The sequence below is a fragment of the Cupressus sempervirens genome, chromosome 3 (assembly GCF_028749045.1).
Source record: "Cupressus sempervirens isolate cs-2001-9-10 chromosome 3, ASM2874904v1, whole genome shotgun sequence".
In the NCBI taxonomy this organism is placed as follows: Eukaryota; Viridiplantae; Streptophyta; class Pinopsida; order Cupressales; family Cupressaceae; genus Cupressus; species Cupressus sempervirens.
Window position 1 is genome coordinate 44822747 of NC_143120.1, and position 72089 is coordinate 44894835.

The following is a 72089-nucleotide window of genomic DNA, read 5'->3' on the forward strand; positions in this document are numbered from 1 at the left end:
TGGTAGTTTTTAAGATCTCAAAATAGCCTTATAACATTGCATGAAAGGTGAATGATATTTGTGAAGGGAGAGGGTTTCATTTATAGGCCAAGGGGTAGAAAGATGGATGGTTAGGATGCAAGGATGGTAAGATGGTGAGAGAGGGTCAAGATGCACTCAAAAGGGAGGGAGGTGACACTTGTCACAAGGAGGATGAGTGTGAGAGGATAGGATAAGGGTTGGTCAAAGGAGTAATGAGGGAGGTTGGGTATGTAAGAGGCATGTAAGAGTCATAAAGGGGGATGTAAGAGTCATCAATGTTGGAGGGTGAGGGGAGGAGATATTTTGTCTTTAGCTTGGGTTAGCAAGTCTTAACCCTTGCTTAAAGTTGTGCACATGTTTAGGAGGGAGATTAGGATTATCTTAGAAAGGGGATTAGGAGGGCAAGTAGCTTAGCTTTGATGGGATGGGTTAGTTAGGTGGCTAAGTGAGGTTAGTATGGGTGGATGGGTTGGATTATGGGTTAGGATAGGGTTTAGGAATGCTTTTAGGATTTTAGATATTTTATTAAATGATTTATTTAATAAAATGGGAATATGGGATTAAATTAAATAGATTTGAGGATTTATTTAATTTAATAGAGGAATAGGGATTTAATTGATAAATTGATTTTGGGTTATCATTTGATTTTATCAATTAAACTATAGTTAATTTAATTAATTAATTAACTAGGGGATGACGATTAATTAATTAAATAGTAAATATTTAATCAATAATGTCCTAGAAGATGACTAAATATGATTACTTATTGATGTAATCAGATTTAGGTGTTTACATTTTGCCCCTCTTTGACATAGTGTTGAAACAACACTATTTCAAAGAAGTTCAAATATAAACAATGCGAAGAAGACTGCTTCAAATGACACGGTTGCCCCAGATTTAAGTAGAGGAGAAGAGAATGGACTAGGTGATGTCCCCTCAAGAAGGTGGTAGGGAAAGAATACGAGGCACAATGGCTTCTTGAAAAATTTCCAGGAAGCCCGCAGGGGACAAGATGACATGGAAGAGGGAAAAATAGGTAAAAAAAGAGAAGAAATGGGAGGAAGAAGAAGGGTGGTGGGCAATAGGGGGTTCCTGGAGGAGGGGAAGAGGTAGCCAAGGCACCGGGGGGGCCATAAGTGGCTACAAGAGGGCTAGAAGAGGTCATTGGCTTTTAGACGAACAAGGAGATATTGCTGCCTGCAGCTTTGAGTTGGATTCTACAATGGCGGCTATTGGACAACTAGAGCATTGATCAGATGTGGTGTGACGAGTGTGAGTATGGTGGACACCCGCTCATTTGGTAGAGTCGAAAACCTCTTTGTTATTTTTAATTTTGCATGAGTTATAGCATTCCTGTGAAAGTAGAAACGCAATCTTGCAGATTCGATTCCAGTGGGAACACAATCTGCGAAAAGAGCTAGGTTGAGGGACAAAATTGGCATGATAAATAGGTTTAGCGGGATCAAAGATTTGGGGTAGGAATTTTATGTGGGAATGAGGGTAGCTAGGTGGGAATTTGGTCCCGCTAGGGAAAATGCGATTAACTATGCGGGGACGCAGTCCCATGACAAGGATGAGTTCAATGCGGGCACAGGGGTAGGGTTGACCAGGGGAGAGAAAGGGGAAAATGCGATCTCGCAAGAGAAAGGGTCCATGAGATCGCAAAGGTAAGCTCGCACAAGTACACGTGTGCAGGAACACTGGTCAAACAGGCCAAGGGTAGGCAAGGGTCAAAGGGAAATCTCGCAAGAACATATCACCATGGAAACGCGAGGGTCAAAGCTCGCAGGAAAGCAAGTGCAGGAGCACTAGTGTAATCGAAAAAAGATGGGAAGGTCAAAGGAGTAATCCCACGAGGTTTAAGGTTTGCGAGAACGCATGGTTTGGGAGAAAAAAAAAGAAAAAAGACAAGGGTTGGGTAAGATAAGGGGTGGAGAGCTAGGGTAAGTGAAGTATGGAAAAGAGTACTGATATGTGATTGGGTTTTTGGTGGGTAGTGGTCATTGGATGCCTTGGTATCGCATGAGCGACGAGTAGCAGTGCTACGCATAGGAGACTAGATGACAGCCACAGATTAGGCATGAATCAAGGGTATCAAACTCGAATACCTGGCGAGGCTACCCCACATATAGAATATATGGCTATGGTTACAGCTTTGTGTGAGCGGTGGCATAGCAAGATAGCCACTTTCCACCTACCAACAGGAGAGATGACGGTGACCCTAGAGGACATATACGAGATCTTCAGACTACCAGTACGGGGGAGCCAATGATGATGACTAGAGAGATGATAGTAGAGGCTACAGTGCAGAGATTGGTTGGGTCAGGGGTTGCATACCAGATTTGGAGGGGATAGTTCACACTGGATGAGCATTTGGATTGAATGGCCCCTAAGAGATGCATTTACTTTTACGTGGGTGGGTTGGTCTCAGGCTACACTGCCCCAGACACAGGAGGGACTAGAGTGACATTAGTGTTGATCCCAGTGATCATGCACATAGTAGACACAGGAGTTCCTGCTGCATGGGGATCATTGATGTTGGCAGAGTTGTATAGAGACCTACACCATATAGTATACCAGGGAGCTGGCTGGCAGGGGAGGAGCATAGGGTTTCCCACCTTACTACAGGTATGGGCCTAGAAGCACATTGTAGCATTTAGGCCGATTGGGCAGAGAGACAGGCAGGTAGAGGAGCCTATGGCCTACAACTGGTCGGAGCCACTTACATACCACCATATAGAGGAGGTTGACTACTGGAGAATCTAGATTGATGAGATTGTGACAGTAGTATGGAGACCTTACATGGGCCTAGGGCCATGGGTAGAGGAGGGGTAGTAGCTACCATATACCATATCCTCTTGCTTTTTTTTGGACGATGGGAGTATATTGTCAAGTAGTACCAACTATACAAGGTCTTGCAATAGTTTGGATGGTAGTAGACAGCTCAAGGGGAGGTAAACTAGTATCAATGAGTGATGCGCAAGTCAATATCAATGTATGGACTAGCATTACGGAGGGAGGTTTTTTTGTAGGCGTGGCTAGAGTTAGAGCCACAACAATGGGACTGGTTCAATGGGGTGGGAGATGCAAGCTCCACTCAAGAGTACTAGGATGGGTTTTAGCGGCCAAGACTAGTACGCTAGGCATAGGTTACGAAGGCAACGATGGTGGCAGGAGAGTTAGCTTGGGCGGCAAGGCAAAAGAGGTATGTAGCTAGAGGGCTATGACAGTGGGCCAAGGTTATTGCACAGGAGGAGGGGCCAGCTTGATAGAGGCAAAGGGTAGGGAGGTAGGAGATGAGGAGCTCAGTTGGAGAGAGGAGGAGACAAGAGAGCAAAGGAGAGGAGGGCAGAGCCAGCAAGAGGTGGAGAGGAGAGAGTGGAGGAGAGGAGGTAGGGGCCATAGAGGTCGACAGGGCATGATGGAGAAGGATCATCTGCAGGGGGAGGGGATGATGGACTAGCAGCCTGATATGCATCACTGCAACAAACACATGATGCTACCAGCTAGCTACTATGTGACACATAGCAGGAGTGAGATCAGCTCAGGATAGAGTGAGATTAGCTACGGTAGGAGCTAGATGTGGCACAGGGCCAGGCAGAAGGGGTGGGGATTAAAGTGGGGAGGTTGCAGATGGAGGGGAGGCTGGATGTGGTGAGCCTGGAGAGGCACGTAGCACAAGGGAGATTGGATGTCGTACAATAAGTGCAAGATAGATTGGTGGTGAAAGTGGTGACCCTAAGAGCACAGGTTATGGTGGGTGGAGGGATGGATGAGTTGAGACTTTGGGGAGAGGTGGAGGAGCTGAGAGAGAGGGTAGGATTCTATTGGGGGATGTACCATGCAACAGTCCTAGCAGATTAGATAGAGCACTATAGACGGCCAACATGGTTTGGGACAGCTACGACCCACATAGGGGTGAACCCACAATAATGGGTTCCACTTTAGTCGAAGGAAGAAACTTGAAAAAGCTGGCAAATTTTCGAATCCCGATTTACCATACGTTCACGCGAACACCTTGGACATGTTTGCGCGAACATGTACAATGCACATGTTCGCATGAACATATGCACAGGTATGCATGTATGGTTGCGCGAACATGCACATTGTACATGTTCGCACGAACCTACATTGGAACGATTTTCGGTGGTTTAAATCAGTTTTTTAACTTTTTCAAAGTCATTTTCATGGTGAGTCTTGTTCATTGAGCGTTCGGGCGAACGTGTGGTTTGTGCTACTTCCAGCGACATCATCTTGTAATTTTTGTTCTGATTTTCGTTATCGGGTATGTCAAAATATTATTAATTTAATATTTTCAATGTTTTTGAAGTTTTTTTAAATATTTATCAAAGTAGATTTTAATGTTTTCAATGCATTTTTTAATGTTTTGAAAATATATTTGAATGTTATTTACGTTTTTAATAGTTTTGAAAACATATCTAATTGTTAATTTAATATTTTTATTGTTTATTTATATTAACTTAGGAAACAAAAAAATATTATATAGAAAACATTAGAAAAAATTGTAAAAAATTTAGGAAAAAATTAGAAACCAAATTTAGAAAAAACATTACGAAAACATTAGAGAATTTATAATTTAATATAAAATTTAGAAAACAAATTTAGAAAAAGTAAAAGTAAAAAAAAATTAAATAAATATTTAAAAATTTATAAAAAATATTAGAAAATTTAGATAAAAAACATAACAAAAATATTAGAAAATTTAGAAAAAAAATATTACAAAAATATTAGAAAATTTATAATTTAATATGAAATTTAGAAAACAAATTTATAAAAAAATATTTTAAAAAATTGGAAAATTTAAAAAAAATATTTAAAAAAAAATTAGAAATTTTACAAAAAAACATTTAAAAAATTAGAAATTTTAGAAAAAAAAATTGCAAAAAATTAAAAAATTTAGAAAAAAAACATTACAAAAATATTAGAGAATTTATAATTTAATATAAAATTTAGAAAAAATATTAGAAAATTTATAATTTAATATAAAATTTAGAAAACAATTAAAAAAAAAAAAATTGCAAAAACATTAGAAAATTTAAAATTTAATATAAAATTTAGAAAACAAATTTAGAAAAAACATTAGAAAAACGGTTAGAAAATTTATAATAATATTAATTTTAGAAAACAAATTTAAAAAAACATTAAAAAAAATTAGAAAATTTATAATAATATAAAATTTAGAAAAACATTAGAAAAATATTTTTAAAAAATAGAAAAACATTACAAAATTTATAATAATATAAATTTTAGAAAATAAATTTAATATATATATAGACACACACACACACACACACACACATATGTTAATGTTAAATGTAGACATGTATGTTTTTAATATTAATGTATGTATGTATATATATATATACATACATATATATATATGTATATATATATATATATATATATATATATATATATATATATATATATATATGTATGTAGATATATATATATATATATATATATATATATATATATATATATATATATATATATATATATGTATATCTATGTATATGTATATATATATATATATATATATATATATATATGTATGTATATATATATATATATATATATATATGTATGTATATATATGTATATACATACATATATATATATATACATATACATAGATATACATATATATATATATATATATGTATATCTATGTATATGTATATATATATATATGTATGTATATACATATATATACATACATACATATATATATATATATATATATATATATATATATATATATATATATATATATATATATATATATATATATATATATATATATATATATGTGTCAAATTCACTTTAATGTCTTAATCTTAGAAGTTTAATTAAATGACATATCTTAAGGGTCTAGATCCTAAATTGTACATGTAAAAATATAGATTAGAATGTATAATTTTTTATTTTGAACATAAATGTACATGTATATTTGTTCATGGTTAAAAGTAGATGTATGTACATGTTTTTAATAAATTCACATTTTTATATGTATAATTTGTGTATATGTTAACTATTGATCTTAATTTATCTTATAACTAAGTGTAATTAACTATGTTTAATAACACATCTTAAGGGGAGATCCTAAATTATACATAAGAATGTAGATTAAAATGTATATTTTATTTCGTAAATGTACATGTAAATATGTTCATGTGGTAGATATAAACGTGCATACATGTGTTTTCAATATTCATGTTTAAATGTACATATGTTATTATTTTTAATGTCTTAATAATTAGAAGTATATAATTAACTATATAATTCAATGGCATGTCTTAAGGGGAGATCCTAAATTATACATATATAAGAATGTAGATTAATTTGCATATCTAGGTATGAATATAACATACATGTACATCCAAACCCTAACCCTAACTTAACCAAACCCTAACCCTAACCCTAACCCTAACCCTAACCTTGATCTTAAAATTTAATTTCTAAACCCAAGATTATAAATGATAATAAATACCCTAAATCATAATCTTGAACCAAATTATAAACTTCATATGCTAAGTTCCCTTATCCTAAATTCTTAACCATGGACCTTAATATTAACCCCTAAATTTAATGCTAGAAATTATGTAAGTTTGTGTAAACCCTAACAATGTCATAAGGTCTTAAATCTTACCCTAAAATTGAGCCTAATTACACTAAAACCCTATTTCAAAACCTAATTGAGGCCTAACTTACATAAAATTAAAACAAGTTGACCCTAATCTTAAATTGTTAAAAATTACATTTGAGATACGTGCACATACATTCAAACACATGATATGTACATATATGAAGTATTCACCCTTGTTTTAACTGAGATATATGTAACCCAACTTGAAACCTAAACTTCGAAACATTATCATTTAAGAGTAATATAAATAATTTATTACCCTTTAATTGAATTCTCTAATAATACCCCCCAAAGTATAATAAAATCTTAGAACAATAAATTAACTCTAACCATAACCAAACTCTCAACTTTAAAGTTATCTTATACTTATATGCAAATTAATCTAGGTCTAGATGTGCTACAGATTATCTAAGTCCATGATGTGTGATGTATGTTTTATTACATGTGTATAATTTTTAATGTTAAAAATAAAAAATTGTGTGTACAGTAGGCAGTTTAGCTCTTCATACATTTATACAGATATGGCTTCACATGATCAGCTTGATGCGGCTCCTGGTGCGACACCTGATGTAGTTCCTGCTGCAGCTCCTACTGTAGCACAGGTTGATGAGGTTCCTATTGCAGCACCTGATGCAGTTCTTGATCTGGCTCCTCACGTAGCTTGTGGTGGGGATCGTGCTACAGCTTCTGGTGGGGTCGTTGTGTACCTCAACGTAGGGCTCATCGTGCAGCTCATGTTTCAGCTCCTGGTGTAGCTCCTGGTGGTGTAGGTCCTATCGTGGCTCCTGGTGCGGCTCTCGTTCCAGGTCAGGCTACACCTGCAGCTCCTGCTGGAGGTCCTGCTGCACCACCTCCATGCATCGATATCGATGCTTTATTTGCATTTTCAGAGCAGGAGGTTGGTAAACTGTAGCACTCTATATTGACCTCTGATGATGGTCTTTATAGAGACATATGTACTACGATATGTAGGAGTTTACAGGATTTGACAGCTAGATTTAGAGCTCACAATTCATTTACTCCTGCCATATTAGCTTCCATATCTAGGGAGCTTAGGGCTAAGGTTTCAAGAGATGCATCATTCGATGACGTCAAGAAGGTAGCCCCCAAAGACGTCATCTAGAGAGAGCTCTTTCCAGCTTATGAGGGAACACGGGGTAGGGTGAGAGGCTACAGAGTCACACGATGCACATACCTATTATTGCTAGCATGATCTATCCACAATTTTTAGCTACACATGGTCGTTATCCTAATAACGACCAGATACCCCTTTATTTTGCACAGCAGTTGTACGTTGAGTTTCGTATAGGGCTCAACGTCAACTACTTGGATATTCCTAATTATTGCAGACAGGGGCGTGGTCGGATCGCAGATCGTGACCAATATCGCAGTGTAGATTGTCTCCCACCTGCAAATCTTAGACAATTTGTTGGACCGAGGATGCCTCCTATGACTCCTGCACATGTGCCTATTGCAGATAGAGTCATCATTTCTTTCCAGAGGGAAGCAATTGACACTATTGGGCACATTGCATCTGCGGTAGCTAGTATCACATCAGATTCTATTGGTTGTTATCTTCATAGTCGACGTCCTCATCCACTTGGTCGACCATCTTCATAGGCATCTAGTAGCACTTTAGGTGTCTCCTCTGATGATGCATATAGAGTTGCTGGGCTACCACTGCCAGACGATATTCGTGGTCTTTCAGGACAGTAGACACATATGGATATAGCACTATATTTTTTGGAAGATATGTTGCACTTTATTAGCTATATTTTCAATACACAGAGGATTCCAATACACTCGGTGATGGATGTTGTTAGACAACATCAAAGCCTTGACATAGTTCGACAGACACAGGCCGCCACACCAGTGATAGATGATACACTTGTGCGTAGCTCACAGCATTCAACACTAGACTCATGACACTCTATAGATGACTCAAGCATACGAGTTGGAGATGTCCATATCACAGCTGAGGGTCTTGATGATTTTGGTGAGCAGTTGCGAGGCCTGTCTGAGATTGATACTAGTTTGAGCCTAGGTATTTCATCATACATGGACCTGTTGTTCAGACCTGGCAGCACTGATTCTACACCAAATGTACCCAGCCAGTTACACAGTCCACTTCACTCAGATTTACTAGCAGTTGGACACGGAGTTTCAGGCTTAGGTGCATCAGTAGATGATACGATGGAGTCTGCTGATCATCCTCCACCTCTAGAGACCCAAGTACATATATAATTTATTTTTAATTTTAAAAATATATGAAATTAAAAAATATGTTCATTTATTGAAAAATTTAGTTCATATATATATATATATATAATTTAATCTTTAACTCGTAATAAATCATGTAGGCACAGGTCGCTAAGCACATGGTTACACATATTGTTGGTTTAGGGCATCATGTACATGAGAGAGATGATTCTATTGAGGCACTTGGTAGTGCTCAGGTACTTAAGTTTTAAATAGTTTGTGTAGTTAATTTGAATGTACATGTACATGATGCACATATGTATATATATGTTTTAAAGATAGAACTCTAACACATGTATGTATATATGTATATATATTTGTAGGGCTTGGTTGATGTGCATCGGCAAGAGGATGTATAGGAGACTCGATCAGAGGGTCGTTCTGTTCGTATGCGTCTTGAGGGGTCCTTCCAGTAGTAGATCATATTTATATATTTTTTGATGCATTTATATATTGGAGGTCCAGTTTACATACGTACACATGTGTATTTCAATTCCTTGATGACATGCATGTACTTTCACTATTTATTTGATTATTGAGTATTTCAGTAGTCAGATACCATCACATGTACGTATATATGACTTTTTATATTTTGCTACATATGTGTATTTATTCAAAATTTACAGTTTGCATTTCAGATACATAGAGATATATTAGATTTGTAGATGTTTATTCTTGAGACATGTATATGTGTACATATGTGTATTTTTTTGTGTTATAGCTATAGAACATGATCTTGAGATGTGTGTACATATATATCAAATATCAATTAGTAGGAAGTTAGAAAGATACATATTTCTTAAATTATCAATTACTAACCCGCTAAAGATAAATATTAGTTTTATGTGGATAAAAATATGTTAATAAACTAACCTAAATGATAACTATGAACTTATAATTTTACAATTTTAAAAACACATGTTTAATTTTCACTTATGAAATTCAATCTAGTTTGAAAAAAAGTTGATAAATGAATTTAAATTATTAAATTCATCTATGGTACAATTAATTTAAATTATTAAATTATATAGTTTTTTAATAAAATAAATTTGATAATTAAGAAGTTATGATCATACAATTAAAAAGACATTTAATTCAAGATGAAATTCAACTAACAATAGCCAATACATTATTTTAGAGAACTTTTACAAAATATAATATTAAAAAAACATATTAATTTAAACTAATTTAAACTTTAAGAGTACATGACCGTAGATGTAATAAAGTAACATTAAAATATATAGTTTTTTAATAAACTAGCCTAAATGATAACTATGAACTTATAATCTTACAATTTTAAAAACACATGTTTAATTTTCACTTATGAAATTCAATCTAGTTTGAAAAAAAGTTGATAAATGAATTTAAATTATTAAATTCATCCATGGTACAATTAATTTAAGCAATGTTTGAAGTATGTGATGCAGTCCCTAATTTGTGTCCCAAGGAACTAATTGGTTTTGGAGTTCCTGGGAAACTTATTGGCCAGTGTTCAAAGGAAATCAATGTGTTCATGCAAGGGCCACCTTTTTTCTACTATTCAAGAATGATGCTTTTGCATCAAAGGATATTTGGAAGACAATATTCGAACAATTTAATAGTGTTGAACTAGAGTTGGTGGACTCAATGTTCTTTTAGGCAAGGGATAGTTTCCTAGGGTTGATAATGACATTTAGGCAATGTAAAATGAGGATAGGTGATCAAGAAGACAAGTTGGTTGATGGACAATTTGATAGGGTTTGATAGTGAAAATGATGCTAGGGTTTGCACAATGCAATATGAGGGGGATATACCACTAGGGTAAGTCAAAAATGACATTTAGGAATATGATTATGCTAATGAGAGAGGTATACATAAGGTTTTTTGAACTTAGGTGAAATCTTGACAATGTTTGATGTTTTGACAAGGTTTTGCAAGTTTCCAAGGTGTAAATTTGAATGTTAGCTTTTATCTTGATTATGTTTTACACACACACAAGACACATTAAGACAAGAATAGCTATTGTTAAAAGTGAACAATCACACCACAACCTAGGCTTTAGGACTGTATCCATTGAATTCCTACTTGAACCAAAGTTCAACTGTGCTTATCCAGAGTAGACAACTTAGGACCTTGGCACCACAAGCTCCCCCTTACAGTGCACTCACTTCTCAGGGCTACCAAGATCTGCGTCTCAAGGGGCATGACTTCCCAAGGGACTGTTGTCTCTACTAAGGACCGCGAGAATGTAGGATGTCTTCATGGGCATGGGTGACCCCTTGAGCCAGTGGATAGAAAGGATTTTGGTGACTAAAACATGGTTTTTAGTAAGGGCATTTCATTCAGCAAGTGAGTGATAAACTTCCTTAGAAGATCTCTCAGCCCCGAGAATCGGGGTTTAATGCACCATAAGGGTAGTGGAGGAGAGCTATCACGACACAGCTTTCACTGTAATCAAGTTTTATATAGTGGCTGGAACATTGACCTAGCTTTTGGCCCATTATCGCTCTGAGGTCATCCCTTGGCATACCCAATATCGAATATCTTGGTCCAAGGTAGGCCTCCTATAAAAGTTACATGGATTTCTCTTACACCCAAGATCCACGAATGGCGAGGGGAGAGGATACGTCCAATGCAACTCTTAGGGATTTAAACATTGTAGACACGCCAGACAGAAAAAGTTCATTTTAAGCACCAAACGAAGTGTTATTTAATCTAATAAATTCACACACAATGGTCTTCGACAACGTCCTGCAAAATAAGCATTAGTTGTTTGTTATGATCATGTCTTTATTCCACGATTGCCACATGCTGCAAGGAGACCAATTAGTAACACAATAAGAATATACATTTTTTAACACCATTAATATGTTACTAATTTTTAATTTAACTTCAATGCATCCGTCAAACAACTTCACTAATGAAAGAAAGAAAGAAATAATTTAAATGTACAATATTTTTACCAAATTGATGCTTTCAATTTTGCGAATGAAATTAATGGCAAAGACAAAAAATGTACATAGGTCAGGTTGATGGCAAATAGTTATACAAATGGCAAATAACTTTATAAATGGCAACTTTTTTGGATTTTTTTGAGTGTTCGCACAAACACGTTGAATTACATATGTTCGGGCGAACATATGCCCAAACTTTTTTGATGATCGCAAAATTTGATGATGCATGCTCGTGCTAACATACGTTTGCATGGACATGGTAAACATGTTCGCGTGAACGCCATGTTCACGCGAACGTACAAAATCATAAAAAATTTCACCTGTTTTTCAGTTTTTTTTTTTTTTTGCTCTTTTGACTTCCATAATTGCAAGAGAATAATCTCCTACTGTAAAATAAAACATATCAAAATATGCTGCTCAAAGCAAGCTTTCCAATGACTATAATTTTAATACATAATTTAATCATTAAGACTTTCAAATATGAGTTTAACTCATTATAGGTTCATTACCGATTGAACATCAACCGACTTTGACACCTCAAGAAAATTAGTAAACTAGGTCCAAAAAAAATTGAAAAATATGGAGAAACTGGCTTAGTGAGATACCTTTCTATTCAACAAAAAAAAAATGGTTTATGATAAATTGACTTCAAATTATCTGTGTCAAACAGAACGTATGTCTAAATTACGGTTCTTGTCACTTCAAAACTTCATAAACTATACAATATTCAACCAAAATAAATCAAACCAAATTCATCCTCTGGATATTGATGTTAAAAATCTAAGTCGAAAGAATTACTTGATTATCATTTCTAGAAAAAAAGTTATGTGTGTCAAACGGACTGTCACTTTTTAAAATATTGAATTTTATTATGTACCACTTTTCAAAGGAGATTAAAAGAACTGACATAAATAAATTTTTTTTTTAGATTAAAAAATATGGTTACAAAGTAGGAATAAAGTACTCAAAATCACTAGTTTATGTCATCTTGAAATTATTTATAGTTTTGGAGATATAGTCACTTGAATGTGAGGTTTGTTGCAAAAATATTGATTTCAGTGTCAAAATTGGTCAAAAAGTGGAACCCATTATTGTGGGATCACCCATAGGTATGCAAGGAGGGGGGGAGAGTGGATGGAGCACTGGAGGTTCTTTGAGGACAAGTAGGTCTCAGCGCACAAGGCATAGCCACAGGACAGGGCAAAGCCAAAGGCGAGACATGGGGGTTAGTGGGAGGAGGGATGAGGCAAAGAGCTCGAGCACAAGAGGAGGATGGATGAGGCTACCACCTCCACCACTAGCAGTGCCAGGGGAAGAGAGGGCTACTTATGAGTCTCATGATGAGGAGGCAGCAAAGGAGGAAGATCAGTGATATGTGAGTTTTTGATATATTATGATTTTGATCTACCAGGTGCTGGATTTTTTCGGATGTAGACCCGATGTATTGATATGATTTATTTGTATGATATGAACACTATATATTTGGACTATGATGGACTGTATTCTTTTATTCTTTCATTGATTCTTTGCGGAGGAGATATATATATATAGAGTGGAGCATTCTTTGGGGCGAGAGATGTGTTATGGATTTAAGATTGTATGAGTATGGTTATGATGTGAGTTTTACGTATGTCTAGATGTAGATGAGAGACTGATAGGTTTGATATGTAGGATGTGATATTGGATGAGAGATATGATATTTGTTGACAATTCATGATGCAAGATGTGATTTTTGAGGATAGATATGATATTGCTGACAATTTGTAATGCAGGATGTGATGGATTATGTTGATAGTGGGGGATGTGTTTATTGATGATAGTGCACATGTGATGTGATATGTTTTTGGTATGATTTTGAGATGTAATTTGCTTATGATATTGCAGATACGATGTGATATATTCTTCGATGTGATTTTGATGATGTGATTCCCTTATGATATTGCATATGTGATGTGATATATGCTTTGATGTGATTCTGATGATGGGATTTCTTTTGATAGTATTTGATATGTTGTTGTATGATGATGAGAATGTTTATATAGTATTTAAAACAAACACCAAGATAAGTGACAAATTTAAAATGAATCACCCACTAAGGATTTTATGATATGTTGAAATGTACCCAAACAAAAGAATAAAGATGAGATTTATGATATGTTTAAAATAAACACACAAAAAAATGAGATTTATGATATGTTTAAAATAAACACACAAAAAAAAAAGAGATTTATGATATGTTTAACACAAACTAGAAATAGATGATAGATTTTAAAATGAATACAAATGAAAGATGAAGTACAGTGCTTTGAAATGAAACATAATCTAATAATGAACGACAAATTTGAAAATGAATCACAAAGGAACACAAACAAACTAAAAAAAAGAACTTGAAATTTAGGATATGCTAAAATGGACACAAACTACCATTGCACGAGTTTGATGATAAGCTAAAATGAACACAAATTGCAAGATGAATGTGAGACTTATGATAAGCATGTGATGATAACATATGCGAAGTGAGCTAAAATAGCGATTAGTAAGTGAAAGATCGAATGTTAGAATATAAGAGAGATCCAAGGTATGATAAAAGGATATGAGCTATGATAGTACAAAATGCTAAATTCTAGGAGGTGAGGAGACAGTAAATTGATGTAGGCAATGAGGACAATACTGAGATACAGGAAAAACTATGATGGTGGAATAAGCTAACCAAAACTTTGAATTAGGATAATCATCTATGATATGAAAAAGGATCGTAGAACATAGGAGATAATGACTCTAAGGAGAATGATGTTGGAACATGAGTGACCAACAAACTCGTAGTCAAGAAGATAGTAGAGATTAGAGCTAGGATAGTGGCTTATGATAAAGATTAGATCATGATGGTGGTGAAATCATACCCTAAGGGATGAGAAGTTGTAAGAGTAAAATAATGAATAGGAGTCAATGTTTGATGATTTGAATTGAGAGATTTTGATAGTGGAAAAAGCTAAAGTTTGAGAGAGATAGGGGATGTAAAGGAAGAGGATACCATGGGTTATGATAGGAAATGGAAGGAAAGTAACAAGAAAATAAATGTGGGGTGTAGGGGAAGCCTAAGTGTGGGGTACTTCGTGAGGAAGTACCACCATGTAGTGTGAGCACTTTATTTGATATAGGAATATTAGGGATCTGCCAAGGTTACTAAGAACATCAAGTCTTTTTCTCCAATATTATATAGGACTGACTCAAACAAGCACGCAAGGATTGCCCCAACATCACACATGAGCCTTAGAGAGATCAATGTAGGAATGATGCTGGGGGATCCACAAGAAAATGATATCACCCAAGTGCATCATGTTTATCAGAAACAAAAACATGGTTGAAATATGCAATGGTGATATCTAACTGACTCACAAGTAGAAAAAGACTGTGATCAAAACCATGCTTTTAAGTTGCCCCAGTCAAAACACACCACGATATGAAATGATCATGGCGACCTTGAGGAAGGAACAATTAAAACCACGTGGAAGCAACCGATCAAAATATACAAAAACCAAAGATTTAAAAGAAAGAAAAAAAAGTGCGAAAAAGTAATCTTTTTCTAAAGATATTGGGATGATTGGCTACTGACAAGCTCGAAAATAAGGAAGATACACTTGGAAAGGACACAAAGACTAGGACGTATGGACAAATGGGGACAATGACTTCTCTTCTATAGACGATGGGCGAGGGACACTGGGTGTCTCAATAAGATTGGAATAATATGTACAAGTATGATTATACAATGAATGGGGACTTGGGAACATATGATAAAACATAGTAGTAGGTATGTATATGATAGGAGGGAAGCTTGGGATGAGGAGATAGCATTGTTATAATACAAGTATTGTTACAGGGGTGTGATATGTAAAGCGTAATTATTTTTACAAGGATTATGATACTGTTGTATTTTACAAGGTTATGATACATAGGATACAAGTGTTAGCACAAGGATATGATACACAGAATACTACTCGCCAAGTAGGATGCACATGGTAAAGTACAAGGATGAAAACACCTGCTAAGACACATGTGGTAGAGTACAATGGTAGGGTACATCTAATATGATACATGGGTGTATATGAATGAGAGCTATAATATAGGAGCGAGGTGGGATGTTGCAAAGGGTAGAATGCTGGAAGATGATGTTGCGAGGCGTGATGGGGGTGTGAATAGTAAAGCTATGAGGAACACCTTGGAAAAAATGGGAAGATGGGTGATGTGATATGGAGTGGTGATGGAGGAGATGGGCATTATTGATAGATAATGAAAAGGCTAAGTATACCTGGCACCTAATTGCTAGGTTTTCACCAGGGTACCTATCCAAGGCACTTGAACTGCCACGTTTTCACCATTGGACGCTTGTTTTTTTTTTCTTTACCTATTTTTGATTGAGAATTTTGTTTTTTAGGCATAGAATTTCTTAAGGTGAATGATGTTCGTAGGATCATTCAGGATTTCACCTTCAAGTGTAGATAGTTGATAGGCCCCCAAGCCAAAAGATGCTCTGACCACATAAGGATCAAGCCATGTGGGCTGAAACTTTCCTTTTTTTCTTAGTCAGTCTGAACCTTCATGTTTTCTTTGAGGACCATGTTGCCTTCTTGAAAATTGTGCAGATGCACCTTCTAGTTGAAATTGCACCTGAGGGAATTCTAGTAGACCATGAGGTGATCATAGGCCTGTTGCCTTTTCTCATCAAGTAGATCAAGCTAAGTAAGTCGATCCACTCTATAATCTTCATCAGATATTTAACCCCATAGAGAAATGCAAAGGGATGGGAGTTTAACCTCAATAGGTAATATTGCTACAACACCATAGACCAAGTAGTATGGGGTTGTGCCGATGGATGTACAGAATGAGGTGCAGTATGCCCATAGGGCAAGATTGATTTGTAAATGCCAATCATGGTCAGAATCATTAACAACTTTCTTTAGGATTTTAAGTAGGGTTTTATTAGTTGTCAACAGCTAACCATTATCTTGTGGGAACTATGGGCTAGAAAAGTGGTGATGGATGTGAAGGGAAGCGCACAATTCCTTCATATTTAGGTTTTCAAAATTACCTCCATGGTTAGTAAAAATGGTAGTCAGGATACCAAAGAGACATATGATATGATATAGGATAAATTTGGAGACCTGAACTCCTATGGCAGTGACAAGGGGAACTACTTTGACCCATTTAGTGAAATAATTTGTGGCGGTGATTATCCACTTGTGTCCTTCTGAAGAAAGAGGTGTGATAAGCCCAACAAGATCAAACCCCCAATAGGAAAAAGGCCATGGTGGTGCTATAGGTTTTAGATCTTAAGCCAGGGCCTAGATTTAGCATGTTGTTGATAGGGTAAACATCATTTCACAAAATCACATGCATCATGCTCAAGAGTAGGCCAATAATACCCAACCCGAAGGATTTTCTTAGCTAGAATGATCCCGCTCGTGTGAGCACCACAAAGTCTAGCATGTACCTTCTTGAGAGCCATTGTAGCCTCATTTTGGTCTAGACATCGAGAGAGAGTATCATGATAACCATGATGATATAGGGTTTGGGCTATGATAGTATAATGGAAAGCTCTGCGAATAAGGTTCTAGCATTGGGTATGTGTGAGATGGGGAGATATGATACCATTTAGTAGGAAAGTATGAATTTTGTGGTACCATGGGGATTGGGGACCAACCAAGATGCATACCCATGTTGACTCATCATTCTCATATGCAAGTTCATGGGGCTACTTGACCAAGGATTCATATTGTGTAGCCTCGCGTGGTATTTCCAAGAGGGAACCAATAGTAGCCATGGCATCTGCCATCTTATTTTGTAGTCTAGCTATCTGTGTGAACTGGAGTTGAGTAAAATGTTCCTTTAACTGATCCACCAACTCCTTGTAAGGTAGTAGCTTGTCATCCTTTGTCTGATATTCATTCAAAACTTGTTTGATGATAAGTTGGGAATCGCCATAGACCTATAGCTCTATGACATTTCATTCAATGGCTATCTTGAGCCCTGCAACAAGAGCTTCATACTTTGAGATATTATTGGTACATTGAAACTATAGTTTGAAAGATTTAGGAATGTAATCTCCTTGCAGTGTGACCAAGAGTATGCCAGTGCCAAAGCCATGAGATGTGTAAGACCCATCAGAGTACAACTTCCAAGATGGTTGTTCTTTTATCAAATAGAGGTGTTCATTTGGCAATCCCATGATGAGAGGGTGGTCCACAACCAAGGGTGCATCTGCCAAGTAATCTGTAATAGCCTAGCCATTGATGGCCCTTTTGTCAATATATTGGATGTTAAATTCACTAAGAAGCATAACCCATTTAGCCAGGTATCCTGTGAGTACTATGCAAGATAACATGTATTTTAAAGGATCAATTTTGGATATTAGTTGCACAATGTGGCTCAGCATGTAATGACACAACTTCTGAGTGGAAAATACCACAACCAAGCAAGCCTTCTCCATTGGTGTGTAATTGAGCTCATATCCCACTAAGGTACAACTAATGTAGTAAATATACCTTTCTTTTCTTGTATCATCAAGTTGTGCTAGAAGAGCACCTAATGCTATGGGAGTAGTTGTAATGTATAATATAAGTAGACGCCCTACAACTGGAGGAACCAAAATAGGAGGATTAGCCAAGTATTTCTTGATGAGCTCAAAGTTACACTAGCAAGAAAGGTCCCATCTAAAATTCTAATCCTTCTTGAGTAGATGTGTAAAAGGTTGGCATTTATCAGTGAGCTAGGAAATGAACCGTCTGACTAATTGAAGTTTTCCCTGAAGGGAATAAAGGTGCTTGAGTGTCTTAGGAGGAGGCATATCCATGATGGCTTTGACCCTTTTAGGATCAATCTCAATACCTTTTCATGATACAATGAATCCCAAGAGCTTTCTTAAGATGACACCAAAGACACATTTCTTAGGATTGAGCATGAGACAATATTTAGCCAATCGATCAAACACTTTCTCAAGGTGAGATAAGTGATCAAGGGCATTAAGAGACTTGACTAAAATATCATCTACATAATCCTCAAGAAGTTTATGAGTTAGGTAATGGAAGATGACTATCATGGCACATTGATATGTTGCCCCAGAGTTCTTTAGCCCAAATGGCATCATGTTATAACAAAATGTTCCCCAAGGTGTAGTAAATGTTGTTTTATGTTGATCTTCCTTTGCTATCTACATCTGGTTCTATCCATAGAAACCATCCATGACTTATAATAGCTCATGGCCTACGGTGAGATCAACAATCATGTCTATATTTGGTAATGGGAAATCATCTTTCAAACAAGCTTTGTTGAGATCTCTGAAGTTTGTGCATATTGTGATATCATTAAAAGGTTTGGTAACAACTACCATGTTGGAAATCCATTCGGAATAATCTATTGGGCGAATGTTTTTTTCTTCTAACAAATTTTCTAGCTCTACTTTAACCAATAAAACAACTTTGGGGTGCATCTTACGGAGCTTTTTCTTAACAGGTTTGGCCTTTGGATCCATGACCAAATGGTGTAATACTAACTTGGGGTCCAACCCCAACATTCCTAATAAGACCATGCAAAGCAACCAACATTTTCATGAAGGACCTCAATGAGAAGATCTCTTTGCTTAGGTGGTAGAGATGTTGTAATGTATGTGATATGTGGTATCTCAGTCAGATTAATATTGACTAGTCTAGTTTCCTTTGTTAAGACTGAAGAGATGGGAGGCATGTGCTCCTATGGGGGAAGGATGAAATCTCCATCCTCGGGTGCCTCAGAGAGGTTTTCACCACCAGATACATCCTTTATTTTTATTTCATTTTTTTAGTCATCCAATGGTGCCCCAGAGGAGTTTCCACCATAAGATGTTTTTCTTTTTCTTTTTTACATTTTTGCTTCTTTTTCCAGTTTAATTTTGCGACTGGAGATTTCCTCCTCCCCAAAGTAACCTGCTGGATCTAGTTTGTAGACATACGCCGATGGTGGTGGTAGCCATTTATGTGGTGTCTTTGTCCCCATAAATTTAAGGAGTGCATGCTTGGTAGAGAATTTTTCAACATGGACAACACTTGGTTGGTCCCAATCAATGAGTTTGGGGTGAGTGAGGGGTAGGTGTATAATATTTAGGGATAATTGGCAGAGCACATATGCTCCTAAGATAATTTCGTCAAGGAAAATATTGTCATAGGATTTCTTTTCTACTTCCTCAAGAATATCTTTGACTTTAAGAAGACTATTTTGGATGTTTGTGAAGGCATGGCCTATCTTTGTAGTGCCCCCAGTGTTGGGGAGTCCATAGCATAAGCCCTACTTTCTCTTTTCTAGGTATGCCTCTATAGACTATCTAATACCTAATTTCAGACTTCCTAGACCACCTCCTTGATAATCCCATTGTTTAGTAGCAAGGTGATGAGACCATGGGTATTTTTGTTTGAAGTGATCAAGAAGTTCTTTACTTTTTGAGGGTGGCTCTTTGTACAACCATGAACTAATGTCATGAGAATTTTCCTCTCCATCAATGATACCGTTGGTAAGAAGTGTGGTAGATCCAAGTTGTTTGATCTGAGGGGTAACATCTGGTCTTGGCATCTGATAGGTTGGGCAGCCTGGAGTATGTGGATCAATTGGTAGAGTGCCAACAACAAAAGAATTTGTGACACTGTATTCACCACAACCTTGGTAGTTGATCTTAACCATGGAAAGAGTGGAGGCTAAAATGGTATCTGGATCATGGTAGGTGCTAGAGGAACTAACCATGGTGTGTCCAATTTCAATTCCAGGACAATGATTGGTGTATCAAGCTTTGACCGCATTGCAATAAGCAAAGGGTTCAGGATCTGGATGGATGGTTACCTTAGTGCCATTATGCAAAAAATTGACACACAGATGATATGTGGATGGAATGTCCTTCATGGAATGAAACCATGGGCAGTCAAGGAGGATATTGTATGGAAGGTTAAGAACAACTACATGACAAATAGTTTCCTGAGTGGTTGGGCCAACTCTGAGAGGGAGCAAGATGGTTCCTTTAGTAGTGTGCTCCAAGTTGTCATATGCCTTGATGGTGATTACCTCATTAATGATATCTGCCTCAGTGTATCTTTCTTGTTTGATGAATTTTAAAGTACATAGATTCAAAGCTGATCCATTATCTATCATGACTCATTTTACTGCAAAGTTAGAAACCATGACAACTATGCAAAGTGGAAGGATATGATCGAGTTCAACTACTGGGATGTCGGTGTTTTTGAAGGATAAAGCACATGTTGCTAAAAGATGGCCACCCAATTTGCAAAAATTGGTGGCATTTATGTCAGTGGGGACACGTGACCCATGAAGAGTACTATTGAGGATCTCTTGATAAAGTGGGCTTGTTTGTAAGAGATCCAAAATGGAAATATGAGTTGGCATGTTTCCAAGGTGTTCCAAGATATTATACTATGGTCCTAATGAGGATGATCCCGATGAAAGTGCTCTAGATGGAGGTAGTTGTGATGGTGTAAATGCAGGTGGACCAGCTATATTGAGTCAAGCTCGGCAAGTAGAAACTACACATTGGGTATCTAGGCCTTTGATGTTTATAACATTGATAGAAGGACCCACTTGTGATATGCACCCAATAAGGCTTCCATAATCCAAGTATTTTGAAGTATAGTTTTGAGACTTGTCTCGGTTATCTCCTTGTTTTCTTTAAGTATTGTTTGTTTTATTAACAAGAGTGTTTATAGGTGCTTTTCCTATGTTTGTGTTATAAGGAGGAAAAGCATTTTGATATGTCATCAATCCTGCATTAGGTGAAGCTTATTCCCCTATGGTGATCTCTTTTTGGTCAATGAGGTCCTGGACATAATCTTTGAGTTGCATGCATTTAAGGGTGGTATGTCCTTTGACATGATGGAATTTGCAAAACTCATTATCCTTATACCAGGATGCTCTAGACTGGTTAGGTTCCAAGGGTTGCATCTGTGGATATTGAACAAGATCATCCTTGGCTAGTTTTTCAAATATTGCATCAAGGGGCTCCCCCAATGGGGTGTATGCACGTGGTTGTCTCTGAACACGTGGTTTAGGTCCAGCTGAAAGTGTGATGGCATTAGTTTGATTGTGATGGGAAGGTACTTATTGATTGTTCTGCATAGGTGGTTGTGATATATAGGGGGTTCTTGTTGATAAGGTTTTTGTTGATAACATGTGGTGGGGTTGTTGGCAGTTGTCCCAACGATATGAGCATGTCAAGTGTTGATGATGCCATCTATCGCTATATTCTTGTTCTTATTCTAGTACCATGTTTTATCATTGTTTGGGCCTCGATCTTGGGTGTTTTCTTTGTAAAGTTTGATAATGCCATCTTTGATGAGCCCCTATTCAAGTTCCATCCCTTTTTCCTTAATGTCTTTGTATGTTTGCAAATAGTTCATAACCATGTGATGGGCAAGAGTAGGATGTGCATTATTTATGAACATTTTGACAAAGTGACATTTTGGGATGGTACATGAGATCTTAGTTGTGAGTATTTGCCAATGTTGCAAGTATTCTACAAGGCTTTCTCCTCCTTTTTTCTTACTATGAACTAGGTCTATGATAGATAATTCAATTTTGACAAGATGGATGTATTGAGCCACAAAGGCTTCAAAAAGATTAGTGAAAGTTTTAATGGTACACTAAGGGATATGAAAAAACTATTCCAAGGCTTGTCCTCCTAAGCTTTTCAAAAAAAGTCGCATGAGGAATACATCATTATAGGCCACTTCTTGAAAATGCATATAGAATTACTTGACATGTGTGACTGGATCACTCTTCCCCCTAAATTTATCAAACTTGGGGATCTCAAAATGTTTAGGAAATGGTGTCATTGTAATGGTTTTGTCAAATGGATATGGCCAATCATTTTCAAAGTTTTGGAGGTTGTCCCATCTTTGAGGGCCTTGAGAGCATTTTTCATTTCTTCCCATTCAGAGTTTATAGGTGGGGGAGTGGATGCCCCCAATCCAAGTTCCCCTAGTGTAGGATATACGATAGATTCTAAAGATTGATGGGGAAAACCATGACTGCCATATGGTATCTATGGAAAGACAAGTTGCACAACTGGTGGGATGGATGCTATGGGTTGTTGGAATGTAGTTTGTGTATATTGCTACATTTGCTAAGAAGATGGTTGGTGGGGAGGATAAGTATTAGGTTGTTTCCATTTGAAATAATTTTAGGTGGATACTTGAGCATATTGTTGGTGTGATGATTGTAGCTGAAAGGGTGGTAATGTTGGTAATTTTTGAGCCATGCTTTGGGAATATATACCTTGCCCAATATATGTGGGTTGTGCTCATACTTGATAAAATGACTGATTATGAACAAGTGCAAGGTAATTAATCTAAGGTAGAGCATTCATAGTAGGGAATTGCAATGGTAGAGTGTTCTGGCAATTGCCTAAAGGTGTGGCATAGAAAAGTAGTTGGTAAGGGGTGGTAGTGAATAGCTTTGTGAAGTGATGGATGAAAGTTCCTAAGGTGTGGTCATGGATGTAGTGCTAGAGGGAAGGCTAGTGGTATACCCTTGTTCCATAGCAACATTCCAAGGTCCCAAAGGAAATGAGGTTGAAGAGCTTTGGCTAGCTACAAATGGGTTGATAGTGATGTTGGGTGGGATGGAAGAAGAGGCATTTGACCCTAGTGGTGGCATTTGAGTAGTAAATGGATTAGGTTTGTTATGGGATGGAAGGGAAAATGTAGTGTTGTTGGATGCAAAAGGAGGATTTTGTGGAGTAGGAAAATGAGTGGTGGAAGCAAATGCAGATGTTATACTTGGGGTTGGCTGGGATGTAGTATGTACTAGGGGTTGAGTGAGTATGGGATGGGTGTTTTGTGGAATGGGAGCAGTCACTTGTGTTGAAGGTATATTCAGGTCTGCAGGCTCTGTCTAGGGTGGTTGGTATCCACTATTGGGTGAAGAGAAGGGATCAAAAGGGTCTGACTACCCTATGGATGGTGGGTTCCACCCAAAGAGGGGATGTTTGGGATTCGTAATGTGGGGAGGTGGTGGGCATCCAAACTCAAAAGCACCAACATTGTCCCTTAACAAATTTTCCATGATGGTTTCCTTGTTTCAGTCTATGATGGCATTAACAATGGTGACGTGACAAGGTTGGTTCATGAAAGCATCAATATCTATGGAGGAACCTGTCTCTTCTGGGATTTGTGGTGGTGGATCCGATGGTGTTATGGAGACTATAGGGTAGGGCTGAGCTTGAGATGTATTACTACTATGACTAGGATCCATGTCTTTCTTTTTCCATGTGTTCTTGCCAAAATGTGTGGTGGGTGGCATGAAAGGATGAGTTTCTAAGGATGAAAATGCAAAGAGGGATGATGCTAAGTGTATATGATACTCTAGATGATACAATGCTAAGTGAAGGAGGTTGTGTTTCCCTTAAATGTGATCCTAAATATGATGGTGGTATCAACCCCTAAGGTAGCCAAATGTCTTTTTTACTAAGAGATGAAAGAGGATCAAGTATGTAACCCAACCTTTGGCTTAAGGTGATGCAAGACACAAGTGAGAACCTATCTAAGAAAATGCTTAGTTTCAAGGATAACTATGATGGTCAGATGGATGGTGTTAAATGTTTCTAAGTATGTGAATAAATGGTGGAAGGCACTAGGTCTTAATGATATTTGTGGAGGATTCTTTGAAAACTTAAGGTTGATGCGAAAATGGGAGGAGTTGATCCTATTGTAAATGCTTGTGTGGGGGAGGGAACACTATATGAGAGACTAAAAATATGAGGGAACAAGTGCACAAGTGTATGTAGAAAGGAAATACCTAATTAGAGTGAGTAACACTAGAGTTGTTGATAAGGCTATGGTTGACACCTCGTCAAAGAGTCAGGTTCTGGATTTTGTAATCCCACTCAGTTTGCAATGCAATGTCTGTGATATTTTTCTCAATTTGCTCTAACTTGGAAATCCTTGGGTTTGGGGTATGTTTTTTGTGTTTTGCATCTATTTCCTTGTAAAATGGTATTTGTGAAAGTTTAGCCTTTTTGAACTTAACCTTGGGTTGGCCTGACATAAGATATTTCCAAGGCATATTGATCACAACTATGGGGTTTTTTAAGGTAGTGACTATGCTAAGTATACCTTTTGAACCTTGGGTTGGGAACACAAATCAATTGTGAAATAGCTAAGGTGTCTACAACAATGAAAAAGTTTGAGTTGGACGGGACAAACTAGACTTTAGGATTTGTTGTGAATGAACTTGCTAACAAACCTTTGGTCAAGGGCAAAATGTGATATTTTTGGTCAAGTAGGATAGATAACAAGGAGATTTTTGAAAAAAGGACAACTTTTGGATAAATGGTAAAATGGTTTGTTTGTAACTTAATTTTGCTGGATAGTGTGGTTTTGAGGTAATAAGTATAGTTTGGAACAAGGTAAGGATAATCCAAAGAGACAAAATGTTGTTGCGAATGGACTTGATAACAACTGCTTTGTATATGCAAAGATGGGGTCTTTTAAAGGCAATATGTGTTATTTTCGATAAGTGGGATGGGTAATAAGGATATTTTGAAAAAGGAAAAACTTTGGACCAAGGAAAAAGGATTGGTAACTAGGATTTGCTTTAGTGATTTTGTTATTTTTGAGGGAATAAGTATAACTTTGGACCCAAAAAATGGAAGTTGAACCAATGAGACAAAATTTGTTGTGAATGGACTTACTAACAACTACTTTGTGTAATAACAAAAATGGGATTCTTCTAATATGAGGGATTTATGAGCAAACAATTTCTCAAAGGACAAAACAACTTTGAGAATGACAAACAAATTATCTCTTTCGTAAAAGGATTTGATAACAACCATAGAATTGTGTATGTTTTACAAATGTTTTTCACAGGTCTTGAGCACAAATGAGACACTTCAAACACACACTTTATTCCTAAGGTCAAATTTTTAATTGAAATATGCTATTCAATAGCCCACAACTTGGTGTATCCTAATTCTAGTGCAATATGTTTGTCTCATCAAAGAGGTGAGTCGATACAAGAGTCGATCGACAAATGATACACATCAAAGAATCTTCAAGGCATGGCAAATAGAAGTTTCTCTTCTACAAGAAAAATGACCCTTGGAGATTAAACCCAAGTGGCCTTATGCCTCTACTAGGGGAGCACAATCTTGAGTAATCTTGAGGGATGTTGTTTCCCTTGCACCGTGAATGAACATACCATGGAAAAAAGTGAGATACTTTTGACTAAAAGGGTTGTAAATGGGTCTATGGCATCTCACCAAATGGTTGTTACATATGTGATCCACTTAAGAATCTTTTCTAGACATGTTGAAATCATGGGAAATTTTTCCTACCTTATTCTACCCCCAAAAACACACTGCCCGAACTTGGGTGATAGAGCGAGAAAGTTTACCTTTCCCCTCATTGATATACTGGCCAAAATTTTTACCGGTTTGAGCTTCTCACCAAAGGGGAAGTGCTTCCCAGAGGTGGATGAACTTGCTAGAAGAACTCCTAGGTTGTTGTGGATGGTCTTGCTAACAACTTCAGTACATGTGTCACATATTTAAATGGTCTTACTTTTCAAGAAAGAAAGAAGTCAAAGATGTTTTAAAAGGCATAATCTCAAGATGCCCAAGACATTGGATCATTTCTATTTGGACTCTTTAGTGCTCTATTTTATGATTTTGAAGACACACATGATTAACATTCAAAGATTCTTTCCAACTTTAACAATGTCACCAACAAAGTAAATTGAGTCAACAAAAGAGAAATCACACATGAAAGCCTTAAAGATGAGGGAATAAGAACATTTTGACTTTAGAACATTCAAGATTCGATGAAGTTTATTTTAAGCACCAAAATTGAAGTGTTTGCACATAATGTTCTTTAACACTTAAAATGAAATGTTCATCGCATTGATTAATTTTAAGCCTTTGTCATTCAAGAGTGAGTTTTTTACTTAAGCTATTTCAAACATTCTAATTGAAGCAAGACACCCTAAAAGATTTAATCATTCATTCCAAGAAAATAAGGGATTTGTTCAATTTTAAGCCTTAAAAGATAGTTATGGTGGTAAAAACCTACAATAAAACAGTTAGTGTTCTACTCTTGAGAATACCTGCAACAAAAAAATGTTTGTTTTTTCTGCAAAATAGTCAAATCTGCAAACCCGTGGGTCTAGGGTGCAATCCTGCAATCACGAGAATGAGGCTAAAAATTACAGGATTAAGGTACAGGGACTGGTGAAAAAAGGAAAATAATAGGTCACAGGCTAGAAAATATAGAGCGTTCCCGTGAGCAAGCAATTTTGTGGGAGGTTTTATCAGTGTTCCCACAGACAAGTTTTTCAACGAGTTTGATTGGTCAACAATGAAAGTTGGTTTCAAAGGTTTGACTAACTAGAGGCCACGTTCCTGCAAGTAATAAGTAGCAATCTCATAGGCAGATTTCAATGTTCCCACGGGAAGAAGTATGGTAGGGATGCAGGGCTACTTTGTGACACATGTAGAGGGGAGTTGGTGACAAAAAGAAAACTTGCTTTCACGGGTTCACATTCTCGCTAGTCTGATGCTACAATCTTGTGGTCATGGGTTTGCATTTGTGAGGTTGTAGGATCACAAACAAAAGGGTTTTTGAAGTGTTTAAAATTTAAAAATGATCAAATGGTTGGGAGCACATTTTCCAAAGAGTGATTTGTGTACCTACAAAAGTGTTAGCAAACCACCTACAAAAACCCACAAGCATAAAAAGTTATTTTGGTTAATTTATCACAAAAAACCCCAAAAACATGACTAGATTGACCCAAATGCAGGGTCCCACCATGCGTGCCAAAATGTATCACCTAATATATAGTAGAGCAAATTGAATACTAATCTATTAAAAGCATTCTCAATACTAAAAATAGTAAACACTTATGATAGGATGAATATGGTTATCACCACCAAAGGAAGCAAACCAAGAATGGTAGGCTCCCTATGGTATAACGCATGATGAAGTGGATGTGTCCATGATAGGTAGAGATGTGTGCTCATGATTATGCTCAAGATTCATGTGGATGGATGGTATGCATGGAGAATGGTTTCAACAATGGAGGTATGGAGGGATTTCAGTATTATAATGGTATTTTGGTAGTTTTCAAGCTCTCAAAATAGCATTATAACGTTGTGTGAAAGATGGATGATATTTGTGAAGGGAGAGGGTTTCATTTGTAAGCCAAAGGGTAGAGAGATGGATGGTCAGGATGCAAGGATGGTAAGATGGTGAAGGAGGGTCAAGATGCACTCAAAAGGGAGCACATGGATTGTGCTTTTTTAGCACCAATAGGGAGGTGACACTTGTCACAAGGAGGATGAGTGTGAGAGGATAGGATAAGGGTGTATATGAGCAATGTTAGTATGCTAATAGAAACCAAATTTAAATAAAGCTTCTATAAACTAAACAAAATTCATAACTTCAAGATAGACTAAGATGAGCTCTCAATTGAGAATATGAGCCATTAATGGGCTCTCTCAATGAGAAGCTCTCTTGTTGAGTAGCTTTGTCTAAATAGATAGGATGTATGCTCAAGCTTATGCTTCAAAAAGGGCTTCAAATGGAGTTGGAATTTGGGTGTGGGTGTATGGTTTTGATGTAAAATGGCTTCTTAAAATGGCATTATGACTTTACTTCATGGATTGTGTTATTTTGCAAAAGGGAAGGATCCAATTTATAGGCAAGAGGCTTGAGGGATTGAGGGCTAAGATGCAAGGATGGGAAAAAGCTCATGGAGGGCTCAGATTGCATGAGAGGAGAGCACATGGATTGTGCTTCCTTATAGCCAATCAGGGAGTGACACATGTCACAGGGTGAGAGGATGGAGGAAAGGGGAAGGATGAGTCAACAAAGGAGGCTCAAGGGATAAAATCTTCATAAAGACCCTCATAATGGCTTGTAAGAGCAATAAAAGGGCTTTGGATGAGTCATTTATGGCCTAGTGGGCTTCATAAAGTGTTATGGTTGAGATATTTTGAGGGAGATGAGAGCAATTTCGACTTGGGCTTGATTAGGAGGGTTTTAAGCTTTCTTAGGATTGTGCAAATGATTAGAGGATGGATTAGGATGGTTTAGGATTAGCTTAGGGATAGGCAAGTGGATGACATTTAATGAGGGTGGGTGAAGGACGATATATTTGTTAACTTTGGCTTGGGTTAGTAAGTCTTAACCCATTTTTAGGGAATGTGAAAAGGTTAGGAGGGGATTAGGATTAGGTTTAAAGACATCTTCTAGAAGAGTCTAGACTTTGGATGAGGATAAAGACTTTCTAGAATAGTCTAGAATTTCCTAGGATGAGGATGAAGACTTTCTAGAAGAGTCTAGAACTTCTTAGGATGAGGATAAATTAGATTTTTAGGAAATAAATAAAGTTTTATTTATTTCAAGGGTTTGGGTTGAGGAGATATTTATTAAAACTTTTTTAATAAACATGAGGATTAATATTTAATCTTAATTAAATATTTTGAGTTGGGATTAGGGGTAGGAAATGATGGCATTAGCCTTTAATCAAAATTAAAGAAGGATTAGAAGATTTTGGAAGAGGTTAGTGGTCTTAAGGAAATTGGCTAAGTTTTGGGCAAAAAATAATTTTTTAATTTATTTTGGATTTTTTGGTCAATTTATTAATTAAATAATTAATAAATTAGGAAATACTGTTTAAATAAGATTTAAACATTTTTGGGAGGGATTCCTTAATTAAATATTTTTAATAAGATAAACGGATTTAATGGCATAAAAATAAATAAATAAATTAAATAATTAATTAATTAATAAATGATGATGTCATCAGGAATTTTTTAGAAAATAAAAATACTTTATTTTCTAAAGGTTTTTAGGTGTCTACAAAGGGTTGGTCACAAGAGTAATGAGGGAGGTTGGGTATGTAAGAGGCATGTAAGAGTCATAAAGGGGATGTAAGAGTCATCAATGCTGGAGGGTGAAGGGAGGAGATATTTTGACTTTATCTTGGGTTAGCAAGTCTTAACCCTTGCTTAAAGTTGTGCACATGTTTAGGAGGTGGATTAGGATTAGCTTAGAAAGGGCATTAGGAGGGCAAGTAGCTTAGCTTTGATAGGATGGGTTAGTTAGGTGGCTAAGTGAGGTTAATATGGGCGGATGGGTTGGATAAGGGGTTAGGATAGGGTTTAGGAATGCTTTTAAGATTTTAGATATTTTATTAAATGATTTATTTAATAAAATGGGAATATGGGATTAAATTAAATAGATTTGAGGATTTATTTAATTTAATAGAGGAATAGGGATTTAATTGATAAATTGGTTTTTGGTTATCATTTGATTTTATCAATTTAACTATAGTTAATTTAATTAATTAATTAACTACAGGATGATGATTAATTAATTAAATAGTAAATATTTAATCAATAATGTCTTAGAAGATAATTAAATATGATTACTTATTGATGTAATCAGATTTAGGTGTCTACACATGGGACCCTAGCTTTAACATGAAATAATTTTCCAAATAACACCGAGCACTGCTTGCTTGGGGAGACTTAGGGAATACTGACAAATCTGACACTGATTCGTTTGGTTTGTGGAATTTAAAAATTGGGATTTCTACAAACCTTGGTTTAGCCAAATCAAGGTTTTACAAATCTTCATTTCGATTTTGGGGATTTTACTTGAACCATTTGTTTTACTCAGAAGATGTGTGTGAAGAAAAATTTTTATGCTTAAGCTTGGAGTTGAAGGCAAATTTAAAAAAGTAGTCCATTCTATTATTTTTACACTCCTTAAAAAACATAACCAGGTTTTGATTTTCAATTCCTAACTTGCTAGTAGAAAGTTGGAAAACTTGGTTTTGAGGCAAAATTGGAAGTCTAGTATGCTAATTCCATTCTGCCAGTTTTGAAACAAACGCAAAAAATTTCGAATCCAAGTTTTGAAAAAGCCAATTCCCATCATCTTCTAGGAACCAAACAGACCCTAACCGAAGATAAGTAACTACTAGTGTTCTAATTTTAATTCTTTGTCAATCATTGAAGAAAAAAATTCACGATTTATTTATTGGAGCATAGAATTGTTGCTTTCAAAGAAACTTTTACTACTTTCATTGTTCTTTACTAATGACCATAGAAGCCATGATTGTGAAGGATTTGTTTTACACTTATAAGATTTGTTGATTAATTCTTTTGTGAGCTGTTAGCACTTATATTTCATCAAAAGGGAATATATTGATGCATGTTTTCTATATGCCATGGGCTTTACGTTATATCCCAAATTTTGACCTAATTTTAAATTTATTTATAGCCATTAGATTGAACAGATTTTCTTTCATAATCATGTGAAGAAGGTAGTTAAATATATCTGTTGTATTCATTATGTTAACTGTTTAATGAAGATGGTCGTTAGCCATTATTTGTCATGTGATGATTAGCAGTTGCTTGATTTTGGAATTATGGTTAATAATTAAATTCTATATCTATATTAAATGTTATTATGAAATTATTATAGAACTTTTTATTATCATAGAAATATTGCATGGGTGATTGCAGGAGAAGATGAAGGGGGGAAGCATTGTTAAACGAGATCAACAGAATCAGATACTATCTTAGTCCAATTATCATGTTGATAGGTATGATCTTTAATTGCCTTGGTAAGGACCTAGTGACTTGAACATCAAGATGCAATCAATGGACCTACATGAGCTATTAAATAAACATTTAAAACATAAATTAATTTAATTAAAAATAATGTGTACCTCAAATGGTTTTTGATTGATTTTTCCACTACATCATTATAATGTATACCTATGTACATACACATAGATATAGGAATAAAGTGACACCATAATATTATTTTTATTAATAATATGATGCCACCTCATAAGTATAACTACGTGCAAGTAGATAGATATAATGTGAACCAAAATCCAAGTGTTGTGGTTTCTAAGTAGAACTCCCTATCTAAGGATAGTGATGCATTCTAGCTGGATAGTAGTCCTTCCAAAAAGCACACATACATACCTATAGTGCTCTCTATTAGAGAAAAAGGTTAATTTAATTTCATTAATTAAATTAATTTTTCTCCCTTTTTAAGATTTCTCTTTATGCACTTTTTGCATTCTCTATTTAATAATTAATTAGTAATTATTAAATAAATTTTACCTTTTACGTTACCCTTTGTAACTTCTTAGGTTACCCTTTTCAGGTTTTGATCTCCTTTTATAAGGATTAATCTCTTTGTAATTCTACATCTTTTCTTTATCTGAGAATACAATTTGCATGTTTCCAAAGCAAACCTTTGCCTCTTCTTGTCTTTTTCTTCTCTGCGATAAGTTTTCTACATGGAGGTATTTGAGGGCTTCATGGATTTGATTTGCATATTTTCTCAAATCCTTCCTGGTATCAGAGCCAAATCTCTCATAACTTCTTCGATATTTGGAGAAAAAGGGAGAACAAAGGTTTGAAGGATCAGATCTAGAGTTTTTTTGGGTATTTCTTGAGAAAATAGGGGGTTACTAATTTTTAGAAGAGTTTGAGGCCAAATGGACTTCACAAATGGATCCAAAAGGTGTCAAAACCCTTCTTTCCATATAAAGTTTGTCCATTTTGGACAACATTGATCCGGGAGGCAAAAAAAAATTGCCCTACAGGGCCATATAGCCTCTACATGCAATCCAAGGAAAAAAAAATTAAAATCACAATTTTTTGGATTTTTTACTGCTACGGTTTGAAAAAACCACTAGAAGTCATTGAGACCACTAGCAATTGGTGGTAATTGCCTGCGGTAAACTGTCGGCAGTCCCGTTGATTCCAATGGCATATCTTGAACATCCCATCTCTGTTTTTCAAAAACGTTATATTTTTGTAAAGTTGATTCAGTCCTCTTTTTAGAAATGCTAGTTTTTCTTCTAGATAATGCTTCATGCTCTTTCTATCATGTTTTTTTCTTTATTTCTCTATGGTGGATATATTGGATGTTTCAAGTCCAAGGATCATTTTCGTGGCATGGGATCTTGTTTTTTGGGTTGTACTATCTATTGTATCAGCTCTTTTCTCTTTTTGATCATTGTTGATATCATCTATAAGCATGTTTATGCAAACACACTAAGATAAAGTGCCATTCCTTGCATTTTCAAGATGTTTTTCATCATTGTGACTTATTGTACTCACAATATATTCTAAAGTGCCATGGGGGATAGTTGTTTACCATTTAGTACCATCTTCCTTTGTCAAGTGAGTGTCCCTTCCATGAAATTAGCCCCATGATATGTTGATGACATGTGCCTTTACAAGTGTCTGTACCTCTTTCTCACTCTTGATGTTCTTGGTTCTTTCTGTTTTGTAGGAGATATTGGCCCACTTTCTCAATTGTTTATAACCTCACTCTTGTCTGCATTAGGGGTGTTCTTCTATAGTTTCTCAGCTTGCTTGGTTTGATTGATTAGATCTTCAAGCTTTGGTGTTTCATACTATCTATATTTTTGAGTTAAGTTGTTTTCTTTTGTTTGCCTCCTGATTCGATGCAGATTACAATCTTCTCTACCTAGTCAGGTTCTATTCCAGATGAAGTTCTATAGATCAGTAGTTTATTTTTGATAGAGTTTGCAATTTCTACATGCTTTAGTAGTTTTCTTCATGATTCCCCTTTTTCTTTTCTTCTAGAACAATTCCTCTAGTTGGAGGCTTCTGTAGTCCTTCACTAGGTTTTTAGCTATCTCTTTTTGGAGTAGAGATTTTCCCACTAGGTTTTCTCTATTTCTCCATTTCATAGAGATTTTTTTGTGATTGGGTAACTTATCATACCTTATTGTTGGAAACTAAGTCTGTTTTCAGCATTGCATTTTAGTTTCCTTGCTCTTTCTGCATTGTTTGTAACTACATTGTTGCTCATCTTAAGGGGGGTGTTAGAGAAAAAGATTAATTTAATTTCATTAATTAAATTACATTTTCTCCCTTCTTAAGATTTCTCTTTATGTGCTTTTTACATTCTCTATTTAATAATTAATTAGTCATTATTAAATAGCTTTTACCTTTTAGATTACCCTTTGTAACATTTTAGGTTACCCTATTCGGGTTTCAATCTCCTTTTATAAGGATTGATCTCTTTGTAATTCTACATCTTTTCTTTATCTAAGAATACAATTTGCATGTTTTCAAAGTAAACCCTTACCTCTTCTTATCTTTTTCTTCTCTGTGATAGGTTTTCTACATGCAGGTATTCGAAGGCTTCATGGATTTGATTTGCATATTTGGTCAAAACCTTCTCGTCTCCAATTTGCAATGCACCCACATTGGGAGGTGACAACCTTGTTTACTCACCCCTCATATCACACCCCCTATTCAATGTTGAACCAACCACCAATGTTCCCCTTTGAGATTCGTGACATGGCTTAACTACCTCCTATTTTCTATAAGTCTAGTGGTTGTATCATGCATTAACAGGTCAACCTTTTGGTACAACAACAACCCTAGTTTGTAACAAGTGGTACCAAAGCTTGGTCACAGGTTCAAATCTCCTCAGGTAACGCTGAGGGGGGATTTTTGGGCTAACTACCAATGTTCCCCTTCAAGATTTATGACATGGCTTAACCACTTCCTATGTTCTATAAGTCTAGTGGTTGTATCGGGCATTAACAATTTGATCTTTTGGTGCAACGACAACCTTAGTTTGTAACATCCAACACAACATCAATGTTTGTGTTTCCCAAACTGTTGTTGAAAGATAATATGAGACTATTTAAAAAAAAAAAAAACACACCACATCTACACTATGGACCCAAACTTCCCTGTTAACATATCGTACCAATAATGTGCACCTTTACTCGCACACTGGTCATGAGATGCCATTGCACTCCTCAACTCAAGGAAGTGATATCACTATGCAACCCATGGATGAAATTTTATGCTTCCAAACCTCCAATACCTTCAAGATGTACATTGATCCCACTCAAGACCATGTGGACATCTTTCCCACTTAGCTTCAATTCATTGTTGAACATCTGCATAGTGAAATGACATAAGATTTTAGTGATGCCACTATTCAAAGGGATTTTACTAGCCCAATTCAAAGACATTAGTCACAAGTTCTGCAATAGGGGATAGCTAATATCGAAAACACTTCATAAATTCACATGAGAGAGGATCAAAAATTGTTTGATATAGAGGTTGTTCAACACCGCAATGTTGATACATTATAAATATTTTAATGACAATGAACCCAACATTCAACTGTGAAGATCTACTCAAGAAAGAAAATGTCCAAGAAAATTTGATGATTATGATTTTTTTTTAATGATCTAATCTGGTAGAGCCTCAAACTTTCAAGAAAACTTGTAATGACATTAATTCAATGTATTGGATGGATGCCATGAAAGATGAACTAGATTCTTTACATGCCAATCAAACTTGGGATTTGGTTCCTCTTCCGCCAAATCATAAAGCTTTGAGGCACAAATGGGTATATTGGATAAAAGAGGAAGATGGAGGATGCAAAATGTACAAGGTCAGATTAGTGGTAAAGGGGTTTTCTCAACAAAAGAGTGTGGATTTTAATGAAATTTTCTTTCCAGTGGTAAAAATGTAGACTATTCATTTAGTTTTGGGCATACATGCAACATGGGACCTTGAGCTTGAGCAACTTGATGTTAAAAGAACATTTCTACATGGGGATATTAATGAAGAATTATACATGGATTAGCCCAAAGGATTCATTAAATAGGGGAAAGAACATTTATATTGCAAGTTATAGAGAATTTTATATGGGTTGAAGAAAGCTCTATGCCAATGGCATTTAAAGTTTGATAATTTTATGACACAATGATGTTTTACTCACTACAAATTAGACCCTTGTGTTTACTATAAGAAGCTTCCTACTAGTGAGTTTGTGATTTTTCTACTTTATGTTGATAACATGTTGGCTACAGGGAATAGTATGTGAGTTGTTCATGAGCTAAAAATGCATTTGGCTCTTTGTTTTTCCATGAAAGATTTAGGGGCAATGAAAAGGATTCTTGGAATGGATATAATAAAAAATAAACATAAAAGAGAAATAAAATTATCTTAAGAAAATATATTTTAAAAGTTTTAGAAAATTTTAATACATGAGATGCTAAATCCATTGCCACTCAATTGGTTGGTCACTTTTGATTGTTTTCTAGGATGTGTCCTTCCACTCCAGAAGAAAAACATGAGATGGGTGGTGTTCCTTATTCTTCAGAAGTTGGGGGCTTAATGTATGAAATGGTTAGCATGCATCTAGATATTGCTCATGCAGTGGGAGTTGTGAGTGGTTTTATGGGTGATCTAGGAAAAACTCATTAACAAGCAGTTCAATGGATTCTTAAGTATTTGAGAGGCACTTCCTCTTATGTTTTATGTTGTAGTAGTAAGACTCATTATATTTGTGGTTATGTTGAGTCTGATATGGATAGAGATTTAGACAAAAGGAGATCTACTACAAGCTATATGTTTACTTTTGTCAGGGCAGTGATTAGTTGGACTTCTCATAAGCAACAAGTTGTTCTTTCCTCTATTGAGGATAAATACATTTCTCTTACTAAGGGGGATAAAGAGTTGATATATTTATAGTGATTGTTTAGAGCATTTTGATTTAAATAGTCCAACTTTACTCTATTTTATGATAGCAGGAATGTCATTCATTTGGCTAAAAAATAAGCTTTCCACAGTCACACAAAACATATATAAAAAAAATTCACTTTATTCGTCATGCTCTTGAAGAGGGATGATTAGAGTTAAAGAAGATTGATACAAAGGTTAATCTAGTTGATGTGCTTACAAATGTTGTATCCTGGGAGAAGTTAGAATTCTATAGAGCTTCTCTTGGCATTGTCAAGACATAGCCATAAGCATTCCAAGTAGGGGGTATCTTTGTTCGGCTCCAATTGGATTGCAGATGGGAGATTGTAATGGTTTTGGAATAAGGAATTTATAATGGCTTTGACATTGTAGCCTAGTCGAAGTCATATGTACTTTTTCCTTGTCTTTTCATCTTCCACTTGGTATGAAGAAAGTAATATGTAAAATCAGTCATATAGTTGTTGAAGTATTGTATTGTAAAATTAATTGGAATAAAGATATTGCCCTACTTCAAGAGTGGACCTAGTCCAGACATTTTGGATGAGCCATTATAAAAATTTGTGTCTTCTCTTTACATTTTTATCTGGCTTAGTTTTTAGTTTTTTTTTTTTTTTCAACATTTTCTTTTAGCTCAACACTTCCACCCAAGATTCCTTTTTTTGATTTTTTTCTTCACAATTGATTCATATTGTATTTATTTATTTTTAACATTTATGTTTTTAAATCAATAAATATTTGATAAAGTTCATAGATGCATATAAAATGATATTAACTCCACCTTCTAGCCTTCAAAATTTTTGTTTTCAACTCCACTTATGAATATCCTACAGATTTATAATAGTAGCACTTGCACCAAATAATGCAATATTTTAACCGATATGAATTATGATTTTTTTTTTTAAAATAGTAAACGAATAGAAATTGTTTAAACATTTTTTTTTAATAGCAATTCCATACTGAAAGGATACAGATTACACATCCTTCCAAGATTGCCCAAAATAGCTCTAACATGTTGAAAATGGACTTAACATGAAACTATTGACATAGTTGCAAGAATCTATTCCTAATATATTGGAGCGAGTGGTAATTTCCTAGTGTTGAAACTCTATCGTAACTAGCAAAGCATAAATAAATAATAGACATAGCTTCTTTTATTAGTCAAGATTACATATAGCTTCTTTTATTAGTCAAGATTACATACTCAATATTAGATTACAAGACTCTTTGAAGCTTACGTATGGAGCTAGGGAGCTCTTGCATCGCCAAACAAGCTACCACTAACTAGTATGGTGTCAAATGTTTGTAGGAAATCAACTCAATGTGTGTAGTGTTAGATATCAATAGCTACAATTGTCATGAACTCAAAGGAAACACAAAGTCACAACTTGCAAATAAGAAACAACATATTTTTAGCAGATGTGACTATAATAAATTCATCATATATCCTACAAAAAAGGCTTACTGTATCAGAGAAGATATGCAAGGGGTAGAGGCATCTCTAGTTAAGCAGACTTATTCATTAACCTTATAAAATGAAGTGCCTATTGAGAGAAACAGTTTTGTATAAGAATTTGTATGTTTGTAAATTTTTTGCAATATAGAATATAAAGGGGTTGAGACTCTATCTATTTAATTTTTGGCCATTTTTCAAGTGACAATAAGTAAGAGGACTATTAATTTTTAGTATAAATAATATCAAACCATCTGTGATAGACTAAAATCTTTCACCAAAAAATTAGAAGTGCACCTAAGAATCAAACATCTAATTTCGAACTGTGTTTTTTGCCAAAGTTTTAGTACTGACTAAACAATAAAATGGGAATTGTACCCTGGGTGGAGAATAGTGTAGAGTTCATTATTTATTTGATTTCTTCCTCAATTCTTTTCATGTATAATAGTTTAGTTAGTTTTAGCACTAATATAGAGAAGCAACATACAAAATGGATAACTTGACATTCTTATTTTTTTTCCTTAGAAAAATCACTATATAAGAAACACAAAACAAAACTTAAAACATGTCAATTTTTCTATCAAGAGAAACCTAAAAATCCATGACTGTTGTTGATAAAGATATATATATCATCCTGGAAAATCTCAATAACACTTGTTTTATTTTTTTTATAATTACAAATAATAGTGACACTGAAGGTAAATAAATAACCCATGAAGTATGTGCTCATCATCTATTTGTTTTCTACTTTTTGGATCATCAAATTATTATGTAAAAGTGCCCAACCGCCTCAGAATTATGCAAATTAAAGTGAAAAACTTGAATTAGGCATTGTAGTTGCAGGTTTTGTATACTTAGAAAGGTACATACTACCATCCAACTATAAATAATTTTTGAAGGCCTAAAGTGCATAGAGAATATCAACTTGCCACACAGTTGCACCATTTGAGCAACAAAAATTTATGACATGGTATTCAGCCAAGAAATTCTTCAACAATACCAATTATAAGTGCTTCAAGGATTTCCACTTGAAAATTTACATGATTTCAAAAGAGCTTGATTTGGTCTATAAATAAAGTGGTGGTGGCCTTCTAAGATATCTCTATCATAATTATAAGTTGTCTTGTTTAATATTATATTGCTTAGAAGGCTAGATGATACCATAATGAAATATCAATTTGGTGGAAATGCCAAATTTCTCTTGGAAAACTGAACGAATGTATATAAGGTAATCAATTTTGGGGCCATAAGAGAAAGGGGTTGTCTAACTATTGATCCACATGAAACCCTTTTACTTTTATTTTTCCCATCTAAGTTACTCCTTACTAGTGAGATTTTGTCTAGGCTTATGGTGGTTTCTAGAGTGTCATTCACTTGTATCACTTGGATGATTAGCTAGTTTGTCCTTTTTATTTTTGGATAAAGGTTCCAAACTTATCTCCCTTCTCTCTCATCTTTTTCTTACCTCTTACCCTATTCCAACATTGACCTTGGTTTGAGCAACATCCAATGTTTTTTTGTCCCTTTCTATAGCTCTTATATCTCTCCAATTCAACAACATGCAATCAAAAAATTCATCCATCGGCTAGTAGGCATATGGCTCTGATATCTAATCAAATTTCCTTCACCTATATATTATGTCTCTTAAGTAATTAGGATTTACCAAATTTGAAACAAACATTAGATGCTACTACTCATAATTAAGTAGAAAGTAACACTATCCTTGCATTGTGTTCCCTAGATTTAGATCTTTCCCAAATTACAAACTCAGGGATATCAAAAAGACTCATGTTAGGAAATCCCAAATGATAACAAAACCTGAGCATTAGCTCATTGTATAAACACATATTTACAATTCCAACATGCAACTGGACAATTAAAAATAGGCATGAATGGTATCCTAGAAATGAATGTCAAACTTTGGTTACAAGTAAAGAATCAAATATTCTAACCAGTAATAACATAATTAATAGAGGAAAAATTTGCATACACAGAATGTAAATATGAAGAGAAATGAGCAAGATTCAAGTGAGAAGCACACATGCAATCCTATTGTCTATTGTCTCAATGCACCCAAGCAATCAAGTTTAGAAAGGACAAATTGGAAGACCAATGATAATGGATTAGATAGACAATTTCTTTCCTCTAAATAACTCTACTACTGTAGACATGAGCATGATTAAAAAGAACACCCACACATCCTTTATATATGTTAGCCAAGGTGGTAATTGGTAGGAGGCACCTTCTGTTGAAAATAATTGGTTAATTGTATATGTCTTTGATGTTACACAAAATGTCATATCTTTACTAGTCAATGTTTGTCAAGCTCACTCAAGCAATGAAGACAGTTTCTTATGTCTGCTAAGCATTTTAGCATTTGTCAAGTTTAGAAGGTAGTGTCTACCAAGTTCACTCAAGTATTGAAGAGAAGTTCTCAAAAGTTGAGTTGCTTATCAAGCTCACTCAAGTAGCAAAGGAATGTTGGATGGAACTAGTGTTAACTGAGCTCCTTTGGTTACAAAAGGAAGTTTGTGAAGATGCAATGTTAATCGAGTTCACTTAGTTAACATAGGAAAATCATTTATGAGCTAGTGTCTATCGAGTAGGGTCAGTTAACAAAGGATTTTCTTGTTTTGGCATATTGAGTTTAATGGATTTTTTTGTTGGTTCTAGTCGACTAAGGAGATGAATATTAATTATTCTAAGATGTATTCAAGTCGACTTGCCAACGAGTATGATATAAGTATAAGGTCAAGTGGAGGAATGAAAGTGTGGGTATATGGAAGAATAGAAGATGTTAGAGGAAGTGAATTAAAAGGATAAGAAGAATGTCCTTGAAGAGTTGCAAAGATACATTTGATCAGGAAGGATGATGTATTTGAGCCAAAATTGAGATCTAAAATCAGCAATACAGTTGCATCAGAAATCAAGTTATCTCACTATTACTCTTGTACCATTGTAGTAGTGATCTATATCTCTTAACAAAGTTGGCTTATCAACTATTTGTAAATATTCTAACAAGGTGGCATTTCTAGATTGAAGTGTCTAAAGACCTCTAACAAGGTCAATTCTAACAGGGTGATTAAATCCTTTAATAGGGTCACACCTAACAGTGTGTTTTGTAACCTTTAATAGGGTTGGCTCCTAACAGAGCTCACTTCAAAAGAATGAAAAACAGTAACTAGTTTCAATTGGTGGTTTTCCCAAATTGGGTTTCCACGTTAAATCTTGGTGTCACATATGTTCATATAGTTCTTGGCAAGATGTCCAAGTTCTGTACAAATGAAACATCTTTTAGTGGTATCTCTTTTCCTCATGTTATGTTTCACACAGTTTGCTCCAATGTGCCCAAATTCGCCACAATAGTGGCATCAACACCATGTGTTATAATCCCATCCAAATATTGCTTTCACAATCTATTCTGCTGTATTCAATCTCTTGATTTTGCATTCAAAAGATTTATGTCCTTGTTTATTGGGACTATAGCATTTTCCTTCAAACTTAGATTTCTCTTTGCATCCACTTACTCTATGTCCATGCTTATTTTAGTTGTAGCATTTTCCATTGAATTTTTCTTTACCATTACTCCAAAATTTGTTTGATGTATGAACTATCTTACCATAATGATTGCAAGTAGGCCTTTCAATATTTTGAGCTCCTTTCTTGGATGATTCACCTTCTTCTGTGTATCCTATTCCAAATTTTCCTTTGTGTCTATAATGACTTTGTTCATTCAATGGATTCAAGCTTTCTTGAGATTTTATCATCCTTTCATTGGCTTGCTTTTCAATGTTTAGATCATTCTTTAGTCATTCATTTTCTAATCTTAGATTCATGAGTTCTTCATTGCATTAGCGAGTTGATCAATGAAGTCTACTTGCTAAAGGGATAGATGTTGAATTTCATTGTTCTTTTCTTCTATCTCTTCTTTGGCTTTGTCTTTTTCTTCCATGACTTCACATAATCTCATTGACCAAATTTATTGTTCTCTTTTCAGCTTTCTAACTTATTCTTGAAGATTTGTAATTCTTTTCTAGTAGGTCTTTGATTTCTTCATCAACTTCATTTGAATTTCTTTTAGGATATATATCTTCAATTCTTTCTTTAGTGTAGAGATTGTCATCCATTTGTACTACAAGATCTTTCCTTCTTTTCAATGATCGAGAGAGTTTCTCTTTTGTTTTCTTTAGTTTCCCAATAGTCAATTCAAGATCCAAATTTTCATTGTCAATAGCCTTATCTAGCCTATATACCTCCATTTCTTTTTGTAGGATTTGAGCAAAAGTGCACAACAAATCCACGAAGCCCAAGAAAACTTGCATGCAAAAAACTTGTCACGGAGAAGAAAAAGACAAGAAGAGGCAAGGATTTGATCTGAAAAACTCAGACAAAGAAAATATTATTCAACAGATCTTCATAATTAAAAAATAAAAAGAGATCAATCCTTATAAAAGGAGATCAAAACCCAAAAGGGGTAACCTAAAGCCTAAAAAAGCTAGGTTGCACAATATAATTAATAAAATATTAATTATATGCACCTACAAGTAGCTTAAGCAAACTAGAGTAATAGGAAACTTAATTAATTAAATAAAAGTGATTTAATTAATAAATGCAAAAAAATAATTACTCTAACACCCCCCCTTAAGTGAAGCTCAGGAGGTATGCTAACCTAGCATAGCTATGAAAGCAGGAAAATTGGGTCCCGACAACAAGGCCTGATCAAGTACCCAATCACAAGAAAATCTCTATAAAGAGGAGAAATAGAGAAAACCACATGGGAAAAACCCTACTCCAAAAAGAGATAGCAAAGAATGTTCTAGAAGAAGGAACAAAGAGATCAGAAGAGAATCACTGAAGCATGAAGAACCGCAAAACTCTGTCAAAATGTTGATCTGTAGAACCTCCATGGAAATAGATGGCACAAATCGAGCGTGTCTATATGGTAGATGATCCATCTCACTAAAATGCATAGGTAGCTAGCCACTGCAATCACCTAGTATGTAGGATCAAGTACTAAATACATAGCTCACACCAATGAACCATCAACCAAAGAAGCATAGAACAACAATATAACCCCCCCTTAATGTAGGTGAGGTGATAGGCAGCTGAAAAGGTGGGCCAAAGAATATCCTACAACACAAGAACTAGACACATTGAGAGTGAGGTACAGACACCAATAAAGGCACGTGTCATCGACACTACATGAGGCAAAAGAGAAAGAGGGCCTATAAGCGACAAACAACTATCCCCCCCATGGCACTTTATAAAATAGTGCGAGTACAACGAATCACAATGATGAAAAGGATCTCGAAACGCAAGAGTGGCACGTTATCTTAGTGCATTTGCATAAAGATTCTTACAAATGATATCAACTATGATTAGAAAGGGAAAACAACCCAAAAAAAAAGATAGTACAGCCCAAAACAAAAGATCCCATGCCAAGAAAATAATCCTCGAACCTGAAACACCCAAGATATCCACCATAGAGAAAAAAAACCAAAAACATGATAGAAATAGCATGGGGCAAAATTTAGAAGAAATTATATCATTTCTGAAAAGTAGATAGAACCATCTTTCCAAAAATATCACATTTTCAAAAAACGGAGATGGGACGCACAAGAAACACTCGTCGGAGATAAAAAAAAAATTTGGGCTTTAACTACAAAAATAGGCACCTAAACTACATCAAAACTAAAAAAATCCTATACCACTATCTTTGTCTTGGAACCAGCTTTTTGGCACTTCTTTCAGATCGAAAAAAGACCTCCGTATGCTCAAGATATGGCCAAAAAAGTGTGAGTAGGTCAAAAAGGGACCTAGAGAAGAGGCAAGAAAGTGTTGATGTAGGATGACATCATGCTGATGTCAGAAAAAATAGAGCTTAAATTTGATAGCCAAGGGGCCGTCACAAAAAAAAAGGGACTGTGTGGCCCCAAAATGGTGATGTGGCCGGCAAACATGGCAGGTGCCAACGTGGCACCTATGCCATGTGTCACCCATTGAATGGTGTTGACTGGCCGAAAAGAGCCACATAGGCTACTAAATAGGTGAGGCCATAGGAGGGCAGAAACTACTAGCAACGATGGCCATAGGGGCAGAAGATGTCATTGGCGCCACTGGCAAGGGTGGTGGGTGGGTGGCCTATCGGTGGCAACCGAGCCGCGGTGGTTTTGCTGCCGCGCAGTCGGCAGTGGCAGCTCCTAGGCTATGCACTGGTGGCGCGATGGTGGCTGCTCGCGGTGTGCAATTTTTTTAAAAAAATGTGATTTTTTTAATTTTTTGTGTCTCGATCTGCATGTTGGGGGTCGTATAGCCTTGTCGGGCAAAATTTTTTTGCCTTCCAAATCAACGTTGTCCAAATTAGACAAGCTTTATATGGAAATGGGGGTTTTGACGCCTTCTGAATCCATTCGTGAGGTTTTTTCAGCCTCAAACTACTTTAAAAATTAGTGACCCCCCTATTTTCTCAAAAAAAACTTGAAAAAACTCCAGATCTGATCCGACAAACCCTTGTTCTCCCTCTTTCTTGAAACACTGAACAAGTTACAACAGATTTGGCTTTGATACCATGTAGGATTTGAGCAAAAGCACACAAAAAATTGACAAAGCCCAAGAAAACCTGCATGCAAAAAACCTATGACGAAGAAGAAAAAGACAAGAAGAGGCAAGGGTTTGATTTGAAAAACTCAGACGAAGAAAATATTATTCAACGGATCTTCATAATTAAAAAATACAAAGAGATCAATCCTTATAAAAGGAGATTGAAACTTGAAAAGGGTAACCTAAAGCCTAAAAAAGCTAGGTTGTACAATATAATTAATAAAATATTAATTATATGCACCTAAAAGATAACTTAAGAAAACTATAGTAATAGGCAACTTAATTAATTAAATCAAAGTGATTTAATTAATGAGTGCAAACAAATAATTACTCTAACACTTTTGACCTTTGCTCAAGTTGTTAAAATTCTTCTGTGAGAACCACAAAGCTCTGATACGAATTGTTGAAAATATGAGGTACGCAAGGTTACTAAGAGGGGAGGGGTGAATCAAGAACCAATAAAGCTTTAGCTTATTTCACCAAATTGTCCTTATAATATTCTAATCTAATTGCATGCATGAAAGAATGAAAGAAAATAAACTTCCATAGCAATTTGACACAAGATATTGTGACCTAGAAACCTTCCAAATAGAAAGTAAAATTGAAGTGGTGATGATACCCACAAGCTTTAGTACTACAATATAAAGTTGGCCTATTAAGGTTTACAATTGATCACTTCTGATGATCTACCCTATTAGGACCAATAAAGACTATGAGGTCCACCTTGTGAAAGGATTTACAAAAGATACAATGAAGTATGCACTCAGTAAAGAGATTTACATAAGACTATCAAGTATACCTTATTAAAGAATTTAATTGATACACCTATTAGGATGAACCAATGGCTGATCTCTTATCTGTAACTTTGATTTGCTAGTTGAGATTCCTTGAATTGTAATGATCACTTTGTTGTGATAGATAAATATTTGTTGTCCCTTATACTACTTATAGCCTTCTTAATCTGTACTTCTTCTCATCATATACTCTTTTCATACATTCTTGGATGTGATACAATACATTACATATATATCAATCCAAATCATAACTTACTAAAGTCAACTACAATACAAGTTTCACCAAATTCACAAAGTCAATCCAACTACTATATCTCGAGTTTTGAAGAAAAACTCGGTGATGTTTTGATACTCAACAACCATTTTCAACACTCAACATCATTTGGCACTTAGTTGATGAAGAGGTTCAGTTCATACTTATCACTTCCAAGTAGCTTGAACTCAGTCAATACTGTGTAACACTGTGAACACTATGAAACTTAGCATATACTAAATCACTTGGTTGACACTCCATGGCTTGGTTAACACTAGATTCACATCGCTAGCACTATGAGCTTGGTAGATACTAGAGAACATGAATAACACTATGTAGCTCGGTCAACACTGTGGAGCTCATTTAACACTAGACTTTCCATCACTTGTACTAAACAACTCAGTAGATACTGCTATACTTGGCATGAATTGTACATAGGTTCTTATTGAGCCATCATTTTGCACGATGCTTAATGACAAGAATCCTTTCAAACTCCTCTCTTGAAAAGTTACTCTATGATCAACTCTAAGGTTCTAGGTGATCTTGTGACCTATTGGAATCTGTTTAATTGAAGATAAATGTGAATGTTCATGAGGAGGCCTTTGCTTGTTCTAAAAAAATTTAGATAAGATGTAGAATATGCTTGCTATCTCAAAAGAATAAGAAACACAACAATAAATATTTTTTTGTATTTTCTATTTTTTTAATGAATGTAATCTAACAATGGAACTATATGAATTCCTAATTTAACCTAGGGTTTAGTAAAGAAAATAATGAAGATAGGGTACCAAGAAATTTAAGAAAATAACATGAAAAGTAAAATTCTAACAAATATAAGCTACAAAAATAATGTGACTGTGAGTTAAGCCTTTGAAAAGATCAGTGTAACCAATGAAAATAGGAGTAGTGCTTCCTTAATTCCACTGATGTAATCATCGATGGGAATTCAATAACTGTAAGATGTTTCACTTTTCATCAAATCTCAAGGCTATGGAAAGTGTGCTCATGCGAGATGAAAAGCTATGTATGAACAAAAGGGTGATCTCTTCTCGAACTAAGTATGTCATCAGAATTTGTAGACCCATAGCAAACACCAAAATTAAAAGATTGCACAACTAGAATAACAAAATAAAACTATTGGCTCAATTAAACTTCATGAACATACATTCAAAAAATATAACACACTTAGGCAAGAATCATACACTCCAAATGCAAGCACGAATAGCAAATATTATTGCATAAAAAATAATGGCAACTTGGAATACATATTACATTCCTAAATTTATAAGAAATCTTCTCCTCAATTTGTGTTGAGAGTGAGAGATATTTTTTTACAATCATATGCTTCTAAACTAATAAAAATAATCTATTTATGTACAAACTGACTCTCTAACTAGTGCTTAGTAGGACTTTAAGTCTTCATCCATATTTATATCATTAATTGGATGCATGAGCCTTTACATGTCTTAAAACAAAGAAAGCATGAGAAAGTAAGAAGAAGAGAGCCATTAGTTGATGTAGGAGTGTCTAGAAGTGCCAAAAATAGAAGCTCCATCTTTACTAAGCATCTATAGGAGTTAAACTGCTGTCAGAATGTATTTTTGATGCATGGAAAGCTCTAAATTTAGAACTAGTAATTAATTGTTGGTGCACCTCTAACTTGCTCAAAACTTCTAGCAAACCTCTAAAAAATGCACCTTCCCACCTAGTACACCTGCACATTTGGCACACCTTAGAAGCAGGTTCAAAAAATGCAAAATATCACCACGTGTCAAAAATGAAATTCTAGCTTCTGGGTTTTGTTTCCCTTTATACGAGAGCTATGTCTAGGTATTTTCCCTTGAATTTCTCATTAATCTCAGTGATTTGAGCTGCATCTAGAAAATCTAAGGCCTCATATTTATCCTTCACTTTCTACTTGTAGTTGTCCACCTCGATACAAGTCTACAAAATCTCTGAGTTTCACATCCAAATCTAATAGTGTTTCTTCCATTCTAAATACTTGCCTAATGTCATCATCATTAGTGGCTTCTTCAAAAGTCTTTCAAAATTTCTCAACTACTACCTCTATAGCTATCAATTTATCCCTTGCATCATCCTCAAAAATATCTAAACATGCATCACTATAATATTTCTCTGCCTCCAAAATTTGCTCTTGGGTTTGATCCTTGAGCTTGTGAATCTCCACATGTAATGTCTCCATTACTTTATTGCCATCTGCAATTTTCTCTATCCAATTATCGATTTTATCTAACTCCTCTACTGTATAAACCTCCATCAATGTTTGATACCTTTGGCCTTTGATTAACTATAATGCATGCAAATATTTGCCCCAAGTGTGTACCTCATCCATCAAACCAAACTCTTGATTCAAAATGGCCACTAGCTTATCCGTATTATCCTGCATATGGTGTAATAGTTTTGGATTTCCCTATATAATCTATACACCCTTTTCTCCAAAACTTTCTTTCCATTGCTAACAAGCTCTTAAAAATGGATCTAACTGTACTGATTCCTTATCCCTTTTTTCTAGTGTTGTGTTCAAAGTTTCCTTGGGATTTGCAAGATCTAAAGGACCAAAAAATTTGTTTAGATATCCTTTCAAGATCTCATTTTTTCTTCGAAGTGTTATAAATTTTTCCCCATCCTACTATAAGTGCTTAAACACTTCTTTAAGTCTTGTTGTCACCATCAACTTAGCCGTGTCCAATGTAGGTTTCCTAAGCATGACCTCCTTGATTTGATAATCTCTTGAAGTCAATTCTTCAACATCTATATGTGGAGGAGGGATAGCCACATGAGCAAATTAGTACTAGTTTTGATCACTCATAATGAAGGCTAATGCTCATGCATCCTTTGGTCGTGACTCAAGTTTCCAAAGAACTTCGAAAAATTCCATCTTATCCTCTTCCTTAGCAGTGAATTATAGCCTTTTGTTTCTAATCACTTCTTTCCTTAACAATCTTTGAACATGCTCTGTCGGGGATTTTCTTTTTGATGATGAAGGAGTTTATTTTACTATACTCTTCACCTTATCTCCCCTTTTTGGAGTCCTCTTCTTTTGTAAGAGATCCACACTGGGAGTCTCTATATTTGTGGAATCTGTAGTCCTCAACTCTGTGACTTGGCATCTTGCTAAGGTTTCTCACTTATTTCTCCTTCCTCTAATACTTCATCAATGGATACTTGTTGTGGCTCTTCCTCCTATTCTACTTGGACTTTTTCTTCTTCATTATTTGAAGGAAGAGGTTTAGTTGATCCTTTATCTACACAAAATGTAACTTGAAAGGGGGATGGAAGCTGCCTCAAGTCCTTGTGGCTCTGGTGGCAATTGATTCCAATTCTCATATTGAGGTTGATTAGTCAAAGTATCTCTTATTTTTTCTCCCACCAATTTAGTACCAATTGGCATGAAATCAAAATTTGACATCTTAAAGACACTAGTCCCCTTAACATCCCACTCATCTATCCACTACTGCATTTCATCCTTGGAGGTTGTAGACTGAATGGGTTTCTCAAGAATGGATTGTAGTGTGATTGTGGAGCTTCTTCTCCATTTTAATTTTTTTTCTTGATCAAGATGAGTCCTCCAGTTCAAAGGAAGGTTATCCTCTTCATCCTCATCATCCTCTTCTTTCTCTCCTTCTTCTAGGATAACTTTCAGGACTGATGGGAAGGGAATGACTCTCCTAATGACCTTTTGTCTCCTCTTCACTGGAGTCTTAATCTTTCTTCTCTTAGGAGCAAAAGGGAAGGCTTGTACCTCTTTTTGAGGTGGAGATATCTCTTGCACTTCAATTTTAGCTTCTCCATCCCCTTTCTCAGTTGGTGACACTTGAGGATTGTCTTGGTTTTGTGTAGCTTCAATATTTTTTGACCATTTCACATTTTCTTCTCCTGGCTATGGAGGTGCTTGAGTGGCTTCCTCCTCTGGCTCAGCTTGTTGAGGAGAATTTCTCTTCCTCTTATCATTACCTTTTTGAGCCCTATAATATCCAACTTGTCTGTCAAGTTGGTGTACTATTTCTAGCCTCACAAGGGACTGAGTTGTAAATGTGGGTACTGTGACCTTAGCTCCTCATGCTTTTGCTAGGTGGGCTTGAGCATGGAAAATACAACTTGAGGAATTAGATCCAACTTGAAAGGCCTCTTAATATAATCTTTTATCAATTTGATGATGTACCTTGCCCCGTGATTAATGTTCGAGTTTTCTTCCTTATCAACCTCAACATTCATGATAGGTTGATCACCAATTTTGTCCCTATTGAAAAATGGATCAAGGACATCCTCGGTATCCTGCTACACAACCTTTAAAGGAACCTTAATCTTCAAAGCATTGGTTTCCAGATAGAGAGTCATCCTACAATAATCCCTTATATGGATATTGTAGTCATCTATTGCATTCGTCTATTGGTCTTCAATGACATCTTTTTGTTGAAATTTCTTACCTGCAAAATACTTAACTCTACCAATATTATCAAAATAGGGTTGAGGAGAATTATATTCATCCAAAGGATATTGGTCGCACTCAGACTCAAAAGATGTAATATCTTGTATCTTCACCACACTGAAAGTTCCTATAGTAATAGGCCATAGCCATGTTATTTTGTGTTGCTTCCACACTCTGTCATATGAAGACAAGGATTGTTGAGCAGTTTCCCCCAATATAAGTCTATCACTTGGGTACCTAGGGAGCTTCCTAGGATTGAGAGTGGTATTCACTACCCTTAAATTAGTAAATGTATGATACTAGATGTAGTAGGCTCCAACCTCTGAAAATTTAGTAGTTGCCTCATCTAACATCCTCTTTGCATAATCTACCTCAATGAACCAGATTATTGTGAAAATAAATGCATTGTTCACTATCCTATATTCTTTGATGTGCTCTGGAAGCTTTTTTTTCACCATCAAAGGATATATTATATAGGGCCATGCATTTGCATCGTACATGCTACCCTTTTTGTAGAGCCCTAGATAATTTGTCACCCTTGTAGCTAACAAGTACACCAAATATGATGTCATGTAAAACTTACAGTTATTCTTAATCGCCACCAACTACTCACCCAAGTTCTTGTTAATAATAAAAACCTAATCAATTAGCATCTTTATTGTCTTAGTAGTCTTAATAAAGTGTACCATCCAAATATTTAGATGCCTCGATGCTGGTAACCCCATGACTATACTCAAAAGTATTATAGAATACCTAATATCTTCTTTCATGTAGCCCCTCATCATGTCGACTCTGCCTACTTTACACCTAGAGGAATCTTCTCAATAAGGTATGAGGATTGGATGATTTTAGACACTTTCTCTACATGTTCCTTGTACCATCTCTCCACTTGGTGATAGGTTAATTTGATGAATAGATCTACCCTCAGAAGGTGGAACATCTTCTCTATGTTCTTGGGTCGAAGATCCAAGATGATCTCTCCAATTATGCTCTTCATGACCCTTTTTTTAGAAACATATTTTCATGCTAGGGTCATGATCGATTTTGAAGATTGCACTAATACTGGATGTGATGCTACACTGACAAGTCTTGAGCAAATCAGAGTAGATATCATTGGAGATCTTTCAGTGGGTTTGTTACAAAATGTTAGGAATACACTCAAGTCTATATGACCAAGTTTGGTGTCCCAGATCTCTAAATAGTTTTCTTGAAAGCCTGACTTGGTTGGAACACCTTGAAATTTGAACACCATAGGTTTTGGGACCATTTTTGCAACAAGACAGGATGATGAAGAAGCCATTAAATTTGCACAAAAATAATTTTTATTAGTCTAGAGTTGAAGAAAAATTGACTAATCAAACCCTAATATAGACATGAACAAAACCTAGAAAACCTAATTGCTCAAAAACACCAAAAAAACCTAATTTATAACCTTTATGTGCAAAAAAGGGCACACCTCTGAGGTGTGCCTGGTGTGCCTTTAACCTTGTTAAACTTCAATATACGGGGTGTGCAACAATTCACCTCATGGGGTGTGCTGATACACATCCTATATTCACTTAGGTGCAAAAGGGGTAATACTAAAGGTGCACAACAATGCACCTAATTAGGTGCACTACCGTGCACCTTAATTTGTTGTTTTGGTTTTTTTTTTTTGAATTTTTTAAATTTTTTTTATGGTTTTCCACTAAAAAAAGGTGTGCGACTGTGCACCTTTTTTGGTGTTTTAATGTTTGTGCTTTGTGTGTGTGTGTGTAAAAGGGGGGTCCCTGGGTTATATAGACCTGTGACCCATTGCACCCCTTTGTGTTGTGTAGTTGTGTAGGTTTGTTGCTACACATCACCAAGGGGTGATGCCTTCTTTCTACTTTTCTTTTGGATTTTGGCGCACTAGTGCAGTTATGGAGGTGTGCCGGTGCACCATTTTTTTGCCAAAAATGACTTCTTTCTCTCTGATGATGATTTCCAAGATCTAGGTTTTCAAATTGAGACCCATATTTGATCAAAGAAACTAGATAAAATCCTAAAAAAAGACTCAAATCCTAGACTAGGGTTCTGGAAAGTCAAAAGATAAAGTAGGGGGTCCCCATTTCTAAGAGAAATGGGGCATGCATTGTGAAACCACAATAGTTTTGAAGCTTGGTAGCAACTAAGAAACTTGGTAGTAACTAAATATTGACTAAGTGTGATTCACTAAGAAATAAATTGACCTTAATATCAATAGAAACATCTCAACAGTTTTCTTGAATGGTGGTGTCAAAGTTTTCAAGAACTTCCACACAACCTCATCTTCTTCCTTGGTTAAACCATGTGACTTGATTCCTACAAAACTCTCTAATATCATACCAATGTAGTTTCTTACATATTTATCTTCCATTATCTTAGCATATTTAAATGTACATATCCAAATTTTCAATCTTACTCTCTTTGTATGTGTATCACCTTTGAAAATTGATTATAATGCTTTGCAAATTTCATGAGATGTTTGAAGTGTCTTTACCTAACTCTATTCATTCTTTGGAAGAGTTGATAGTAAGGCTTCTCTATCTCTCATGTTGCACATGAATATATCTCTCTTTGCTTTAGTGCATTCTTCAATCTTCTCTTCTTTCATAATTGTCTTATGACTCTTCATCAAGATCCAATAACCTAGACCCATGCACAATAGATGAGTCTTCAACTTCTCTTTCTAGCTATCTTTGTTAGCCCCATCAAATCTAGGACTATCCTTTTCGAAAATATTTCCCATCGATCTCTCAAAGCTATTAAGCTTATCCTTCAAGGACCTAATGCTTTGAAACCAATTGTTAGAATATATAGTCCACCAATATAACTAAGAGGGGGGAGTGAATCAATTATCCAACTAATATCACAATTATCAACTTTAAAAACACTTAACCATATGAGTAATGTAATTAGAAACCACAACAAGATAGTCATACACAATAACACTAGATATGTTAACTAGGGAAACCGTTGATTAGAGGGAAAACCCTAGTGGGGATGGTACCCATAAGATGATGTACTAATATAAATATTCCTAATTAGAGGATGGACCCTGTTAGGATTCTATAACAACATTCAGTAAATATTAGTCTTTTTTAGGAGATTCCAACCCTGTTAGGAGTTGTGGACCCACTGCCCAAATAGCTTCAAGGGAAAGACCAATGAACCCACTATCCAAATGAGCTCTGCATTATTCCTTGCAGAATAATAGAAATGAATAGTACTCCCTTCCTTTGTCATGTCAACTAGACCTCTTCTCCTTCTATCTTGTAACTAGATCACAGATCTCGCATCCAATAATCCCTTGGATTTCTTACTCACATACATTCAACACTCTACTCCTTTTTGCACTTCACACTTCATACAATAATCACAATATCTTACATACAAGGTAGAAATCTTTCCTTTATACCATATCTTCAAAATAATTCCTTGAGTAAGCCTTGAGTCTTTCCCAATTGATTATAATAATATAATTAATTAATTACAGTTACAATAGCACTATTGGCTCATAGTCTATACAAAACTTCACATGTGTGATGCTAGGGCTTGTGTTCTTTTTGATGTCACTAATAGATTGTACTTTGTCACCACCTGACCGCACATCTCTTTATTGCATCTTAGATGTTAGATAGCAAACAAACATCAATATCTGCTTTCCTAATACTTTGTCTTTGAATTGCTCTTAGTAAATTAGGTACAATTTTTGTACATATTTGACTTACATGTTGTGCATTGAAACACATCATTAGGACATTGTACTAAACATTTCCATGACCATGAATCACCAGAAAAGAAACCCATCATTCATACAACTACAATCTCTCTCTGTTACTCTTCCAGTCTTCATAGACTTACTGCTATTTTGACATCAATGACAAACACAGTCATGAATGCAACATGTCAATACTCTCTAATGCTTAAGATACTCCCCCAAAGTAGTACCATCAACATTCATGCTAACACCCCTAAGAAATAATATTTTAAGTGAAATAAACACATGATAAATGAGAAAGAAAAGTAGGAATCTACTTACCAATAGGTTTTTCCATCGCATCTATGGCCATGCTACTTATTGAGTGAGTTTTATTATTTTTCTATTGTGCCAAGATCTCTCTTTTTATATACATACATACATAGACACACACATATGTATGTGTATGTATATATACATATATGTATGCATATACATATGTATATACATACATACATTCATATACATAGATCATAAGAGCACCATAGAGAGATTTTTTTTAAGGTGTTAAGTGAATTACTTCAAGATCCTACACAGAAATAATGCAAACCAAGAAAAATGGGTAGAGTTGCCAAGAAATTTTATAAAAACATATCATAGTAGAAAATTTTAGAAAGAAACAAGCCATAACCTAGTTAAATAGGTCTAGTTGTTGATTATCTAGGTTGATTACAAATTCTTGTAGAACCATCATCAAATTAGGTACAATAAAACAAATGAGATGTAGAGATCACAAGGGCATGACAACAAGATGTAGAAATCACAAAGGCACAACAACAAAATGTAGTGATCACAAGGGCATGGCAACAAAATCCTAGTTCTCCACTGATCTCTACAATCCACAAGATCTCTTTGTATATATACATACATACATACATGTACATAGTCACACACACATGTGTGTGTGTGTGTGTGTGTGTGTGTGTGTGTGTGTGTGTGTGTGTGTGTGTGTATATGTAGATACATACATACATATACATGTATGTATGTATGTAATATATAGAGAGAGATATTTTTTAAGGTGCTTAGTACATCTTAGCACAATAGAAAAATTGATCCAGCTACATTCATATTCCAAAGTCTAAATAATAAAACAATAAAACTCACTCAACCTGTGTTAAGTGACTTACCTCAAAATCCTACACAGAAATAATGTAGAGTTAATGGGCAATATATATATATATATAATGTATGTATGTAGGGGAAATATAATGCCCATTAACAATGAAAATAACTCTGTCCATTTTTCTTGGTCTATATATATATATATATATATATATATATATATATATATATATATATATATATATATATATATATATATATATATATATATATATATATATATATATATATATATATATATATATATATGTATGTATGTATGTATGTATATACATAAATACATACATACATACATATAAACATAGAAACATACATATACACATACATACGTACATACATCTACATCCTTTGCATGGTTTAGAGGTAATGTCATTGTGGTAAAGGCTTCTACAAGGGAATGAGCCTTGTGATTATGACATTTACACATAAGAAGAACTTGCTTCTTCAACTCCTTACACTCAACTCTTTACTGAAGTTATTCTTCCAATAGTGAGAATAGATGCTACAAATTCTTGGGAGCCAAGGGACCCTAAACCTATGCTATGTTTTAGGGAGACATGGGAGAAGTTACTACTAGCTTTAGTACTTCATAGCATTCTAGATCATATAGTGATGCCCAAATTAATAGTAGTAGTAGATACTCAGGATCCTCACAGGGAGACTATGCCAATACATGCATGGTTACATACTTGACTTCCATTGTTGGGCTAGAGTATGGATTCTTTATATCCAACCATTCATTATAAATTGGGAAATGCACTTCATGTCTGGCATGCAAATGTTGCATCTATATATGAAATTTTATCACCTTGGAAAATTGTATTTGATCATTGCCTTTGTTCAAGTCCTAATTTTAATGAAGTAACAAAGTGGTTTTTAGTGTGGAAAGGACTATTTCTCCCTGAGCTTCTTGCAAACACAAGGATAAGAAGTTAGCTAAATGGAGCCCTTGAAATGATAAATCAAGCTGTAGAGGGTATGATTATGCAATAAACTAGGGCTAGAGAGAATGTGAGCCATCATAGGGTGAAAAAGCAACACCAATTTGAGGCACTTTAGCAACATATGCTCAACAACAAGCCTCAACTTTCATGGGTAGCAGGATTCACCTGAATAATTCCATAGGTGCAACTTAGTTGAGTTTGAAGGAAGTGATTGAAATATATGCACAAGAACATGACATCCAATTTTTCCCTAAAGTGGGACACTCACATGATGGTCTTCAGGTTTATGGCTTTGGAAATCTTAGTATCTATCTAGATTCTGTAAAACAACAAGTTCTTGCATAATCTAGAGATATATGGGTGATTGCATCATTAGAGTAGCCAGTTGATATGCACTATAATTGAACTAGAGGAAATCATTGATAAACCAAACATATAATGAAGAGGAAACTTTTCGTGCCCTTGGTGGATTTTAGTGGAGATCTAGGATTTCATTGTCATGGCCTTGTGATCACTACATTTCATTGTCTTTGCATTTTTTTGTCATACCCTTGTGATCTCTATGCCCTTGCTTTGTGATTTCATTGTCATGTCATGCCCTTGTGATCTATGTTCCCATGCTCTACAATTTTCTTCAAGGGGAGATAAAATCATGAGATGAGATTTGAATAAATTTATTGTGATGTTTTTTTGCAGACAACTTATATGGATTCATATCTAATGATCATAAGCCAAAGGTATTCATGTGTGTCATACACCTTTCATGAAAAAAACCCTTAGTTATAGAAGTTTCTTCTACCATATGAGCAAGTATTCACCCTTGAGTGAGAAATTATATGCCATCTATAAAATCCTTTTACTTTTTTGGGACATGGAGCACATTCTATGTTAGTAAAATATAGGTCTGCAATTATTTGCATTTTCTTTTCAAAGATATGAATAATGATTGATTAGAATTTCCTGCATTTGTTTCTAGATATTACCCTCTATTATTTCCTTCCTCTAGAAATTATTGTCATCTTTAATTTCCCAAATCTATCCATACACACCTTCCTTCTACCCCACCATAGGCAGGGGCTAGAGTTGCATGCAACCCTTGTTCTCTAGCATGCATATGGTCAAATATAGACATGAATTACATAGGCATTATTAGCTGACCTACATATGGTCTTTTATTTTACGTAGTCCTCCATATGGCCTATTACTAATATACATTCTAATTTTAATAAAAATAATAGTCTTAAATGTATATGATTAAATAAAATAAACAAGAGTACTACTTGTAGGTGAATAATTCTAGTATTATTGATTATGTTAAACAAAATGCTTAATAAAACAAGTATGAAGTAATATAAATGGATCATCTACTCGATCCTATTATGACTTAATTTGAATGAATCTGATCATTACCTAGATGATATTATGCATGATATCTTTACTCAATTACCAAGAGATAATATAATATATAAGTACATATTTCTACATACTTAGTTTGGTATGAATAGTTTCGATTGAATGCAAGGATAATTGCTTGTGTGAATTCAAGACATGAATGATTAATTTAATTTAACACAAGCACTATGAAAGTGTGTATGTATGCATGAAAAGTAGTTCACATAGTGAACTAATATACATACATGCACATATGCATACAATCAGCATAATCAGTTATCCTTGAATCTAACCAAAGCTATTATATATGAATAAGAGATACATGTGTAGAAGGGAAAACATTTACATAGGTTCCTCTTTTCCCCTTCAAGAAAATCACAGAGCAAGGGCATGAAGATTACAAGGTTACAACATGACAACAAAATGCAGTGATCACAAGGGAACAACTAAAAAATCCTAGATCTCCACTAATCTCCACCAATGTCTAGATCTCTCCACCCTTGTTTGAAGCTCTCCACCCTCTTTTGCATGCAACTCTCCATAATCAATCAAAATAAATGGAGAATGACTAATATCATGTTTTTTTTTTTTTTTTTTTTTTTAATGTAGTTCTCCATATGATCTATTACAAATATATAGTATAATTTTAAGAAAAATAATAGTCTTAAATGTATATGATTAAACAAAATAAATAAGAGTACTAGTTGCAGTTGTATAATTCTAGTATTATTGATTATTTTAAACAAAATGTTCAATAAAAAAACTATGAAGTAACATAAATGGATCATTTGCACGATCCTTTTATGACCTAATGTGAATGCATTTGATCATTACTTGGATGATATTATGCGTGAGATCTTTACTCAATCACCAAGGTCCAAGAGATAATATAATCTGTAAGTACATATTTCAACATACTTAGTTTGGTATGAATAGTTTCAATTGAATACAAGGATAATTGCTTGTATGAATTCAAGATATGAATGATTAATTTAATTTAGCACAAGTACTTTGCAAATGTGTATGTATGCATGTAAAGTAGTTCACATCATGAACTAATATATATACATGCACATATGCATACAATCATCATAATCAATTATCATTGAATCTAACCAAGGCTATTAGATATGAACAAGAGATACATGTGTAGAAGGGAAAAAAGAAAAGAACATTTACATAGGTACCTCTTCTCCCCTTGAATAAAATTGTAGAGCAAGGGCACAGAGATCACGAGGGCACAAAACAAAAAATAAAATGCAGCGATCACAAGGGAATGGCAACAAAATCCTAAACCTCCATTGATCTCCACCCTTGTACGGAGCTCTCCACCCTCTTTCGTGTGCAACTCTCCACAATCAATCAAAACAAATGGGGAATGATTAATGCCATATTTTTTTAAAAAAATTAAAAATTTAATGCAATCCTCCATATGGCCTATTACAAATATACAGTCTAATTTTAAGAAAAATAATAGTCTTAAATGTATATGATTAAACAAAATAAACAAGAGTACTAGTTGTAGCTGTATAATTCTAGCATTACTGATTATGTTAAACAAAATATTCAATAAAACAAGTATGAAGTAACACAAATGGATCATCTTCTCAATCCTATTATGACTTAATGCAAATGCATCTAATCATTACCTAGATGATATTATGCATGAGATCTTTACTCAATCACCAAGAGATAATATAATCTGTAAGTACAAATTTCTACATATGTAGTTTGGTATGAATAGTTTCGATTGAATACAAGGATAATTGTTTGTGTGAATTCAAGACATGAATGATTAATTTAATTTAGCACAAGTACTTTGCAAATGTGTATGTATGCATTTAAACTAGTTCACATAGTGAACTGATATACATACATACATGCACATATGCATAAAATCATCATAATCAGTTATCCTTGAATCTAACTTAAGATATTATATATGATTATAATATGAACAAGAGATAAATGTTTAGAAGGGAAAAAAAAAAAAAAAATTTACATAGGTACCTCTTCTCCCCTTGAAGAAAATTGCAAAGCAAAGGTATAAAGATCACAAGAGCATGACACGACAATGAAATGCAGTGATCACAAGGGAATGACAAAAAAATCCTAGATGTTCATTGATCTTCACCAATGTTTAGAGCTCTCCACAGTCAATAAAAAAAAGGGAATGATTTATTTTGTGTTTTCTTTTCTTTTTTGTTTATAATCCATAATCCACAATCCACAAGATCTCTCTCTATACATACATACATACATACATAGACACATATATAAATATCAATATGTATATATGTATATACATACATACATATATACATATACATACATACATATACATACATACATACATATACATATATACATTCATATATACATACATGCATGAAAACAACAATGCACTTTCTAAGAGTTTACAATTGTTCAACAAAATTAATGTTTTACAAGAAAATGCACTTGAAGAACTGTTAGCTCAGAAGCAAGAACATGGTGTTGAAATAGTATAGAAAGTGCTTGGCATGAGAGGTCTGCAAGTGAGGGTGTTGAGCAATCTTGAAAACTTGAACCCTAAAATGAAAGCTATCAATGATCAAACACCTATGCCAAAGTTACAACACAATGTGAAGTTGATTTTAGATATGGTAGAGGCAGATATTCATAAGTTTGATAATCAAAATGTAAGGCACAAAAGTGAATGAGAAGGAGTGGCTTTAGAAAGAGAAGGAGATGGAGGAACTTTAGAAAGAGACTGCACGATAAAAACAATGACTAGAAAACAAGAGGATATTATGGAAGCCACTAGATAGAAGCCATTAGATAGAATCCAAGAAAGTATTGCGGTAGATAATATGACATTGGAATCAATCACAAGTGTCTTTGGGAATTTACAGTCCCAATATTAGGAGGACTACAAGATGTGTAGTTTGCCACGTATTGCATTTGCATTTGCTTATAAGAGTGTTTCAAGTATTGGCACAATCTACCTGCAATGATCCCAAGTATCAAATGCTTATAAGAGTGTTTCAAGGTTGGGAACCACTTCAACATCTTTTGCATGGTTTATAGGTAAATTCATTGTGGCAAAGGCTTCTGCAAGGGAATGAGCCTCATGATTATTGCATTTACACAGAAGCAGAACTTGCTTCTTCAACTCCTTACACTCAACTCTTCATTGAAGTTATTCTTCCAGTAGTGAGAATAGCTACTACAAATTCTTGGAAGCCAAGGGACCCTAAACCTATGCTACATTTTTTTGAGACATGGGATACATTACTATCTACTTTAGTACTTCATAACATTCTAGATCATAGACTGATGCCCAATTTAACAACAATAGTAGATATCCTCGATCCTCGTAGGGAGAGTGTGCCAATACATTCAAGGTTACATCCTTCACTTCTATTTTTGCGCCAACATTTGAAGCCTTTATATCCAACCATTCATTATTAATCTGGGAATGTGCTTCATGCCTAACATGCAAGTGATGCATTTGCATATGCAATTTTATCACCTTGGAAAACCGTATTTGATCCTACTAGCTGGGAACAACTAATTATTCATTTTATTGTACCTAATCTGATAATAGTTCTACAAGAATTTGTAATCAACCCAACTAATCAAAAACTAGACCCATTTAATTGGGTTATGCCTAGTTTCTTTCTAAAAATATCTACTATGATATGTTTTTGTAAAAATTCTTGTAAACTCTGCCCATTTTTCCTGGTTTGCATTATTTTTGTGTAGGATCTGACCACAGATAGAAATAAAAACTACATACTAATATAACCAATAATAGAAAATAATAGATCACACAGAAATGAACAGAAGGCACCAAGATTTAATGTGGTTCACCCAATCCCTGGGCTACGTCCAACAAACAACAAGTCCAATCTTATTACAATCCAGTGATTACAACCTGATTATAGTTCGTAATCCCTTATAGCTCAATACTGTCGCAAGAAGCAATTTTGCGTCACAACATTATGAAAAAATACCCAACCCTAAACCCTTTTATACAAGTATTAAACCACTTTAGGGTTATAACATGTCGGCCATAATTATCGATAACTTTAGTGGCGAATCCCCGAACCCCACTAATTATGAAGTATGTACAGTACTTTCCTGATCAGTCACCACAATCTAACAATCTCCCACTTGGGGACTAATCAGGATCCACACTAAACAACAATCTCCCACTTGGAGGCTGATCCTATAGCAATACCACTACCACATGGGGCTCCCACTAGATCAAACCAACCTGGACTCTGCTATTCTTTTATTCATGTTCAGTCTAAAAGACCAACCAAAGCTGAAGAGGATTTCAGCTTCTCCCTTGTTACAACCTTTGTCAACATATCTACTAGATTGTCATTGGTATGTATCTTCTCCATCTTTAACTATCCATCCTCCAAAATTGACTGAATGAAATGATACCGCAATTGTATGTGTTTGGTCTTAGAATGCAAAGCTAAATTCTTTGCAAGATGAATGGCACTCTAACTATCTGTGAACAAATAATTATCCTTCTGAGGATGTCCCAATTCTTCCAAGAAGAACTGAAGCCATATCATCTCCTTGGCTATCTCTATAGCAGCAACATACTTTGCCTTTGTAGTGGATAGAGCCTTAATCTTATGTAACCTAGAAACCCAGTTCATAGCTGCCCCACCAATAGTAAAGACATAACCTGTAGTACTCTGTCTGGTATCAATATCCCCTGCCAAATCTAAGTCAACATAGCCCTGTAAATCAATAGTAGAACCCCCAAAGTGTAAACACTTATTGGATGTTCCACTAAAATTTTTGAGAATCCACTTGACAACATTCCAATGCTCAAATCCTGGATGACTCATATACCTGCTAACGACTCCCACTGCATGTGCAATATCTGGCCTTATGCATACCATAGCATACATCAAGCTTCCTATAGCTGAAGCATAGGGTACCTTGGACATCTTATCCTCCTCTTCTTGTGTCTTAGGACACATCTCCTTAGTCAACTTCAAATGACCAAGTAAGGGTGTGCCAACAGCTTTAGCATTCTCCATAGAGAAACATTGCCACACCTTCTCAACATAATCAGCCTAAGATAGTGTTAATGCTCTATTCATCCTATCTCTAAAAATCTTCATACCAAGGATTTGTTTTGGTGCCCCCAAATCCGTCATAGCAAATGCATGTGCTAACTAGCATTTCAGCCCCTTAATATGATCCATGTTAGACCCATCTACAAGCATATCATCAACATATAAACAGAAAATAATGTAGCTATCATCATCCAACCTCTTAAAATAAACACAATAATCTGAATGATACCTATTATAGCCATGCTCATGCATAAACTTGTCAAATTTTAGATACCATTGCCGAGGTGCTTGCTTCAAGCCATATAAACTTTTCTTCAATTTGCACACTAAGTTCTCCTTACCTTTGACCTCAAATCCCTGTGGCTAAGCCATATAGATTTCTTCATCCAAATACCATGAAGGAAAGCTATTTTAACATCCAGTTGCTCTAAATACAAATCTTTAGTAGCCACAAGACTTAAAACAGTACGGATAGAAGTCATTTTAACAACAGGAGAAAATATCTTATCAAAGTCAATTCCCTTTTTCTGTGCAAATCCTTTTACAACTAACCTGGCCTTAAATCTTTTCTTACCTCCTTCCTCTTCTTTCAACCTATAAACCCACTTATTTTGTCAAGCCTTTTTACCTGTAGGCAACTTGCATAGATCCCATGTCTTATTCTTCAGCAAAGAGTCCATTTCATCTTTCATTGCAGACTCCTACTGAATCTTAGTATCCACCTGCATAGCTTCATCATAACTTTTAGGTTCACCAGCATCAGTAAGTAAAATTGAATACAAAGAGGGAGAAAATCTTTGTGGAGGTCTAATTTTCCTTGTTGACCATCTAACATTCATTGGTGTGTGTGGTATTTTTTGTTGTGGTTGTTGCATATCACGAGGAATGGCTGGAACATCAGCATTTGGAGTATCATCCAACACTACATAGTCATCTTCTTTCTTCTCATGTTGCTACAACAGATCTTTGTACAATAGTTTCTCATTGAATATGACATCTCAACTTCTTATAATTTTATGATTTTCAAAATCCCAAAGCCTATAACCAAATTCATTAATGCCATATCCAAAAAAGACACATTTCTTTGATTTTTTTTCTAGCTTGGTTCTATTTTCAGAGTCTATATGAGCAAAAGCTTCACAACCGAAGGTCTTGAGAAAAGAATAACTCACCTTCTTACCAGTCCATGCCTCCTTTGGAATACCATAGACCAAAGGAGTAGAGGGACCTCTATTAATCAAATATACTGTAGTATTGACAACCTCGACCCACATGTGTAAGGGCAACCCAACATGCAACCTCATGCTCCTTGCGCGCTCCATTATAGTCCTGTTCATGCGTTCAACCACTCCATTTTCCTGTGGAGTCCTTGGAATAGTTTTCTATCTATGAATACCATTAGTGGAGCAATAATTTTCAAATTCATGATTGCAATACTCACCACCATTATCAGATCTGAGAGATTTAATTTCTTACCAGTCTCATTTTCAACCAAGTATTTTCATTTCTTAAAAGTTTGAAATACATCAGATTTCTATCTAAGGAAATAAACCCATTCTTTTCTAGTTGCATCATCAATAAATGTAACATAATAATGAGAGCCACCAAGGGAAGATACCTGAGCTGGTCTCCATACATCTGTATGCACAAGCTCTAATTTCTCCTTTTCGTTTTCCTTCCCAGTCTTTAAAAAACTCACTCTCTCTTTTTTTCCATTCGCACAACTTTCATAGAAATCCATATTAACACATTTTAGACCTGGTAAAACTTTCTTTTAATGAATTAATTTCATACCTTTCTCACTCATGTGCCCAAGTCTATTGTGCCACAGTGTTGTACCAGAATCTATAGCAGCTATTTGTTCTTCCTGCTCAACTGTAGCAATTGTTCCTGAACATTCATTTTTCTCTAAAACAATCAAAGTAGAAGGAACAATATGACTTTTACAAAGATATAAGGTGCCTACTTTCACACCTTTTGCTACTACAAGGGAACTTTTTGAAACCTTCCAATTTTTATCATTAAAAGTAACTACACAACCCTCATCACCGAGTTGCCCTGCTGAAATTAAATTTGTACTTAGCCTTGGAACATGTCTTACCTCATGTAGCAGCCAATGATTTCCATTCTGCAACTTAATCTTAATTTTTCCATTTTCAACAATTTGATAGAGTTCATTATCACCTAAATAAACAAGCCCAAAATCCCCTTGGACATAATCAATGAAATAACCTCTATGAGGTGTAGCATGAAATGAAGTACCAGAATCTAAAACCCATGAATCATCTACACTTTCTAAAGATAGAAGCAAAGAATCCTCTTTGGATTTTTTACTTACCATATTTGCCTCCTTATCTCCATCTAATTTGTCTCCTTCATTTTTCTTTCGATTCTAGCAATCTTTCTTTTTGTGCCCTAGTTTCCCACAGTACTAGTAATCGTTTGGTCCTCTCGATTGAGACCTCTTCCCCTTTGACTTTCCTCTTGATTTCCCATGATTTTTAGAGTTACTTCCTCTCTTAGTCGTCTTGCCCCTGCTTTGTGCATTCAAAGCATTTCTTGATGTAGATCCACCTGAGGATTTCCTACGAGTTTCCTCACTCAAAACAACACTGATCATATCATCATATTTTAGAGTACTAGATCCATGAACAAAATTAGTCATCGCCATTACCAAGCCATTCCAGCTTTTAGGAAAAGAACACAATATCAAGAGAGCCCTAATTTCTTCATCAAAATTGATACCCACAGAAGATAACTAACTAGTAATAGTATTAAACTCATTTAAATGATCTACAATAGATCCACCTTCTGCCATTTTCATATTAAATAAACACTTCATGAGAAATACTTTGTTTGAAGTGGAGGGCTTTTCATACAGTGTCGCTAGGGTTTTCATCAAATCTTTTGTCATCTTTTCTTTTGTAATATTAAATGCCACCAATGGTGCCAAGCATAACCGAATGCTTACGAGTGCCTTTCTATCCAAAAGATCCCATTTAGCCTCTGACATAGTTCCCTGATTCTTGGCTTTGCCTTCCAATGGCTTCCATAAATCCTTCTGATATAGATAGTCTTCCATTTGCATCTTCCATAACTGGAAGTTCTGCCCATTAAACCTGTCAACCCTCAGCTTACCCTAATCTACCATCGCTCCCACTCAACCGTGACACTCCCACTTAACCGTGAGACTTTCCTACAAAGGATAACTAAAAGACAACCTCACTTTGATACCACTTGTTAGGATAAAACCACAGATATAAATAAAAACTACATGCAAATATAACCAATAACAGAAAATAATAGATCACACAGAAATGAACACAAGGCACCAAGATTTAACATGGTTCACCCAATCCCTGGGCTACGTCCACCAAACATCAAGTCCGATCTTATTACAATCCAATGATTACAACCTAATTATAGTTGTAATCCCTTATAGCTCAATACTACCACAAGAAGCAATTTCACATCATAACATAATGAAAAAATACCCAACCCTAAACCCTTTTATACAAGTATTAAACTGCTTTCGGGTTATAACATGTCGGCCATAATTAGCCATAACTTTAGTGGCGAATCCTTGAACCCCACTAATTATGAAGTATGTACAGTACTTTCCTAATCAGTGACCAATATCTAATAGGATCTTGAGGTAAGTCACTTAGCATGGGTTGAGTGAGTTTTATTATTTGGATTCTGGAATATGTATGCAACTAGATCAATTTTTCATTGTGCTCAGATGTAATAAGCACATTAAATCTCTAAGATATACATGTTTACAAGCAAATATAAAGAGATACCTATTTAGAAGGGGAAAAAATGAACATTTACATAGCCCTTAAAGAAAATTGCAAAGAAAGGGCATGAAGATCACAAGGGCACATCATGGCAACAATCACAAAGCAAGGGCACGACAACTAAATCACATGGCAAGGGCATGACAATGAAATGCAGAGATCACAAGGGTATGACAATGAAATCACAAAACAAGGGCATGACCACAAAATTCAGAGATCATAGCAAAAAAAATACAGAGAAAGGGCATGGCAATGAAATGTAGAGATCACATCACTAAAATTCATCAACCACAACTCTCCACCCTTGTTCAGAGCTCTCCACCCTCTGTCATGCGCAACTCTTGACACAGTAAAAAATAAATGGGGAATGATTTATGGCATATATTTTTTCTTTTTTAATACTCGTGAGGGCATCAAAATTATGACGCTAATGTTGGTATTGTGACAATATTGGGGACAATTGCAATAAAAAACATAAAAATTCACCATAAATCATACCATGGTCATAATATTACCCCAAATATTGTAGTGATTGGGTATTATATTCCTTAACTCTAGTGGTGTATACTTAAAATTAGCCATCATATTTAACATTGCATGTTCCACCTTGTTCTTATCTTTATCAAGAATCAATCCATATATCTTTTTCCATATCATTTTTCTTTCCTCAACGACATGTTCTTCAAAATTAGGAAATCCCTTCTCTTAGGTACAAATCTATTATTGAACTCTTTCATTGATTTTGCATTTTGCTTCTTATTCAACTCAAGCATGACTTGGGCAAGTGCATGCTCTTTGATTTTCATCTCAGTTTTTAATGCATATATCCATTTCCCATCTACTCTACCATAGAGCTAATTATGTATTATATTCCCTAGCTCTAGTGGTGTATAATTAAAATTATCCATCATATTTAACATTGAATGTTCCACCTTGTTCTTATCTTCATCACTCAATTCATCAAACTTAATAAAATGAAATCATGACAAACATACACTTCCCCTAATATTTTTACATGCCTTATCAATTGTCTCAGGCTTCTTGTGCACAACCACTCTAAATTGGCTTGTATCCTTTGATTCTATTACGTCCTCATCATCATCTTCTTTGTCAACTATGAGCCTTCTTCTCAACTTCTTCATTATTTGGCTTGGCTTAGCCTCTTCAAGATTAACCTTTTTTTTGTTGTACTCCTACCTTGAGTAGGTCTTGTAACTTTTACTACTCCCTTTCTCTATGGCTTGGTAGTTGTGGTAGAAGTTTCCTTTGTTTGTTGTCTTGTCATTTTTTGTGTTTCAAAAGTAGGATTGGAATCATTCTTCTTGCCTTTATTTTTCTGTAGCTTGGCCACAACTATCTCTTTGCCTTTATTGTCAGCCTATTCTTCTTCTTGACCTTCCTCTTCTTCATTTCTTTCTTCCTCATATATTTCTTCTTCTTCTTCTTCTTCATAGGATATGTCTTCTCCTTTAACGTTTGTGATATGTAGTGTTCCTTTATGTTTGACACCTTCACCCAATACTCTTTCAAGGTTCTTGATCATCCACTTTCTCTTCCAATTCAGCTTAGGAAATTTTCTTTCCATGATGATCTTAACCATTTTAGTTTCATATTACTAAATGAATTGACTTCTTTATCTATTGTTTCATCCAAAAATACTCTAATTGTTTCAAATTCTTCATCAATGTTGATCTCATAACCTAGTGGCTTTAACCATGCAATTCTAGGTACGAGTACTTGGATGTAGGTCTGATCTGTATCTAATAGAAAACATATACTTTCACAATACTTTTCAACTAGAGACTTAGGGATCCTATTCCTTCATTTTAAGCTTGAATTGATCAAAGTAACCATGCATCACAACCTCAAAATTATCTCCCAACTAATTGATAAATTCATGGATTTGTTGGGTGAATGGCTTCTCCTTGCTCCAAGTTACATTTACTTTAGTAGGAAAATATATTTTCACATAGAAAAATATAAAAACCAACAAAGAACCAAACTCACACATAGTATTCTTGACCTTCCCGATACTCTTCATGTTTTCTTCTGACTATTGCAATTGAAGCTCGGTTAGGTCATATGAATGACCTTTCTTCACAATTTTCCTAGGAAACATCAACCACAACACATGGAACATTGTCTGGCCTAATATATTGGTATAATTTATGAGCTATTACCCTCAAAAAAAAATTTATTTGCCATCCTAAATAGTAGAGATTATCATACCACATTTATTCCATACTACCAGTATACTGGCCTCAATCCATCTTTTCTTTAACATTTGATGGTTTTCACTTTGTTACTTGTAGGGTAACTAGTCACTCGATGTATAATATACTTTGTGATTTCAAATGGATATGTTTCATGTACATGGCTTAGACAATCTTGATCCATTTAACCTTGTAAACTTTTGGAAAATCTAGGGCACGAGTGAGTCTAGCCTCGATAATATGGTTGTGTTCCTTCTTCAACTTTCCATGAACACATGTAACCTACCATAAGAATTCTTCAACTTAAAAATCACCTACTCACCAATCTTGCATGTTTAACTTCACCTAACATTGTGGATCATTATAACCCTAGGTGGGATGGATGACATGGCACTAGATGTATCACCCTTCAATGCAATCTCATGATATGCCTTGAACTTTGGTGGTTTCACTACTTCATTACGAATTAATTGAATATCACTAACCTTTGATGCCTAACCCTTCTTGATTGTTGAAATTGATGTCATTTCTATGTTTTGGGTTTCAAAATTTAACACTACTTCACTCGATGATAATGCAACTTTCAAATCACTATAGTTGTCAATGACATGTAGAATCTTGATACAAATCACTTAGCTTTGCTCTCAAATCGCTCTAAATTTTCTCTTCTCTTGAAACTCAAATGAAAGGTGTTCAAAATGATTGATATAATTTATTATAAGCATTGAAAATTCAACTTAAGGGACTCATAAATTCTTTGTACATATTGATGGGACTCAAAATTACATTCCCGTATTGAATACCATTCCAAAATTTTGAGTCACTTTAAGTCCTATAAACACATTTTCTTGCTTGTGTACCCAGCTATTATTTTAAGGCCTAAGAAGTGTTTAATGTTTCTAAGACCTTGCATTCAGCACTTCTTTGTGTCCTGTGACAATAAATTATCATTTTGTTTCATTCTATGAAGTTTGATGTCTAGGAATGTTCAGTTCAGCATGTTTGCCTAAGTGTCAAACAATGACAAAAGGCTTAGTTTGTATTTGAACATCTTGCACCCGATTATGTTTCATGAATTCCTACTTTGGTATTTCTTATTTCACATATCTATGAACCTATGCTTCAATTTGCATCTAATTTTGATACATTTTGACTAGGTTTTGAATCCCTTGAAGTTGGTTACTTATCTCTATCATACTAATGCAAATTGTCTTGGATTCTGGGAGGCCCTATTTGACTGACAATAACTATGATCAACTTGAATCTACTAAGAAAATTCCTCTTGTATTTTATTTTAGAGGTCACACACTTTCTATGTTCCATATTTGAGTGTATGACAAATCCGTTTGATCAATTTTCAAACATGGCTTCGAATGCAATTTATGATGTTTTACTAGTGTCAAGGAATACACATTGATCAATGCCCCTGTTTGGGATGTCATAACTCTAAATTTGTGATTGTCTAAACCAAATGGATTGGACCACTATGTTCTACTCTAAAAATAATTTAATTTTTCCATTTTTCAAACCTTGACAAATCTATCTGTACACTTTCCTAGGTCCATTGCATTTGTGAAAATCATTGTCCTGTTGATGTTTCTAGTTTTGCAATTCTAAGTACCCCACTTCAAACGCTTACCAAATTCAACCTATTTTTTTTCATGAGCCCAAATCAAATATTTATATTCTCCTTATGAGAGTGCACTAATTCTCTAGTTTTTGTGCTCCCAAGCATTCATTTGACCTATTTTTGAAGCCAAAACTAAATGTGATTTATGGTTTTTTGACATGTTTACTTGCAAGCAGTTTTGATTGGGCAACTTTGACAGTAAATATATTTTTACCCATGTGTAATCATGACATGAGATTGAATAGAGTAAGAGAATAAAGAACCAATATGCTAGCCTTTAGGGCCCAATTACCTATTTTGGTTTGTTTTTAAAGCCAGTTAGAGGACCCCTTAGCACGAAGTTGACAAGTTGCAAAAAAAGGTGAATAGAGTTTTAAAGTCTTATTCGATTCTTGAACTTTTTTCTAATTAGTGCTAGATGTTCAGTAGGCTAGTTTGAGGAATCAGGTTTTTCAGTTCACAAAAAAATTAGCCAAACCCACTTTGGGACCCGGCTAAATTCATCGAATTACTGAAAGGGGGAGAATCTTTTGAGTTTGATGGATGTCATCAAACAATGCACTTATCATTAAAGATATTTTTTTCATAAAATGTTTTGGTCTTATTTAAAGCTTGAATTGGTCAATATGGGCTCCAATGTTTCAAAGGTAATTTTTAACATCATTCTGGAATTAACTGTTATATACATAGCCTCTTTTAAGATTGATAGAGCTTGTGTTTCTCCACATATATTGAGAAATAAAGTATGGAATTGAATGTATGGGTGTCCAATGTGAGTGGTGTTAGTGAATAGTTTTTCCCAAGATCTTTGGCAAATTTGAACAAGGGAGGAAAATGCAAATTAACAAATTGAATTCATATTTATTGATAAGGAATTCCCTGCTTTAAAGATTTACTCAATATTAATCAAGGTGTAACTAACCTTTATGAAAAGATAATTGTTCTTCCTCTATCGAGGGAAAATCTTCCCAAGAAGTATTTTACTAAAAATACTTAAAAGATCAAAATCATCTCACAAATACGAAATAAATGTTGATGTTGAAAAAACACTTAATCTTAATGATCAATATCATATACATGATTGAATGTTAAGATAAAAGAACAATGTTAAAACAACAAAGATTTGACCTCCTACAGCTTCTAAGATTCAAAACAGATAATTCCAAAAGAATGTAACAATTATAACTTAACTTCTAAATATAAAACACACTCTCAAGAATGCATATCACCACAAAGTAAACAATAGTATTTTCTTCAAGAAGTTTCTATTAAAATAAAATTATAGAACTTTACTTCAATTGTTGCAAATTCAAAATGTTCTGTTTCAAAATTTAAAAGTATAGAGTATCAAAACAAAAGTATTTTTTCTTTAGTCTATGGAGAGGTTAACCCTATCAAATATCATCTATTACATATATATATAGGCATAGGGATGGATAGTTATCCAAAATTACCTCGCTAAAGGTAAATTGTCCATATGTTAACACAACCGTGTTAATTGAAAAGCATCAAAAAAGAAAATAGGAAAGAAAAACAACTACCCATCGATCATGTGACACATCAAGAGGAACTGTCCACATTGGCTGCAATCTTCTGGCTTTCAATGTCTCATATGTGGTTGAAAAGTAGAGATAACAGACTGATGGGGTAAGCTGATATACACCATCCGCTATTTCTAGATTTCTTCCTCTCTCTTCAGTTATGCCATCTTCGCTACGTGCATCTCCAAATGCTTCAAATTGATTATCAGCATAGCCTTAGTATGAGAAATAATGGAGAAATCTTGCCTACGTGGTGTCTTTTTGTCTTGGACCTCTTGGAACTTTCTTTTGATTTCACTTATCAGTTCTTCCACAGGGGCAACAAAGTCACTCTCTTTTCCTTCACAATTCTTACCGAACCACTTCAGATCACCTTGAATGATTTTTTCCACGAGCCTGAGGCTATCCAATATTTCTTTGATTTTGGTGACTACCTGGACAAGTGCCTCATTCCTCCATTTGATGCAATCCTTAATTACATGTAAGGTTTTCTCATCAAGGCCAGCGATAAGGCATTCAGCTTGAAATTTTTGGAAACCAAATCGCTAAATTCTTTCAATCCA